The following is a 59,149-nucleotide window of genomic DNA, read 5'->3' on the forward strand; positions in this document are numbered from 1 at the left end:
GTTTAATAAATCATCGCGAGGTCGAAATATTTTATTTCTTGACCAATTTCCCATTTAAATGAGTGCAGTCGCGGGAGAGGCTATATGTTACTTTGATGATTATTATTTAGCTCGGGCTTCATCGATAAATCATTGCAAGATCGAAATATTTTACACGGCGGCCGTGACGAAATGTAAGATCGTCAAAAAAAGAGAAAAAATTCGCATGTGTCAATTCGACGACTATTACTTGGTGAAAACGTAAATTGTCGTCGAAGTATTAAAAAAAATGGTATGTTACTCGCAAAAAGAGTACACTACTTACAATTGCGAAATACGATATAATATTGACGACCATTAGCTAATTGAAAAAGATCGTTCGTCATTTCCCAGATATTTCTCATCATGTTACGATCAGTATTTTTCCTCGTCATGTGATTTTAGATAGTTGATGTTAAGAATCAGATGCAACGAATATATAGATATTCATTACATTTGTTAATTGCTTAAAAAACGTATTCGCTTAAAGCATATCAAGTATAACTGTTGCTTCATTGGCGTAATAAAGCAATTTCCAATTCTTTTCATACAATTTTAAAATTTGGAAAAAAATTTATGAAAAATATGAAGTTAATTACATGCTTCTCTTTTATCTTTTATCTTTTATAGAATTAGATCATAAAAGGCACAATCTATATATAGATCATAAAACTTACAATCTATATATATCTGAATTAACAATTTCCATTTTTACAAATGGCGTTATATATGAATGTCTTTTTCATGAAAAATTTAATTAAGAACGTTGCAATCGCAGAAGCGTTCAAAGACTTTAAAACAGGAAAACAAGAAAAGTGACAGGCATTTTTCATGTAACGAACTAAAATATGTAGCACCACTTTGCGGTGCCATCCTCGTTCCTCGTCTACGAATATTTGTCTCATCATTTTCGTTATTTTCTCGAAGTCCTATGATTAGAGACTTTCGATCGTTCGCACACACGCGTGCAAGATCGACGAAGCCAGGAAATAATCTCCGTGAGCGTAGTAACATGTATGATGTAAATGCCAGATTAGTGCTCAGAGAGCTTGCGAGCTCCATGGCGATAACGCGAATTCAGTTTCATCCTAATCTCCACATTGTATCTCATTTAAATATTATTAGAAATGTCGTTGTGTAACATGTATGTGGTATTACACGTATACAATCGAAATACGCTCGATGTCGCGGCATCATCGGTCTATCATTGCTATAGATGACATATAAGTCTCTGTCGAGTTCTCTTTAACTTTACGACTTAAAGTACTATGTGTTTGTCTAGACAATAATGAATAACCGAAGTGACAATAAAACGATAATAATATTGAAGTAATAAACTCGAATTTCATTCTGCAAATAAAAACTTTTCCCTTGTTTTCAAGTTTTATTGCTAAATAATATCTTTAAATGTCGATTACTCTTAAAATAAAGAATGTAATTTGTAACTAAACAAGGAAGAAGAAAATATTATTATGCAGCAAATAAGAAATCATATTATTGTGAATTTTATGATTTGATAAATTACAAGTATTCCGTTTTTTTGCATATGATTTTATTTTAATGACAGTTACCCTTAATAATTAAATAAATAATTGCAATAATATTATTTGTAAAGTGTTATAGTATTATTTTAGAAAACTATTAATTTTATTATTTACTGTCATTGATATAACAATTATCTAATAGATTGTTTGACATCAGACTTTATTTTTATCTTATTTTAAAACTTCAGGAAAGGGAATAAAAAATATATATAGGATTACATATAAATTGATAAAGAATTTATGTAACTATATGTGTAAATAATGTAATAATTTATAGTAATTTATTTATAATCCTGTTTTTTACATTAATTTTATATACAGAATATAATAATTATATACCATAATTATATACAGAATATAACAATTATATACTAATATATAATTATATAATTATAATTATATAAAAGTAATATTTTCATATGTGACAATCGTAATGTAGAGTGCAGCGCAGATGCTTTTTGTGCTAAACATCCAATGTTCAAACCTCAGTTCAAACCTATTTAGAACATAAAAATTTGATTTAATTGCCATCTTTCAGAAGGCAATGACAAACCATCGAGAGTATATTTGCAATCCGGAGTTGGCATTAAAACTGTAGCTCTTATATACCAGTAGATCCCCAGGTTGGGGGTTGGATATTAGGTTTACAATCTAATTCCGAAAAAATTATTATTTCGAAATCTCATCTCCAGAGATTCGGGTCCGGTTTGGACCGTAGGCGTAATGCCATTGAATGAATAGAGCTCTAAGAATTTTTTCAGAATTTTTTATCAACTTTTTAGTATTACATTTTCTTATATATGTATACATACAGGATGTTAGTTAATTATGTTGCCATACTCAACAGAACGATTCTTTGGTTTATTTCAAGTAAAAAAATGTGCATATAAACATGTGTCCTAAACGGCTTAGTTTCCGAAATACAGGTGAATGTTCGCAAATGTTTGACGAAATTACGTTAGAGATATCTTCCCGCAAATTCTTCCCTAAATATGCCTTACTTCACGTCAGTTGCCATTCGCACAAACAAAGTGACAAAGTCGAAGTCACAAAATCAAAAATAGATATTTCATTTCTGATGTTGCTGCGGGTCAGTTAGCTTGTACATATATTTTCCATACATACAGGCCAAATTGTTTCAGTTCATCAAAATCGATTTCATCATGCCTAAGTTTACAAATTTTGAAATGGCAGATATGCTTTACTTTGCTTACGGTCTTGCAAATGATAATTCACATGAGACAAGGCGCAGAAGAAAGATATCTCCAACGCAATTTACCATGTCGTAAAACATTTGTGAATATTCACTATACGTTTAAATTTTTTTATTTCGGAAACTAAGCCATTTAGAACACACATTTATATGGAATTTTTTGCTTGAAATAAACCCAAGAATTGCTCTGTTGAGTATGGCAACATACTTAATTAGCACCCTGTATATATTAACAACTATTTTTACCAACATGAAAAAATATGATATTAATATATTCTTAAAAAATTTTCGAAGTTCTATGAGAAGAAAATAAACAATTTTTGTTTCTTATTATTTTTCTATAATATTTGATAATATTTTGAGTAAAAATTAATATCTCGTTAATCATTGCGAAAATTGCAAAATGGTAGAGAACTTTTCGATTCATTGTCAGTTTAGTCCGCTCTACACAATTTTTTGCTTGACAAAAAATTGCGGGACACTATATATGTATATATATATATATATATATATATACATATATAAAAAAAAATATATATATATAGTTAAAATATGTAGATAGATAGTTAATCTCTCTATATAACAGAGATTAACTAATCAACTGATTAGTTAAAATATTCCACCCATACTACGGTGATAATTAAGCTGAGTGTGCTGAGCGTAATCGTAACCTTGGTCATACCATTCTGACGTTGTCGCTACCGTATTCGGAGTACTCGAAGACTGAGTATTTTGAGAACTTCCGTGTTGATGATTGCCGTAGTCGCTGCTCTGAAAATGATTGAACTGTCCCCAGCTGAGCTGCGCCCTGGACCAATCAGTGTTACCTAAAAGTCAAAGACAAAATAGATAAAATAGATATAATTAATATATCTTGGCGGAATCACAGATGTAAGATTTCGAATTTTGGCATTCATTATACTTTGGCACTTTAATGTATTTCAAAAATTCAAAAAATTTCAAAAATTTGCAACCTATATTTATTAATATATTTGTGTTTATATATTGTTTTTGTTTAATATATTTTAACATATTAAACGACAAGGCTGAAATAATTCCAAGAGCGTTACGAGTATCAAGTAAAACACAGCCTTATACTGCCTATACCTGCCTCTACCTAGTATAGTTTTCTGACTCTTTCAAAAAAACCCAGTGACTTGTAAGATCTTATAAAGTACTCACCGGCGTTGTGCGAAAGCGATGGCGCACCGTGCGCGACGGGTGGTTGCATTGCTGATACCTGCGCGAGTTGCACGGAGGCTGTGTGTGCAGGAAGCGAACCGATATGACCGGAAATGGTGACTGCGTGTCCCTGAAGAGCGGTGCTCGTAGTGGGTACCTGAGCCATTGTACTCGCCATTTGGGCGACAGCGGTGCTGCCGGAGACTTGGTGAACGCTGTTAGGCGCCTGGTGCAGCGTCGTCGGGCTGTGATGCAATGTGGTGGGTACCTGCGGTATTCCGCTCGGCATCTGCGGCATCTGTGGTATCTGTACAAGCTCGTGACTAGCCGCGGCGTATTGGCAGGTCGTCAACTGCAGGTTCGTCATCGGGTGCTGTATGTTACCGTTGTGTTTGCGGAGTCGCGCCCTGCGATTGCTGAACCACACCTGAAACGGTGTACATGACACTTGGCGATAGCACCTTTTCGATGAAATCGATTTGACGGTAATCGTGATAAAGGCATTAACGTTTTTTACTCGCGCTGTGTATAACGTATGAGAGCGCCGAGTGGCTCATCGCTCAGTGCGATTTGATTCGCGATCTATTGATCCGGGTTCGACCCTGTGTTCCGTATACGCGATTTTTCGCGGTTCGCTGTTCGGATCGGTGTTAAATTGCAAGTCCTATATATCAGTGGATATATGTATACATAGATTCCTCCAAGCTGGAGGTTTGATATTAGACTAACAACCTAATTCCGGAAAATAATCCATTGTTATGAAAACCTCATGAAAGGTAAGCTCTGTCCCGTCTTAGGATGTTACGCCATGGATGGATGGTGTATAGTGTACAGTGCAAGCAATATCCCGACTTTTATTGCTTCCTCGAATTTCTAATGTCTGTTCTTTGCTTCATACTTGAATTGTAACTAGCGTTACATAAATGCCTTACAGAATCACAATCTTCGTTAGCAATAATTTTATCGAAAATAATTTGAGCTTAATTTAAGACATATTTTTTAATCGTTTTTAACAATTTCTAATAATTGATAAAAAGATAATTAAGATTGGATAATCAGAAATTCTGTTCGAATTGTGTTCATGAATGATGCGATATATTATATTTTACGTTAACGTTAGCTAACATTATGCGATATTCACCTGAATTCTCGCTTCCGTCAGTCCAGTTCTCTGAGCTAATTCCTCTCTGGAGTAAACATCTGGATATTGAGCTCGTTGGAACGCAGCTTCCAGCTGTTCGAGCTGCTCACTGGTGAACGTCGTTCTGCTTCTGCGTTGCTTTCGCTTCAATTGAATGCCCGGCTCGCTTTCCGTCTCAGAGTCGTCACCGCAGCGACCTGGGCCGTAAAAATGACGAGCATTGTCATATTTAAGAAATTCAGAGAAAAGTATTTAAGACATTCTAGAAATTCAGATTGACATATTATTCCAAATAGCTTACCGAGAAAGCTTTTATACTAATTATTAAAATTCCTAAATTATGATATCTCTTAAATGTAATTAATCTTGTCTTAATTCCGCAGTTATTAATAAACAAAAATATTAGTATAATAGTTAGTATAAAAACGTTAGTATAATAATTTACTAAAACGTAAGAAATTTAAAACCAAGTTAAAAGAAAAAGGGCTACGAGCCAAGAACTTGACATGTAAAAATTGATGAATTAATAAAAATCTTAATAAACAATTATAAAATTTGACATGCCAGCTAATAACAACAAACGTTTCGATCACGATCGGATCATTATCAATGTCTACAAAATAGGTAAAGAACATAACATAAAGTCGATCGAAGATTAAACATGTAATTCGCATTTTATAACTATATGATTGTTGGTATCATAATGAATAGTTGGTATAATAAATTAAGAAGGATCTTTCTCTTGTTAGTTGAACGGAACAATAACATACATAAAATACATACATTAGAATTCGTCAGAAAAGTAAGAACTTATATTATGTACGGTCGATGGTAAATGAAAATATACTTTGCAATGTCAAGACATCAAATTATTGGTATCAAAAGTCTCGTCTTATTGAAAAATTTTTTGGTATAGCAAAAAAAAACATCGGTGTATCAGTATAAATTAATGTCCAGAACGAAAAATAACACATTACAGATATAATAATAATGTAAGATTATTAGAATAACAGAACAACACGATAATGTTATAAGTGAAAGTGGAAAATATACACACACAATGTAAAACTATCTGTTCAATTAAATTGATTAAATATTCTTTAAAATTAAATAAGAAAAATACTTTTAATAATTGTAGCATATAATTAAGAGTTCAGTCTACAAAATTAATATGAATGAAGTACAATAGACAATGCGATGAGAGAAAGATCTATGTCTCTTATCTCCGACGTTACTAAACAAACTACATTTAAAATGACTTTCAGAGAAGGAAAAAGAGGTTGAAATAGTGGGAAGTAAGAATAAAAAGAGGGGATAGATAGAAGGAACATAGGAGGGAGGATGTATAGAGAGGAAGAACTGATAATTATAAGGGAGAAAGGGATTGTATGATTTGTGAGTAAGATTCTAATTGTGAGTAAGATTCTCTTTTATATATTTTAAATGTTTCATAAACGTAACATATAAGCCTACGATGTATTTTTCCTGCTATATTTCTTGCGTTTTAGTAAATTATTAGAATTACACCACACAGAGAACGCAGAATTTCTAATAATTTACTAAAACGCAGACAATCCAGTAGAAAAAATGCATCATGTGTTCCTACAGATGTGTACCCACCAAAGGAACATAGAGCAGCATTTGTGTTTTTATTGTCTGTTTTCGTAAAAGTTTCATAAAAGTTTTATTTGGTAGAGGCAAATGTCTATTAGTTGCTATAACTTGTTTGTTTCTAGTAACAATAGACAATAAAAAGTTCTTCATTTTGATGGATATGCAACTTTACGTATCGTATTATTACATATTCCACACATGTCTGTTTTAAATGCAAATTATTATTACAAAGGTTTTCAGTATCAAATCGATATTTCATTGATCTTAAAATAAAAAAATTTCCTACTTTTCTTATATCACCAGCTATTTTCGTTTGAAAAATAAGAATTGGCAAACACCATGCAAAGTCAAATTTCTTTTACAAACGATTCGCAAATTATGAGCGTGTATCGGGAAAGCTTTCGCAACGTCGAAACGATGACAATCCTTTAAAATTCGCAGCGATTATTAATTGGTGTTAAAACGGCCGTCACTGCTAATCGATAAATCGTCGAGAAAGACGCTCTGTCACTCAACCCGCCGTTGCATCGTCGATGAACTCGCCTCTTTCTCTGAATGGGATATTGATGAGACGATGATCATCATTTGTATAATACGCGTATCCAACGACGGCTATTCCGCACAGTCATCGTATTTCCTACGGCTTAATTGTTTCCTATGATTGAATTCAACTCATTTCACCCAATATTTCAGAAAAAAGTCCCAATACATCGCCATCGTATTTTCTACGGCTTAATTGCTTCCTATGATTAAATTCAACACGGTTAACCTAATATTTAAAAAAAAGTTCCAGTATATAATCATTAATAAAACTATTTCATTCCATACATACCCATTTGGTATTTTAGCTAATTAAGTCGACTGAAATGAATCGAAAAGTCTATATTCGTTTATCAATTTTATGTGAATATAACAAAAATTCTGACGTTCCGATTTAAAGCCTTTCCAATCTATCTGCTTGCACGAGTAACATTATGCGTTCTGCATACGTTCGCATGTACACTACATATACTGCAGTCCATTAAAGCATCCATAAAGTGCTCGTAAAAAGCAAGCAATGGTTACCACCATGTTCACCGCCATCTTGTCTCGTTTTTATAGTTTTGATACGTTTTATGATCAACCACTTTTTTCAGCGAAGTTGGTTGCTTCTTGAAGAATTTATTGATGATATAATGATCTTCTGCTTTCTCTACAAAAATTTATCTATTTATTGTTACGAAAATTATAGAAGACTCTGTAGAATAATTAATTAAAAAAAGACGAACTTTGCAAGTGCATTCCATCAATAAATTCTTTTTTCTTCTCTTTTCTACGAGAATTTTTCTAGACTGAGAAAAAGAAGAAGACATTTTAAGTACATATTTTTTTAATGTCTTTTTTTTAATCTACATGGAAAGAACGTTTGCTGATGAATCTAAAAATTTAGATATCAATTTAAAAATAATTTTGTTGGACCGCACCAAAGAACTGATTAGAAAAAAATAATAGAACACTTAAGTTGGTACTTATTAGGACATCAAAATTTTTTACAGCAGATATTTTGGCAAAATTGTTCTTTCTATGTGTAATTATATACATTTTATTAGCCTAAAAAAATTGATAATCTCTTCTTGGAAATTCATCTTATTCTTCTCAGAATTCGAGTGCATTTTCCACCATTTAAATGCACGTCCACTTATCAAGTTAATCTTCACTTCTTGAAACTTATTTCCTATAAAAGGTCTTTTCGAGGACAATAACGTCATGCCTTCGTTTCATCGTTGCTCAACCATTCGATACTTAGATTTAAATCCTCCTCGAAGATTCTGCGAACCTCATAATACCCTCGCATTCAGCACTTCGTTCCGTAAACATTTCTATGCGATACGCTTTTACCTTCGTGCCATTGATATCTATTTGGCTGGGAGAACCAGGAGCTCGTGCGTTCATTTTCTGAGTAAACCAGAGAAAAAGAAACACGTACACGAACACGTGAGACTATTGGTAGAAACTGACCGGGCTACCTTTGCCAAATATTTACTCCTAAGTCGATTCCCTCCCCTATTGTCCCACAATCGTCCCATTGTCGCTCAATCGAGCGTTCCCGCGAACCATTGTCCGCGATCCAAGACGGACAACGTCGTGCTTTCCCTGCCATACTCGTTCCATCTATATTTCGAAATAACATTTAATCTCATGCACAATTTTATCGCTCGATCGAACGCACGCGGGGGCACACGGTCGACGATGAGCAACGAGTGGCTTGTTGTGACGTCCAACAATTCACCCTGACAACAAACGGGGATTAGCTCGCTCTTTTATTTGCCGACCTACACCAGCGCGCTATCGCCGATTCCGCGATGCGGAATTAAACGGTGACGACAGTAATTCTGTTTCTTACGCCGTTCGACCGGCCGGTCGTTCAGGCTGATTTTTCATTCGCGATCCACGTTTTACGAGCTCACGTTCAATTGAGATCGCCTGAGGTCTTTTCCTTGAAATATTCGGGATTTAAACAAGAAAGAGAAGATTGGTTTACAATACAATGTGTACGATTTCGACGTAAAGCTTCAGATTTATGTAACAAGATTCTGAAAAAATGTAACGATTATATATTCCTTAGAGGAATTATTAACCTGTATAATTAGAGCAGATACATCAATTTAAGGTATTTTTACTGCAGATTTAATTAGTGCCTCTTCAGAAAAAAACTTTTGATAACGAGACTAAACATATTCTTGATACATTTGATCTTATCACAGCTTTATAAAAATAAAATTGATATTAAAATTAGATCAATATAATTTTTCCTCCGAATTAAATAAGATTGACTTATTGTCTTGAGACAAAAGTAACACATGTAAATTTAAATTTATATTTTCTTATGTTTAGAATACATTTTTATCCGATGTTATAACGCAGGATGCTGGCGCCATAGTAAATATTTAGGCAAAATCAATGTGCTGGATCATTTTATTCTAGATTTAAGAATTTTTTCATTTACGAGTAAATGAAAACGAGTAAATATTCCTCTGTCTACAATAAATATAATTATTCCTATATTGATTCTATTATATTACGATAGATTAATTAAGGAGTAATATTAATTATAGCATTAAATCCAGAAATCTTTTCTGTGCATTGTTCATATATGATCAAATCTCCATGTTTATTAATTGAGAAACGATAACGAGGGCAAGCGAGAAATTAATGCAGTCAGGCGTTTACCTTCAGGTAAGTAGGTGGCTACAGTACTTTATGCGTTAGTTATTTAAAAAATCTTATTCTGACAAATAAAAAAAAATTCCCAGAAGTCTTAAAGTAATTCTTTTTACATTCTTCTGTTTTCATAAAAATAAAAATAATGTAAATTTAATTCTATACATGCTGTTAAAAAATATAACTATAAAAATAAAATTTGTTTGAGAGGGTGTTCGGAACACCTCCACTTATCTACTTAAAGATTAAACGAGTTGTGTCGTCATTAGATCGAGAGACGATCGTCTCACGTGACGTTTGTGGGAATGCGATTCGCGCGAAGCAGAATCGATGGATATTTTTTCGAAGGACCTGCTATTTTCCTCGGATACAGTAGAACCTGCCTCGAATCTTGCCGACGAACAATGGAGAATGCTCTCTTTCCTTGCGGTTTTCACCTCGCTCGACGAGGGAATGAAACTAACGGCGGCGGGATTGCGGCTTTCGAGTGTACAAGAAAACCCAGCGGCCGTTCTTTGAGCCCGAGTCCATTCTATTTATTGTGCGGCATTACATTTGTCAAAACGTAACGTAGACTCTACGCATGTGGAGGCGGATGCGCCGGCATCTAGTCAAACTTAAATAACGCCTAGGGGCTTTCAGCAAAGGTAGACAAAAGGTACGATATTCGGCATCTGTCGAGATTTCGCACCACGGCATTGATTAACAGAAATAATTTTCTCGTTGGAGCTCGCCTGATGCTGATTTTAATATAGTTTCTAAATTTCTTTCTCATCTCGGCACATGTGGTCAATTTTATACAGAAGATTGCTGCGTTCAGCAAAAAAGAAGCTTTGTAAATATGTCGCAAGATCTTTTAATATGTTTTTATTAATTTTTAAATATTAGAAAGTGGCTAAATGTTACAAAGGTTAAATGAAAAAGAGCATACAGCCACACTACAGATGTAAATAAGTTATATATTCATAAACAATTCCAACAATATGTAAACGTTTCGGTCACCGTCTGACCATCTTCAGTACAATAATTGAAAATATTAAATTATTAAAAAACTCGATACATAATTCGAACTTTAATCGTAATGAAAGTTAGTACATAATTTCTAGCATCATTTTTCTACCATTATTCGCAACGGTATCCGTGGTTTAAATAATATTAATTACATTAAATTTTAACATTTTGCAATACAATATATAACAATACAAAATTCGACCGCATTTAACAGTATACTGTACGATTTTCTTCCTTTCTTTGTGTGTTGTATGGTATTAATCTCATCGATCTAAGAAGTTAACATCGATTGTAATTATTGTCACGACATATCACGCTCTATAATATCGACGAGCCGCCACAGAGAGACAATGTTTTTTTAATGTTTTTATTATTTTATTATAAAGAATAAATTAATTTATTAATTTTATTTCGTAACATCAATTATTGCTCGTTTTGTAATCGCTATATATCCTTCTTAATGTTTTTTAATTTAATAATTAATTCTTATTCTCATTTTCTCGCTGGTTCTAAATGTATAAATCATCACATATTAAAGAATCATACTACAATTACAAAGCTATTTTTTTCTGCTGAATACAATCATTGCCATTCCAAATCTCAGAGCGCTAATCGAGTAATTGGCTACGTTCAGCAGAAAAAGCAGCTTTGTAAAAACTGTTGTAAAATTCTTTAATATGATTGATCTTGCTCTTAGTTTCTCACTGGATCTAAATGTATAAACCAATCATATTCAAGAATTTTACAATAGTTGCAAAGCTACCTTTTCTGCTGAACGCAGCCATTTTCAACACAAAATAGCACTCCTGTTTTTTGAAACGGTATCATCGAGCACAAGTGTAATTTTTGGGTACAAACAAACACGACTTTCAATGTCGACGCGACAAGTAGTGCAGGAGACGGCGAGAAGTCACTGCTGAGCTCACTACCGCGCACTTGGCAATCATCGCGCGTCTTCAGGTGCGTTACGAAAAAAAAAAAAAAAAAACGATGGACATCTTTCGACGATCACCATCGTCTCCCTCTTCCCGCTACCTGTGGCGACGACGAGGCCGGTGACAGGAATTTAAACCTGGGTTCCGCCACCTTTACTGTCTATAGATGCAACTTGTCTCCGAGCTATTCTCCCATTCTTCCGTTTGTCATACCGAGGAACGTGGACGAGCCGCCAAAGATGCCGCCAAAGGGGATCCCCCGTCGAAAGATCCTCCGCCGTTTGACGGTCGCCGGAAAAAGGTCACTTCATCACGTAACCACCTTTATCTCGTCTTTCCAGAAGATGCGCACCGCGCGATTAAAATGCACCGAGGACTTCGGCCTCGTACTCCTTTCAAGAGACTAAGGTGAGAGAGTGAATCGCGCGTGTATCGCAAAAGATATTGAGGATAGGAAAATCGAAGCACGAACAAGTTACTTTACATACGGTAGACATTTCAGAAATTCTTGAGATTTTCAAAAAATTCTCTGCGCAATTCTTGACAGGCACTAATAATCTCTTCAAGATCATATTTTTATAATAAATGATTCGAATCGATACAGATCTGAAAATTACTTTGTTAGACCATCCAAAATAATTATGTAGAACGTTTAAATAATGATGATAATACCGTAAAAAATTTTAACATTTTAGCAACTAGTTTATAAGTACCTAATATAATTATTTTAATTCGAACAAAATTATATTTAGATCTGTATCTAGCTAAATTTGAAATATTTCAGCAAAACTGCGTGCGCCTTTTGAACACCTAATACTCTTTCAACGTTATAAAATTAGAAAATTTTTGAGAATCTTAAGATTTTTTTAGATTCCACGTATTTTTATTAAATAAATTTTTTTATCAATCCTTCTTAGTTGACGTGAATCTATATTGAACCTATGCAATTGTATCTCCTGGGAGCAGGCGGTGTGTCTATACCGTATAATCGGACCTCCTCAATTATATTCTTTATATTACATTTGTAAAATTATTATTAAAGTAAACTTATAGTGAATTCGATTGGACTGATGCATTTTTAAACTGTACACTGATTTAATCTAAGTGTAAATGTGAAATGCAAGTATTTCGAATTATAAAATACATATTTTACTTAACAACAATAATATTAATTAGTGTTCAAATTAATTATAGTTATGGTGTAATCGTATAAACGATCCTATTTCTAAATTTATTATTATTTAGTATTATTTAATTTTACTTTTCTAGATTTTAGATTTGCAATCATAATCAAACATGTCGAGACAAGAAGATCATTAATCAATATATATTAAATACACCATGTGCCTCGGTCAAATTGCTAAGATGTCCGCACGAAATAAAGGAGATTAAGGTTCGAATCTCGGCTAAAGTGATAGTTTTCGCAACAAATTCTCTACAGTGTGTTAAAGATTCTCCTAATCAGTAATATTAAATTGCGTATCAATTTAATTTGCGATATTACGTACTTCAGCTTCAGTTTCAAGCCTGTATTCATAGTCCGTTTTTATTTTAAGATTGACTTAAGTAATAAGTCTTAAGACGCAAATACGGCTCTGTAATTGGCTTATAACATGTTAAAGCTATACTTAGACAGTTTCAAATATAAGAATTGATTATGAATACTGGTCTAGAACTGTGTTTCAAAACCAGGAAATAATTAGCGCGCAGTTCTGCGCGCAGAACTGCAAATTGCAAAATTGTAAAATTCACGCGTTTCAAAAAATATTTTTAGATACGCTTTGACCGAATGGCCTTGTTCGCTTATTTGTGTTGAACATTTCTTCTCTGTTAGTTGTCACTTAGTATTGTACAATATTGCAATATGCATAAATGAGTCTTATACATAGATCTGATATCAATAACTGTATTATATACAGATTTTGGCTTCTGATTAATGATAATTAACTTCTTGTCTTGATATGTACGATTACGATCGCACAAATATTCACATTTCTGCAGTTCATTTAAGATTACTGAAATCTAGGAAAGTAAAATCACTAAACAATACTAAGATTAGAAATAAGACCTCTATATGATTACATATTACATCACAACTAATTGTAAGACAAGAGCCTATGAAATTAGATGTTGGAACAATACATGTACTAGTATATGTATTTTGAACAAATTTATCTCAGATATATGACTACTACGCACCCATTACTTTTGGACTTGCAACATAATCAAACTGAAATAATAATATTCCCCGCAAATTAAGTTAGATGTTTGAAACTTATAAAATTACTAAAATCTAGGAAGAGGAAATCTGTATCAGTCTGACTGATACACTCCTATATTTGAGCATTTCGGCAAATGCTTTTGTGCTCTCATTTAAACGGCAATCGCTTGTCGAGCACCTACCCAGCGAAGCACCTATCAGTGCGACTAATTATCAATTATCATTATTGGCTTGTTCGGGGTCGGCTTCTTTTCCCGCGGCATCGACGAGACGGGGGTGGCGTGGCCAGGTGTGTTCCTCGCGCTGTGGGGACGTTCGAAAGGCAGGTCGGCGGTGTTCGGCGAGTCAGCATTCCTTCGCGCGGCCTCTGACATCGGCGGTCCTCTCAGAGGGCTCTACTCCCGTCTCCCTTCGATCCTCGGGATCCCCGTCCAGTTTTCCTCGTCCTACTCTCACCGGCCGGAAGAAAGAAGAAAAAAAGGTAGCTGCTCGAGAGCGCGAGCGGGAGGCAGAAAGATCGAGTATTATGCCCGCGTGTGTGTATATGCGTGCGATCATTTAGGTGCCCATATGTCGGACTTGTAATGAGAGAACGAATGCGCTCTCCGTCGGGACAGGGAGGCGGGCACTCGATGAAACGCTTTATAGATTATCGCCTCGGCCCACGCCATTGTTTTATCGCGCACGCAGTCGTCCTGTTAGCGCGTCGGCGCTTGGAAATGTCAATTATGCCGGGTGTGTAATTAAGTTTGCAAGAGTCCGTGTCCAAGTCCCGCTTCGTGCTCACCACCCGAGCTTGACCTATCCGAAGGAACGTCAACCACCCTCGCGTCGTGTCTCTCTCTCTCTCTCTCTCTCTCTTTCTCTTCTCGCGTCGCTTCCTGAGAGCTCCTTTACATGAGAATCTGACGCCATTAAATTTTGTGAGTTTATGAATTATTCTCTTCGGGCTCTCGAGGCAAAGGTGATTTTATTTTTATTCATTTCGTTGTCGTTTCTCATTCAGCGATGATGTAAGACCCGGCGGGAGCCGACGCTGTCGACAAGCGTTATGCATCGGTGGGTGAGTTACTAGCTTCACTTTCAGGTGATCCTGTCGATGAGCGCGCGCGCCTCGAGGCCATCGTTGGTTGGCTTCGTTGATAGGCACAATCAATATCGGCCTCACGAGGATGAAAAGCGGCCGATCGGCCCGTGAATAGATCGCGTGAAAAGACGCGTGTAATCAATTACGGGGAGAGGGGGGCGGTCCCGCGGTGTCGAGAGCAAATATCTCATTCGTAGCAACGTCATCCAGAAATGTGCCGGTCAGCATCCCCGCTGCGTGTGCGTTGCGCTCGTACACGTGCGTACACGCGCGTACACGCGCGTCCTGTCGTCTCGTCGATCGCACGTACATTCTGTACGCCGCGCCGTGGTGTACGCGAAGTCATTTTGTGCGATTAACACGTTGATCGCGAAGCGAGATTACCGTAAATACAGCGAAATGACTCACGCCGTTATTGTTAACGGCGAAGGTTCGCGATAAGGCGATTTTGCTCTTGGAACGTCGCGCATTGTTAGACGGTAAAGCCCCGCTAAACGCAAACTAACATTATATCAATATTGTAATTTTCCACTCAACAATATAAATGTAATATAACACGTAGAGTGAATGTAACATTTCAAAGAAGCTACACAGTTCCTTATCGTTATCTTCATCAAGGTGAGAAATTACTAGGCATTTATAACGATGTTAGATCCGTAAACGACGTAACTTCATTGAAGAAAATATCCGTGGTAAGCCTCAAAAGTATGTGTTATATTACATTTATACGGTTATAGTGTTAAATAACACATGTTATAAGACAACAGTTACACTGCTGAGCAGGAAATTATAGCGTAATATTACGGTTAAGGAAGTCACTCGGTTTGCGGATTATTTCCGTGTCTTGGTATGTCGTTAAATGCCAAAAGTTGCTTCTTATCCTACGAAGTGAACTGCAATGTTTACGAAATGTTGATCTTCAACGATTATCAAGACACGGAGATAACTCGTAAGTAAATCGGGAAACCCATTGAAACTTTAAAAGTATTAATAGTTACTGTTAGTTTAGTTTCAACGAAACATCCGTCAGAAAGTAATGGAGATTCAAGCCATTCCAGAGCGTGGTCCAGCATGGTAGATTCGTTTTTTTTTTTTAATCGCAATCGATCATGCATGAATGATCTTTCTCCTGCCGGTGCACAGCGATCGAGGTAGAAGAGATCTGAAATCGAGTATCTAGTGGGACACATTTACACCAAGACATTCAAAGATATAATACACACATTTGGTGGGCTTGACGTTCTTCTAACGCGGGGTGGAGTCTGCGGCAACGGTTGCTCGAGCTATAAGCAGCATCCGTTGTCGCATATAGATCGCCGCTGCTTTCCTGCACCTCCCTTTTGCTTTCCGCGTGTCGAATCAGCCGCTGAATGGTGGAAAAGGTGCCGCACCTCCGTTGGTTATAAATCTAGCCCCGGCACCACCTTCCCACTCCCGTCGCTCATGGGGGTCCCGGGGATGCATGTGTGAGGTCCCCCTAAATGGTAACAAATGTCCTCAAAACGCCAACAATGAGCCTGCAAAGCGGTTGACATCCGTGAGCCACGGTCTATCTTCCTGTCAACGCCCGTGTATATGCGCCGTGAACGTGTGAGCGCGTAAGGGAAGAAGAGGGATGAGACCGGTAGTCCGGTACGAGTACGATCTCGATGACAGTTTTCGCTGGTATAACGACGAGCCGCTACAATTAGGCCGCCCTGGGTACTCTCCGAGACACGATCTCTTCGTCGGCGTCGTTGGTGGTCCGTGTAAGGGCAGTTGTGATGACGGTGCAGAGTTTTCTTTTATTTGCCAGAGTCCCGTTCCTTTCTCCACAAACAATCGCCTCTCGATTATGACTCTGAGAATTATTATGTATTCGTCCCCGCGCACCCCCACTCCACCCCCCCCCAACCCCTCCACAAGTCCGGAATAAAGAATTCATAGAAGATGTCCTGTGCATCGATCCGGCGATCACGACTGAGTTCTCGACATTTTTTTTTATTAGCTGCATTTTAATGTCAGCTTATGAGTAGCATTTCTCTACGTTCATAACATAGGCCTCAAGTGAACGTTGACAGCGTCAGTTTCGACCTATCCATTGACCTGACCACTAAAATTATGAGGTGGTTAGCTATGCCTTTCGAGATGAAACGAGCTACCGCGCTCATTATTCCGAAACCGCATTGCTGGTGGTCTTTTTAAAAAAATACAAAAGCGCCGACTTTCTTTTTGTTTCGATATTGACAGTAGATTTGTGATAACTCAACGCCGTTTGGGTAAATTTTTTGAAAATATGTGACAATATTCTTTAATTTTCTCATTGTTGAATTGCTGTCTTTGAAGATTTGAAAAATAACACGATAAAGGATTTTGTGTGCTTTATTCCTTGGAAACATTTGCCATACAATTTTTTATTTAAGATCGTTTAGAAAGTAAAGATTTGGCTACCAAAAAGTTTAAGAACAATTTATGTAAGCAATTCCTCTATGAAATTTTCAATTGGTCTCTCGAAATACGTCGATATACATGATTTCCATGTTTAGTACTATGATCATATTTGAGTAACTGCGTTTTTTATTATTATAGATATATCTGAAGATGGCATAATCGAAAGGCCGAAACATGTAATAATTTGAATCGATTAGAATATACTGATTTTTATTATGTAATGTATTCTATTTTTCTCAACATAAAATTTGTAATTTAAATTCTTACATGCCCTTTATTATATTTATTGTGTATTTAAAAAACTATATACAAGTTTTTTAATATAAATTATATATATATATATATATATAATGTTATAAATAAATATACATATGTAAAAATATATTATACATACATATATATATATTTAGGTACTGTATATGTATATATACATATACTTGCACTTTAGTAATTTCTTATATTTTATCTTACTTCATAATCATTCTGAAAATTGAGGCACCTGTCGTACCTGAGACCAGTTTAAGACCATTTACTTTTGTAAAAACTCCAGCTGAGTGTCTAGGTAGTCCATGGCGACTTTTTTCAATGCAACATTACTTGCAAAGTGTTGTCCACCAAGAAACTGCTTCAAATAGAAGAATAAATGACAGTATATGTTAAGTCAAAGCTGTAAGACGGATATTCAAAATCATTCCAACGAAACTCATCAAACAGCTCCTTTATCTTCTTGGCAGAAGATATTGTCATGGAGAAGACAGATCCCTTACAATCCTATCATTTGTTCCCTTATTTGAAGCAGTTTCTTAATGGACAACGCTTTGCGATGCTACACTGAAGGAAGCATAAGATTTGTTCTTTTGTCGCTGCAACTTTTCTATTTCACTTTCGCTAGACTTCAAATGTATGTCTATTTCATTTAAAGTACAACAATAGTTCAACTACAAAGAATAGATCTATAGATTGAACGTTCAGGCGGCAGAATTCTATGACGCGAGAGTGTAAGATCTTTTAAACTGGTTTCGAGATACAAGTATTTCAATGTCCCAGATAATTATGTAAAAAAAAATAAGTTTCGAAATATACTAAAATTTTTATTTTTTTGAATAAATTAAAAAAATTTTTTATAGCCAAATGTTCTTTATTTTCTGAACGAGCCTTGTGATCTCAATATTAGAGGAGGTTGTGATACTTAGGGACATGTTGTACTTTAGGACTCACTAATTATTTTTTTAGCAATAATAATAATTTATTTTTCTCACAATCACAGCTATATTACTTTTCGTTAAAAAATAATTAATACGTCCCAAAATATACATTCCTAGGTATCACAATCTCTCCTCTTATCTCCTCTTAATTGTAAAATTTTATTCTGTTATCTTTGTGATAAATGGTTTTACATTAAAAATATTTTCCTGCGAATTGTGCAATTTCTTGCGAACGTATGCCGCAAGAATACGTTCGCAAAAACATCCGAGTACAAAGTGCCTTTAGAACGATCGATTGATCGTCCTCGAGCGATGTTGCCATATAATTAGCATTTTTCCGTAACATGCGCGCGAGCCCCGACTCTTAAAGTGCGCCCGATTAAATCGCGGCTTAATGAAAGAGAAGACTACGACGAGTTGCGGGTCGTGATGGCTGGAAACGAAGGGTAAGGTGGCTCAGAAAAAACGACGGAGGCGATGCAGGAAATTAAAGCGACAATGTAGTCGTTAAGTTTGCATCTACGCACTTCATACCTCGTTACAGTCGCGTCTTAAGTGATTAAGAAAAGCTGATAACTAAACTTCTTCGACACTTAAAAATTTCTCTTTGCAGAAGTTCGAGACATAAAGTCACTTGTAAGAAAATAAATTAATAAATATGTATAAAAATAGTGCAAAGAAATAATGCAATTGCTTTGTGTAAAAACATATTTTTTAAAGAAAAATAAATTTAAAGATTTACACTCTCATATAAAATAAAATTCAAATGTTAATAGAAGAGCTGCATGAATTTGACGCAGTTAATGCGTGATTCTTCAATATAAAATTGTCTTTAATTAAAAAATGTATACAATAGTTAATGATAATATAGTAACTATAACGAAGCTTTGCTTTGTTACCATTTTTAGCGATGGAAAGAATTTTGCTGAAGTATTTAAGAATTTAGTTAGAAACAGATCTGAAAATAATTTTGTTGGACCATCAAAGCAATTACATAGCAATCTTAAACATGATGAATATAATGCTGCATAAAGTTTTGACATTCTAGTAATCGGTTTGAGTTCTACATAATTATTTTGATGTCCAACAAAATTATATTCAGATTTGTAGCTATATTTTTAGATACTTCGGTATAATTATCCTTTACATATAGCAAGACAAAATTGAAAAAGAGCTTATAATTCATATTTTTTAAATTGTAAATCAAAATTATGTAATACCCGGATTCTGTCGCCCACAGATTTCCTCGAAAAAAGATGTTGCGATAAGTCGGGTACAAAATGTAAGAATAAGTAATTAGCAATCAATCCGAGAAGATTATCCCGCGTAAACCCCGGACTCTTTCTTAATTCAATCCGAGGGTAAAGCCACGTCTGTAAAGACACATGATGTCGTATGATACGGGTATGTATATCGCTCTCAGAGGATTATACGCTCGCGTGACAAGGATCGCGTCCACGGATCCTACGGCCTGCGGCCCGATTCGTGCGGCGCATTAGATACACACTTTGATATCAGCCCTCTGCTCCCTTTCTCGCGTCCTTGCGTCCTTTTTCTCTCGCCCGTGTAATCGCTCACCGACTCCTTTCGCATTCCTCATCGCGTCGATGTGTCGACTCTCGCGATGTTTCGCGACTCCTCGGAGATAAGGATTACAAACCGTGGAGCGACAAAGTATCACGCCCGATACGCGACGTTGATAAAGCAAGGAAATCGTGAATAAATTAGAGGGGATGTGTGGTTAATCTCTCGTTTCTCTGCAAAAATCTTTTTTTTACAGACACCGATATAATAACGCGGGTAATTAAAGCGCTCTTCCTCGATAAAATAAAACAATGGAATTTAAACTCTATATCAAAGGACACAAATGTTTTCAATAATTCGACTCTTTTACACTATTGTACGAGGGCAATAAATTAATTTTTTGCTCGTCAAGATGATCAATTCCACGCCGACATGGTAAAGCGAAGTACACTAATACAACATGCAAATCACCGTTTTTAGCATATACTAAGGACACCCCATCTCGATATTATCGCGGCTTCGAGAGATCTTATTGACTCTTCGCGCGCCGCTTGATAATAGCGCGCTGAAGCAACTCGCGACGGCCGAACAATGTGAACGTGTCGAACCGTAGCGATGTAATCTGCAAATTTGATTGCGAATCATGCGAGAGCGAGTCGGCAGCGCGTAAGAAAAGGGATCCTGGCGCGGTGCGCCGAGGTGTGCTTAAACATTAAAAACAGTATCCCGTGAGCGTCGGCGGCGCATTTCCGATGAGAGCGATCGTCGATACAATCAATAAACCTGATTGTAAATCACTTAGCGGCGTTGTTCATCGTGCGGATATTCTGCCGGTTTGATCTTGCGTTCGAGATCCAAAAAAGAAAGAAAGAAGAGAGAAAGAGAGGGGGGAGAGAGGGAGGGAGAGAGAGAGAGAAAGAGAGAGAGAGAGAGAGAGGCGAGGGAGAAAGGGATGATGTGAGAGAGGGATCAGGACGCAACATATATACATATTATACACGTGTGTGTAGCGCGAGGGGGGCAGAGAGGAGGGATGGTGCAGGGGGGTGGGCAGGACCCATTAGGCTAATCCCTCGTCGGCGGCCGAGGCCAAAGGAACGGAATAAGAAGGAATAAGAAAGCCACAGGCTACGTGTCATTCCTGCTTGCCTGCCGACACCTATACCCTGACCGACACCTCCGCCATACTACGAGTATATCCGTCCAGAGGTGCTCCCTATCACGATTGCCCCCTTGCTCCCTATTCCGCAGCCAGACTCACCCGTAAGTTATTCAACTGCACGGCAGCGCCGAGCATAATTCACCCTTATCTGGAAAACGAGATAAATTGAAAGGGGCTCAAGTTAAGCCAAAAACATATAGCAACACGTAAGGCAGTAAGGCGGTAAGGCGGTAAGTAAATTGGCCAATCACAATGGAGATCGTACGGCAATAAACTTACGCTCTCTACTGTGATTGACTGATTTGCTTACTGCTTGTGTTTAACTGTCTTATGATTTTGTATGCCATGGACTTTAGCTTTTCGTCGAAGTATAATTAACGTTACGGTAATTTATGTCATAAAATAAAAGTAGAGTAATCTCCCAGCTTGTGATTAACGTATGTGCTGCATTTTTGTATAAATTAGCATTAATACAGAACGATTTTGCTGAAGTATCTAAAAATTCAGCTAGATGCAAATCTGAAAATAATTTTGTTAGACTATCAGAATTGTTATGTAGAATATTCAAACATAGTGAGTAATGCTATAAAAAATTTTGACTTCTAGCAGTCACTTTGAGCATCTTACATAAATTGTGTTCTAAAATTCATTGTTAACGCTAAAAATCTATAGTTTACGTTACGTGCATAGATTTCGACACTAGCAGTGAATTTTGAAACACAGCTGTAATTATTTGCCTGATCTCTAATAAAATTATTTTCAAATATGTATATTTAAGTAAAATTTTTAGATACTTCAACAAAACCCTTTTTTTTTTATGTAAGATAATATTTCGATAATTTGCTAGCAATTATAGTGCATATAAAATTTTCAATCGCTTTATCCCTGCTATATAGGTCTATTATAAACTCTTTTTAATTAATGAATTTCCGTGGAAAGTATCCGCTTTATAACGGTATTTACGATAGTTTAATAGACTTAAATACTTCTCGTTTTATATATTGATGACAGGAAGTCGTAAAGCCGCGTTTGTTTCGAGATTTATTTATTTTTACAGCGTGTGAAAGACGGACGCCTCTTTTATCTTGAAATTTGCACAGGTGAATTGCGGCGCGGATAAAGTGCATCGCCGGCGCTTTAATTCGGCCGATCGGCGTTAATCAATTATACCGACCGTGAAAGAGGTTAATGATGAATAAACGGCGGCGTGAATGAGATCAAATGCGTACCCGCTCGTTAAATAATTATTCATTTTTGCACCAGTCCGGAGCGGCAAGGACGAGGGCAAGCAGGCGAGCGAACAAGATTTCTATCGTTGTAATTTTGAGAAAAAATTATGAAGCGCGTGCGGCAGTTGCATATCACGAGTGCATAATTATCCATGCCGAAAATGATACGCATCTGTAATTGACGGTTTCCTCGGTTTGCTCGGCGCGCGGTTAGCGTTTCCTCAAAGGCGCCTTCTTATTGACGAAATTCGCGCCCTGGTTTAAGACGTTAATTATTATTTTTCGAAATTCATCGAGTGCTTCTGGTTATTTATGGCCGCGCCGATATTTTTACCGCCGTCCATCACTATACGCTTCAGTCTCGACTTCAATGTCATGTCCGAGATGGAAATGTCGTGTTAAAAGATTACTGGCGCGAAATATTACGTGAAACGATACGCGGGCACTCCGCAAGACCAGTTTGCCCGACTAGATTGATTAAAGAATCGTCGCAGGAACGGCAGGGAGCCGCGGATGAGCACCGCTGTCGACGTGTGGCAGGCGGCCCGTTTGATCTCCGCGGGACCCTCGCGGAGCCTCTGGGCCTTGAGGCCCACTCTTGCCTCTTGGCTCTCGACTCTTTCCTCACATTCTCGACGGACCGCGATCGAAGGATCTTTTCTCGACCCCGGCAGCATCCTCGCCGGCCTGACTTCTTAAGACTTTGGGACACCTGTACCGCTAATTCCACCGTGTCTACCTGTATCAATCACGAAAAACAGATTCCCGTCTCGCGTTTGGAACATTTAGACCGATCGTGCGCGTCCGCGACTTAAGAATCGAGATATTCGATCTAAACGAAATGGTGCTCTGGATCGAGCAGGCTCAATAGCAGGTATTTAGAAATTACATGCTCTAATGAGTTTATTTGTAATTTGTAGCATTCATAAAGAAATAATCATTATCTTTAAAATTTGATTACTGTCGTTATTGAATTTTAAAGATGTAATACTTTATGTAATAATTAATTCTCTATAATTCGTGCAACATAAATTTTTAGATGTAGAATAAAATAAACTTCTCAATAACCTAACCAACTTTTTTTATCATCAAACTAAATGGCAAAAAATATGTCTGTCACGTAAATCATTATTTTGCATGAGAAAAATATACATTTACTTCTTTTTACAAACTATAAATTAACTGACAAAATTATTTTTATATTCTATATCTCTTAAAGAATAACGAAATGTGTATCGAAAAATTTCTCCATAATCGCGATTATAAGATGCGCTTAAGATTCGTCAAAGAGTTGGAAAAATTACACGATTCCTTGCGTATATCAGAAACATTGTGGAAAGTCACCTTCGAAAGGTTCTTTCGAACGATCACGTCACAGAAATCTCGGAAGGAGGAAGACGGTAAGAAACGAGACGAGAGACGCGGGATAATATCTCGCGTCCGGTAAGATATTGACACTTCTGTAATCCTTTTGTCGGACATGTGGGCTAATCCTGCTGACGCCCACCGGAGATTAAATTCCGCCGGTTCGCCAGCTCGTTCGGACTAACTTGGTCCCTAACAGCGAGGGCGAGCGAAGGCGCGCTTAAGGCCCCGATATATATACGTTCGCGTACGTCAAACTGGGTCCACAGGGACCGGCGGAGGTTAAAAGCTCTTGATGCCCCTCAAGACGATGGATCGTGCGTCTCTCCATTCTTATTTTTTTTTTATCTTATCTTCCTTCTACGTTCCATATTTCTCATACGATATCGCGCCGGCACAGCCTTTGCTATTGGACTCGCTGCGCGGACTTCTTTCTCGCTGCTGACAGCCTAAAAGGGTAATTAACCCTTCGACTGTCCGATGGGAACTTTACGCGGCTTTCGTGCTGTTACGTGCTCGTTTTGCTTTTCGCGTGCGGCGAGCGGATAATGATCGAGCGAAGAGATACTCGGATTGGAAGAGAATTGACGTCGATTTATCGTTAGGAATTTATTGGAAAATTGTATAGATCATAATGCGCACGTAGAATTTTTTAAAATGAAACTTAGTAAAGGGAGAATACAAAACGGAGGAGCTCAGACTTACCGCCACGTAATATTCCATTGATAGTGTAATCCTTCTTTCCGTCATCCCCTGGTCGTCCGCCCCGAAGAAGTCTGCTAATGGAACTGACGCTTGGTGGATCCGAGAAACCTTCCTGCGTGCAAACCAAACTGCTTATTAAAATGACAGGTCAAACGTAATTCAATTTAATAATAATAATGATAATAGTAACTTTATTGATGTGCAATGTTAGATATGGAGAAGAAAATATGCAGCAAAACAAGAAGAGAAATGCACAATCAAAAAATCCCACACAACACACTATATTTAAGAGAAGTTCTTAAGACGTAAGACAACCTCTGAACATCTTTAGGATGTTCCTTGAAGATATGTGCTGTATAGAGGATAAAGTAATCAGCGAAAACGCTGCCTAAAAGGCCAAAATTTAAAAACTTGTATAAAATGTATAAAATTAAAACTAAAATTAGATTAAAAATTATTTATCATATGAGTAATTCATATCCTGCCTGTTAAAGTCATCACTTGTAACTTGCAGTCTTAATACGACTCAAAATCCATCTTAATAGCTTTCTAGAAACAGAATTAGAAATCAAATCGAACGATTCGAATATTTCATTGATTGAAATTATTTAATTGGTGAAACCAGCAATTTTTCGCAGATTCCCTAATCAGATCCTAATCATGCAGGATATATCATTTTCGAAAGATAAACTGCGATACTATCATTATGATAATGATAAGACGATTCTATTCCCTTCATCTTTTGTTTTCGCATTAATTCGGGTAATTTCCGCGTAAAAACGTTCAGCGATTTCCCGGATAAAGATTGCTAGCCTTACGCAAAGCTTCGCACATTTCCGTCTCGATCCAGCGTTCACCGGCTTAGAGATCGGCGGATTGATCGATCGTATAGAGTTACGTGGCACCGGCGACCCGCGTGTGGCATTTGCAACTGCATGCTACTGCACTACAATTTGGTGCGATTATTTTCGTGTCGGCATACATATTTGCACCGCACCGAAAGAGACTCAGCATTATTACATATTGTGTCCCGGCACCGTTACACGCGTGTGCATCACGGCAAAATACGGCCCGCGGGATCCAGGTTGCTCGGCGACGAAACGCATAGGTAATTGTGGAAAACGAAAGCGATCTTTTCATAGCGAAGTAACGTTTCGTTGTATCGTTGCCGTAGGTAGGATGCGATCATAGCAATGATCCAGAGATTCTCCGACAAATCGGTCATTTGAGGAAACATATAAATCTATCGCCGTGAACTTTACTATACGTGAAATGAATAAAATTAATTTGATGAAGTGAAAAAGAAAATTGATCTAATGCGCGTTTAATATAATCATTTGATTTTATTTATGATGAGTAAGCTTTCTTAAAATCATCTCGTGGCATTTATTTTACGCGAGAGACTTGCCTCGAATGACTTACTGTGATTGCGGTTTAATTATACGTGCGACGTGAGATAAATGAATCACAAAATGTAAGTAGGATTACTGCTTAGATTTAGGATTGCTATTTAAATTACTTGCAACGAGGCATTTGTCGTCTTCAGCATTCTGCAGCTTGATGAATCACGTTCGTTAGTTTTTAATTATCTCATCTTAGAATACGGAGAAGAATTCGTGATTCAGCAAACAATTAGTTGCAAATTCCGTTATTTCCGTTTGTGTGAGAAACGGAATAACCCTCTTCTTCAATTGCAGTAGTTTTGGCGTTGCACTTGCAATGTACTTACGAGTGACCGTTACGAGAAACAAAAGACCCATAACATCACAAACGGGAACTCTGACGAGCTATCATCTTCGTCATAATAATTGCAGTTTCAACGATTCCAATGCGCGCTTGCTGATGGATGTCCGCAAAGTGAGCTATCCATAAGATAGCCATTCCGTGCCACACGGAAGTATAATAACGATCAAGTACAAAGTATCCAATATCTGTAGTACAATCCAAGCCGTTCATATAAGTAATTTTGTCCCGCAAAAAGTATACTTTGTGTACACTTTTGAAAGGCATTTATAAAAATTAAAATGACGTGTAAATTTAATTGAACAAAAATATATATGCGAGGTGGCCACATAAAATATTATACTATTTTATTTATATTATATAATACATTAATTTTTAATTAAATCGGTATAAAATCGATTACTAACGCCTGAAAATAAATGGTGATAAATGATGTGACATTTCATGGATCACCTTTATCTTATTAAGCGAACAGGAAAATTGCATTCGCGATTTGAAATTAACAATGTTTCAAATGTCGATTTATTTCTCTATATATACAAAAAAAAAATAAGTTCATATATAACTTCAGTATCACGATCAAGATCGAGATTATTCAGATCAAGTCCATTTAACTGAGATTGCATGAGATATTGGATGCAGTGCAGCTCATAAGCTCGTATAGTGTTTCAAAGATTTCTTCATATCTCGTGATTCCATATCTGATATCAAGAAAACTTCGTCGCCACACCTACCCAGCATCGACAGCATCGTCCCGCTGTGGAGCCGCGAAAATCTCCGCACGTACGCACGCGCCGATACCGATCGGCGTTATCGGCGGCGCGATCGAGAGACGGCGGCGGCGATCGATCAGTGCGTGCCGAACGGGCGATTCGCTAAAGAGAACGAGATAAATAAAGAAAGCGCGTGGTAAGATCGAGTGAGCATTATCCCGCGAGCCAAGGTGAAAGAACTGTGCCTTTTGCCTTTGCCGAAGATTTAAAAGCGAGAAGAGCGGGTGGAAGAATGAAGGAGAGCGGCGATTTGAGAGAGCGGAAGAAGGAGAAGCGGACGAGAGGAAAAAAGAGAGGAGAAAAAAAAGGAAAAGGGGGTCGTCGGTGTCGATCGCTATCTGCCGATCTCAGAAACAATAACGATCCTTCTGCCAGTGGTGGCTGAGGCGTCGGGGTCCCGGGCGATGACAGGAAAGAGAGAGAGATAAACGTAGACCAGGCAAGGCAGCTGGACCACAGGAGCGACGAGGAGAGAGAGGCGCCCTGCGGGCCTCGGGGCCCCAGGAACGCCTCCTTCCAACATTAAATGCCGTATTAATGCCGGCCACGACCGGCCTGCCTCCACGACTGCAGCGGCGTACGTGTTCTCGAAATCGTTTCTCGTTCCTCCTCTACGACGGCTCTCTTGTCGTCCTCTTGTCGTCTCGCCCTTCGTAGTCTTTCGCCCGTCTATATCTGCTCTCCTTCTTTGAATAGTGTTTTTCGGCGATCCCCTCCCCCCCCCTCTCTCTCTCTCTCTCTTACTCGTTCGTTTTTCCTCACTCCCAAGAGCCCTCTTTTCTCGCTCTCTTACCCTCACATAACTCCTTAATTTCTCTCTTCTGTCTCCTTTTATATTCTTCTCATCATTCCTTTTTCTCTCTCGTTTTCTTTTACAGACACTCTCTTACTTTCTCTCACATTATTATACTCTCAATTTGCTCATGCTTTGCTTTCTTTCGCGTTCTCGCTTTCACTCTCATTCTCTTTCTGACTGGCTCTTCCACAATCTCTCTCTCTCTCTCTCTCTCTCTCTCTCTCTGTCTCTCTCTCTCTCGCTCTCTCTAGCGTGTATTTTTGCACGCTCGTCTCTCGCAGATTGATACATTTTCTCGTTATTGTCGCTCCTGCGGTCGATGCACATGATACTTCTTTCGAGCGAGATTTATCTCTCTATCGTGTAGATCGCCCTCGGCAAGGGAGGCGTTTCAGCATCGATGGGAGGGACAAAATATCCCGTCCTATCGGAATTTCGCACGGTTTCGGTTTGAGAACCGCCGTCGATCTTATCGCGGAGACACGTAGAGATATTCGGGGCCTCCCCGAGATCCGATACCTGATTTTTGTTGCTCCGAGAGAGGAGTGCTACCGCGCCGGACGATCGACACGATCGCAAATAAAAGCAGGACGAGCCCGGGGGGTGAATCAGGATTCACGCCGGTCGGCCAAACGAAACCGCCGAATTAAATAATCTATTTAATTTCCTAATAATAGCTCTTGGTGACATCATCTTTTGCTTTTACCTTTGCGTGAGAGTAAATATATTTTTGCTAAGAAAAAAAAATTGTAGGAAAATAAATTTAGATTAGAGACAACAGGAAAAGCGATAATTCTCCCTTATACGTATATAATATGATTTTTGCCGATGAGGAATTCTTTCGGTGCTTTTTTTTTATATATTTATATTTTGCTTACATTCGTAATTTACTAACGCCTACGTCGATAGCAACTCATAATTAATATGTCCTTAAACTCAGCGTTGACGTCGCGTACGTAATTAATCTTTTCTCTCTTCACGGTAATATCTTCCTCGTGCATCATACGAAGCGTTTTTTTCTGTTTTCTTTTTCTTTTTTCTTTTTTCTTTTTTTTTTCTATCAGAAAATCATCGAACGATACATCGGGATTGAACGGTGCAACGCGGAAGAGATTATTCACGGAAAAATACATTTGCATACTCGAAAATCCAGACGCGGAGGTGTTACGCCAATGAGGCGTGGGTGTAGACGGCGGTCAGTAAAGTATTAAAGGACACGCGAGTCGCCTCGGGCTGCTCACGTACCCCGCCGCTCTCGCCTCGTGCACAAGATTAAAAAGCCCCATTGAGCATGATCCCCGAGAGAGATAGAGATACGAGTAAGCGCGCAGAAAACGTCCACCACGTTCGATCGAAGGGGTCGAACGATGGCTCGCGGGGTTCTCGCGGACGTAAAAATGTCAGCGTGACCGGAATAATGAAGCCAGCAGCTTGAAATCGCTATTTTGCCTTTCTATTCATACAATCGTAGCTTCGTGTATTTCTTCTTCTTCTTCTTTTTTTTTTTTTAAATGTGTACACCACCTCTTCTTGATTTATTTAAGTATCTATTTTTCCGGAGGGCTTTTGTAACGGAGATCCTCTCACTAGGACTATTCTCTTCCGGGGTTATTTAAGAAAATAATTTAAGAAAATAATAGAATGCGTGAATTCTTCCACTCACCCTAACAAGTTTATCTCTAATCTCCCAAGAAAATATTCCTGGATTGTCCCTCTTCAACTCTTCGATCCTAGTCTCGACTTCCGGTGTGGCTACTCGCGGTTTACTGCCGCCAATCACACCCGGGCGAATGGATCCAGTTTCCTGATATCGATTCAGGATCTTCGAGACGCAGCCGTGTGAGACTCGAAGCTGCCTGGAGATCACGCAAGGACGGACTCCCGCGGCGGCCATTTCTACGATTTTTAAGCGGATGTGATTAGGAAGAGGTCGCCCATTAATGAAGACTCCACCTAGTTGATTCATCCGTCCTTGTCCTGTAAGAAGAAACCGAAAAATTAATAAAATCTATTGTTAAAATAGCAAATAATTATTAATTACGAAATATATATATATATATAGGCAAACCGCTAGACATTTCTTAGGTAGAATTAATTGAAAATGCGTCGCAATCTTAAATTTTTAAGTGTCTACATATTTTTACAAATTTACTCCTCGAAATTTATTTGCTCGAGGCAGATATTTTGAGAAGAGAGGTAAAGGTAAATTTTTAAAAAACGAACGTACAAATCGGTCGAAATATTAATAATAAATAAGTGGATGTGTTCATTTTCTTTGGCAAAAATTACAAAGACGCACGGCGTATAATGATACCAGGTTCTCAAACGTTTTTGGAAAAACGAGCGACAAAGGTAACAAACGGCGGAAAAATGTGATTTCGTGAGCAACCTCAACCGTGATCGCGCAATTGCGGTGATTGAGCTTGAAATTAGCGGCGGAATCGGACCGGGGCGCAAACATGAAATCAGATAACAGGAGCGGCGTGCACTCTCATACGGCTGAGGATACCAAAAACAGGGCTAACAGCCGTAAAATTGAAGAAGTTATGCGCGCGAGGAGGCGTGCACCGGGCCGTTTCCAGCACTAACGAGTATAAAGCCGGATCGTTAGTCGAATTAGCCACCCTGCTGTACGTGACATTAGCTTCCGTATCATCAGGCCATCCCGGGTAAACGCGCGCGCGATGCCGCACGCGTAATTACTATGTTTACGCATTACGGACGCTCCGTGTACACAGAGCGGAGAGACGGGTAATTATAATAATCGTCTGAACGCGCGCGCGTCTGAAACGACAGAATCTCATTGTCGATGGAATCCGCTCGTCGTAATCCTCGGATCGGTCGTGGCTTTCTTTCGAGGGATTCTCAACTAACCTTCGGCCGATATTAAAGATAATCGTCGCCTTTGTCACACCGACCTGGACGGTCTGCTGGCGTCGGGACGCCTTTTGAGATACCTCCTGCTGTGCGTTTTGTCACAAAAGTCACGTTTTGTAAAGTCACTGACTTTTGCTATTTTAACAGATACTTTATGGATATAATTTTAGACTTTGTATTATGAATATGCTTTAGGCTATTAATGAAAAAAAAATTCGACGATTACTGTGTCCTCAATGATCTTTATATGGAAATTACAATTAATGTTCTTGTAATACGATTTAGATTTTAACAGTTATTTTATTATTTGTTACATTGTTATAATATTAAAATAATTTTTTCAAATCAAGCGGATGATATTTTCTTCTATTTGTCGAATAAAATAATCAATACGATTCTTGGATTCAGACTCGTTCCTAACAATGTAGATTAATTTTAATCTCGGTTTAATTTACTTTTTATTTTTGTCTAACTCTTACAATTAGAACTAGAAGAAGATAAAAGTAAGTTAACCCGAGATTATCTATATTGATAGAGGATGTCAAGAGAAATCACAATGATCACGACGATACATGCATTATCTATCATTTTTAACGATCGCTAATTATCTACTTAGCGAATACGATATATCGTTTCGGCAATTTGCTGTTAGTGTGTACCGCGATGCGTTTCACACAATGCGCCTAAGGGAAAATTATGTCACGCCTAATAAATATCCATGTCCAATACGGGGAATGATAATATCAAATGTAGATTTGTCTTATTCAATTTCGAAGCGCGAGCTCGTATTAAAGATGAATATCAATTAAATGGCGGCGAAGGGGAATGTTTAATGTACGGCCAGGCGCGGCGTGAACGCGCGTTACCATTTAATTTACGATGGGATCGCTCGCTTTGGACAGGATTGATTTATCAAAATCACACGGCGGTGCAATCGATCGAATGTGTGTTAATGGTGATCGTGACTGAATTTAATTATCGTCTTAATAACCGTGCGCGAACGTGACGATTAAGCGGCTGCATTGTTATCGACGTGGCGTTGCGTAAATTATTTAATCGCAGTAATGAAATTTTCAAATGCGACGATTAACGTCAGTGTAATTCGACGCAAATGCACCCTTTTACGCACGCCGTTATTATCGTACGAACGCTGTCAGAGACGCACGCGGCCAGATAAGATCTAAGAATCGCAATTAAGAAATGCAAATCGCGAAACTATTCCCATTAAAACATTTATGCATTATAATCATTGGGAATTGTATTTGAACAGCACGATTATTAACTTTGCCACAGTGGCTAATTAATTTATTTTAAAAAATTAATAATCTATGCAGCAGCCCTTTGACTGTCTAAAGATCGCGAGTATTCGATAAAGGATTATAGAAAAGATCCACGGCTTAACTAGTGACGTCGAAATTAGACCGGTAGCGTGAGAAATTGCCGAAAATGCTAGAGAACGAGATCGAGGATCCTGCTCGATTTATTTAGAACAAATTAAATCGATATTTATTTAAAACTAATTAAATCGATATACGTGGGCAGTTTAATAAATCAGTGACTTTAAAAAAAAAAAGACTGTGTTATATATAGTAACAAAAATTTTGATTTTTAAAAAGTTAAAAAGTTACTAACTTATGAAACTACCCACGTGCATCAATAAGTCTGTTGCTTGTACTTTTTGCGCTCAGCATCTTCGTTTCCTTTCGTTCCAACATCCGAATATATATTTATGTCCTTTTAAGCAAAAAATTTTGGGAATCTCAAGCAACGCGAACAGGTCTAATTATTAAAGACCTCCTAAAAAGAAAAAATAAAATCATAAATGAGACTTGAGATGGAAATTATCGTTATTATATATAAGTTTCGGAGAGAAATAGTATAAGTCCGAGAGAACACAAGCAAACATCTCAGGTAGCATGGAACACACATTCCAGCAACATAGAGTATATTTAGGATAATACATAACAATAACAAAACATTTAAAAATTAAGTCTGTAACGACTACAATAGTGAGTTTAAGATATATATAAATTTATATATATCTAGTTTTACTAACAAGCAAACACATCTCAGGTAGCATGAAACACATTTCAGTAATATTGCAACAACGTGGTATATCTAGAATAATACATAACGATAATAAAACATTTAAAAGTTGAATCTGCAACAATTACAAAAGTGTGTTTAAGATAATAATTTATACCATGAGTTTAGTCTGAGTAGTTTGTTATTTTTAAATGATACGATAAAATATATTTAACTTCTCGAGAATTTCTTGTTAGAAAATCTCCAAAAATAGACTTCAAGATAAATTCCCAGGAAAATTCTATTATTTTTCTAGATACTATATTATCCAATTTTTTGAAAAAAAGTTTTTATAGAAATGTGAAAGAATATAAAAAAATTGTTCTACATGTCTGTTGTCATTCATCATTCTGCTACTTAATTTTTATTCACTTCGATAATTCACACAAAAACTAACCTTGAAACATATATCCGCCAAAAGTGGATCTCCCGCTGATGTCCATGCCGGTGGTTCGCGTTGCGTTATCCGAGTAACACAACTATTCTCACACACACTATCAAGAGAAACTTCACTCTCGTCACTGTCGAGCCAGAAAGCACTCGTCCTTTGCACTCGGCACTCGCTCCAAAAGGAAAAGACTTTTTCTCAAGCATCCAAATCCAGATGGAGGAACGATCGCTTTGATCCCACGTCCCAAGTATAGACACAAATGGTCGAGAAGAATTTCGTAAGAGAGAAAGAGAAGGAAAAAGAGAAAAACTGAGAACTGGAGAGCGCTCTACTCCTTCCGGACGGAAGGAACAAATAAAACACGACTGTTTGTTGTATCCGAGTACAGGGGATGAAAATGGTGTTTGCGCGAAGTTACCACGATTGCCCTCGAACACGGGGGAGGGCGACGTCGCGATCAAGCACGTTCCTGAGCCAGGAAACAAGAAAACGAATCGGTAAAGTACACGCTGCTTTCGTTACGAGGGGTACTGCGGCAATAACGTGTCAGCTGTGGGGTACCGTGTGTCCCGTGTGTCTCTCCCTTGAAAGAGAGAGCACCGAGGGGGGCTCATGTCCGAACGTTGGAGCGGAGGGTAGAAGGGGGCTCCGCTGTTCTCTCTCGCTGGGACTCATGATACCAGTGGGGTCCCACTACTGGCTACGCCCTACCACGTGGTTGGCAAACGAATGCCGTACAATGGGCGGCTCTGCCCACGGGGCCGCCCACGGAACGTGTCGTCGCGGAGGATTGCATCTCGTGTGTATCACAGCTACTGATATGTGTACGGTACCGGCGGTACCGGAGACGATAGCGCGGCAAGCGAGGTTGATTGCCGGTTGTTAAGTGAATTTCGGGTGGAACGCGTCGTTTACGAATTTGCGAATTTGAATCTTAAGAATCTTTAACCCAGTGTGAAATTATTTATCATCTATTTGAGATATATATATATAATATGCTCTTTGTGTGGAATAAAAAGAACGAAGTAACGAATCCCAAATTCTTAATTCCATTTTCATTCGCTCAATTTTTTCAACGTTTTTCTGTTGTATCTTCTTTAATTAGTTATACATTTTAAGTTGTCTAACTTTTAAGTTATCGCATAAATTAGTCGCGTTAATATTAACAATTGTTTTTCAAAGTTTTTCTCTAATCCATCGATTTGAGAATGTTCGGTCTCGAGATAAGTCTTCTCAAAAGTGCCGGTTTCTGCTTGTCCCAAGTAAAAATATATTTATAACCTTTACTGAGGATAAAATAATAATGAACGTATAATGGGTCTGGTATAAATTTTTCTAAAGAACTCATTCCATAAATGTGTCTGTATACCTGCTTGTAAATCTGTCTTTGGTACAGTAGCAAAGTCCTAGTAAGTCAAAGCTATAAAAGCCCCAGGGGGTCCCAAGGGACTCACCGGTCTACAGTCTATAGATTTTCTTCTGAAGGACCCTCGAAAATTCTTCTCGTTGCAATGGAGAAGACGGATGAAGGAAATCCGCCGTAGGTGGCTGCAAATATTTTGCATTTCATTTCATCGGTCCAAGGTTTAGTCAAGATTTACAGCTGATCAGCGAAACGCAGCTTTGAAAAAAATGTTCTGAATGGACTCTGCCGGACTAGAGTCAATTTATATATGATCGACGTTACGATTAGAACTATATAGAAGAATAGTTTGAAGGTATATAATCACATAAATGTGACATTCATAAATGGATTAGACCGTAAAAAGGATAGTCTTATATCAGAAATTATGCGTCTATTATCGATTCTGCAAATTTGCAATTGAACCTTTTTAATGTAAATTTAACCAAATGTATTCTAAATCGGTACTATAATACATTCGCAAAACAATGTTCTTGATATTATATTCATGATATTCATGTTATAGTACTGAAAATTGAAGAAATATACGGGGGCTGCTAAAAGTTTCCGGCCAACATATAATTTTATGATCATTTTTGCGTCAATCTATTTTTGTTTATATTAAAATTATTGCTATAATAATGATATCCTACTCAAATATGTTGAATACTTATATACGATCTTTATTTGTAAAGATACTTTATCTAGGCAATACAATCGTAAGATTGTTTATTATCCGGAAAATTTTTTGGCAGTTGCTGTATCAATTCTCGTTAAGCAAAGATTGCAGGAGAATACACTTGAGATAATTGCGGTTCCAAATAATCGTAGAAAATTGACAAAGAATTTCTTCCTTCAATTTTTAACACATTTTGTCTTATATATATGTCCTTTCGGTTTAAAATTCTAAGAAGTATTAAGAAATGATTATATTTAAAGCGTTACGAATTATTATATTCTGTTGACAGATCCGTTCTATCCATCTCGATTATTAAGACATTTCTAATAAGCTCGTCGATAACTTTCGAGCCAATTATATCAATGCAATTTCACGACAGAGAGCTAAGAAATATTACCTCTTCGCTTATGCTTTAATCAACCGTTTCTTCCTTAACTTGCCGTTAACATCAAGTTTGACAAATCCGATTGGATATGTGCTACTGATGGCAATTCGGAGAAAAAATCTTTTTGACAATTAGTCGACGGAACGGGGCATGACATCGCGAAGAAAGAAGTGTTGCGAAGTCGCATTCGTTCCGTACGTTTTCCGGGCGAAGGTAGACAAAGGCTCAGTTCAATAGTTTCGTGTGACAGTATTTTTCGTAGATTGTCTAGGAGTTGGTAAAAGTCGTTCGAACTATGGTCAAGTATCGCTGGTAGACTAGGTATCACCATTGATCCTCGTAGAAAAAAGTTTCGGCTCGATTGGTCCCTCGCGACAAGGTCGCACAATCGTTGAAGAGGATCATGCAGGGAGCGATGTCAGGTAGCACGCTGTAATGCGGAGGAAATTGATTAGCCGATTTTCGAAGTCTCACGAGGCTCTCGGAAGCCGGACTCGCTCTTTGTCGAAAACCGGACGGTTTTGTCGCGATCGGCGTCTCGCTTGAAATCGAATTTTGCTGCCGTAAAAGTTGTTCATTTTTAACACTCTTTCTTCGTCCTCCATTCGGCAGAGGCTGCATTCGATCGGTGACGATGACCTCGATACGTTTCGACTTTACAGGTAAACGCCAAAATGTTTAAATTTTTCGCAGAAAATCCCGTAAAATCTACGAATAAATCTACAGAAAAGATGGATTTTAAATCTCTCTTCTTTCTCAACATCTTCATAAGAAAAGTTTTAAAGTTTAATTTTTTCAGGGTTGGAAAAATTACTTTTAGTAAAAAGTTATAACTCGTTACCGTTATAATTTGTTATCCATTATAAAAAGCAATTTGTTGTTATTACTTAAAAAGTATCAAATAAATTATAATTTGGTTATATTTTTTTTACCAAACTTTGATGAGTGACAATTGCCAAAGTTACTAATTTTGATCAACTAACTAATTTTGAGATTTATAATGATCAATCGTAATATTGTCAAACAGAACGTTCCTTTCCTTTTAATTCGTTTAGGCACATTCCATATACATTGTATTAAAAGTTTACAAAATAATGACAAATCATAACTATTAGGTTTGTAACTATTATATTTATTGCCCCAAAAATGCAACTGCATTCTCGAACAGTTATTAATAAAAATATAACGTAGTTATTAGTTACTAAAAAAAATAATTTAACGGTAACAGTGTTACAAGCAAAGCCTTATTTTTCAATTTTGAATTTTTTTACACTTTAAAACAGCAACTACGAAAAATTTGTAATACTAAATTTAATAAAAGTCTTAGAGGTATTATTTTGTGCAAAGCGTTCCAACGTCACCACTATTGAAAATCATTTGTCCAGAGAAGACCACGTTTCTCATACGTAGAGACTAAGAGTCGATATTACAACAGATGTTGCGCGTTAAAACTTTTATCTTCTACACTGTAATTCGTTTCTATGCGCGAGGAGAAAGCGCGAGTTACCGCACGGATAAGAAACGGTTGTGTAGGCATAACCGCTCAAATCGATCGCGGAGTTAGACTACTTGGTGGAGTTAAACCGTGAAATAAAACGATTCCGCTTCCGCCAGCGATTAGACATCGATTAGATTCCTCGCGAGAAACACCTGTGCGACCGCGTAATCATGGAATACACACAAGTCAAGACATTTATCGCGTGCTCCAGAGACGCGGCCGAAGTGGCCGAGGGAAAGACCGGGCATTTAAGGCTCCGACCGAAATAATGAAGAAAAGAAAAGAAAAGAAAACAAAAATGGACGAGAGGCGAAAGAAACAGAAAAGAAGAGAAGACAGGAAGATGAAGAGGAAGCGGCTAGCGAGAGAGGAAAGAGGTCGGAGCATTTAGGAGTTCCTCGCGGCGGCGTTCCTGCTGCAGTTCTCGATTTCCGAGGGCAGCGCCCACTAAACGGCTGCATTAAAAATTCTAATGAAGAAAGGGACCAAGGGAGGGTATATCCCAGCTTTCTCACCTAGTTTAACATAACAACGGGGCCCCGCGGTCTGACGTAGAAAAGTCCGAAGAAATTCGTCCGTCGCGCTCACGCGTGTCCCCGTATACGTACATACACGCGTGCGTACGTCGAGATACGTGTGCCCCGTTTTTGTGTATTGGTAATCGGTGCGGGCCGCGCCGCGGGCGTCTTTGACAACGAGACTGATGTCGGCGTATCACTCATCAAGATTTATCGGGACTTAGACTAATTGCCGCTTTTAATAGAAATTCGTGCGCGCCTGAATCAACGGGACGCTGTCGGGGTGAGTGGGATCGGGGTGAAGGGGGGACTCCGGGCCCCATCAAAGGGACGTCCCGAAATTGTTTTGCGTTCTACGCTCGAATTCGAGTAGGTGGACGATGAGAAGGGCGACGATCGATGACCTTCGGGCCATTTCTTTCTGGTAATTGAATTGGAATCTTATTAGACGCTTGAAGTATCTATGAGAGATGTTGGCGCGGACATGAGAGAAAGAAATGATACCGCAGCATCGGATTCATACGAAAAGTTATAAAATACACTCAGAGGAAAACTTAGTGGTAGTCACTTAAAAGTGACGTATAATCATTAGTCAGCTTAAGTTTAAAAATAGATCTTCGCCCTCTAAAGGTTAATTCTACATATAAAACTTGTATAGTTTTATGTGTAGAATTAACCTTTAAAGGGCGGGAGTCTATTTTTAAACTCTTAGAGAAAGCTTTTTCTTAAATAAGATTTATTATTTTATTATTATTATTATTCTCTCTCTCTCTCTCTCCCCCTCTCCCTCCCTTCCTCCCTTTCTCCCTTCCCCCCCTCTCTCTCTATTTGCCTCAAAAGGTATGACATTATTTCAATGCATATTAATGGCTTTTCTATCCTGTAAAAATTAATGTTTATAGTTGAATGAATTATTTTTAGTTACAATAACTATAAACAGTTTATATTCAACTATTTATGTACATTAATTATATATATATAAAACTTGTATAGTTATCATTTTTATAGTTGCTACCATTATGTCTTTTTCTCTGAGTGTATAGCACGAAGAGATTTGGATACAATGTGATAGAGGTATTGTAGTATCGATTTTTGAGAAAATATTTAGACAATAGGATTTCTTTTAAGAGAATTTTGTTTTATTATAAGTTTTTATATATTTGATTTTACACATATACATTTATCTTATTTTTATCTTCAATTTCAAACAATCTTTATAATAAATATGGAAAGAGAATTCGCGTTTTTTTCAAAGGGTATGATTAAATAAATAATAATAATAAAAATAAATAAATTTTAAGTGACACATCGCGGGGGAAAGAAAAATGTATTAATTATGTATAGTATGGCGTCTAACATCGGAGAAAGTGCGAGTTTGGTCTCCTTCCTGTAAAGTTACCAGCTGAATAGACGTTCACGAAAAACTGTGGTTTCAACCAGGGTCTTTCTTTAACCGCCTCGTTAGACTACCAAATGCCCCAAATATCTTCCTGATCACCTTATTGAACGGATGAATGCGTCCTTTGCATAACTTTAGAACTGGGCCATTGCCGTCAGACGACCACCCGGCATTTAACGCCGCGGAAAAAAAGAGACACCTTTTTAAATACCTTCCGCGAGCGCGGCTAGAATTTATACAGAATCTACTGTTTGCTGTGGTTGACGCATTCTCCACGATGACGGGGTAAATTATTGGAGATGCGGTTCTCCATCGCGCAGTTCTCCAAAGGCGCGCATTCACGAGCTTCGACATACTCGAGTGTTTGATACAGAAATTATTCACTGAGCCATCGAAATTATTTGAAAGATGACAGTTATCTTAGACGTGTGATACTTGAAAAATGTGCTAATGATTATCTCTCGAAATAATCATTTATAAAGAGTATAATCTCAAAAATATTATCTGTAATTTTTTATAGAATTTATTTAAAATTTTCCAAATATGAATTAATACAGAAAATTTTAATTATCATATAAATATTATTAGAGTTAAATTAATTACTTATTCGCTATACTCGATTATTCGTAATAATGCTGATTCATCAACAGGTTGAATCAAGCTATTTATGAGCACAAAATCATTAGTGTCAACATAGCGGCATAATAATAAATAAATTCATAGACACATTTGCCAAAACGCTTTAATTAGCCGGGGTCTCGTCGGGATTCCTTTAGTGACTTCGGATGACGATGAGCGTCTCGGAAACGCGGTTTTTTCTACAGAAACTGCTGCACGGTGTAATGCGCGACGTCACATAATTTACGTAAAATTTGGCGATAAGTTCTCGCCGCAGAGGTGGCCGGATCCGAGGCGCGGCACCTTTGAGGGAATTAGTCTTATTGGGCACAAAATTGGAACAGAGGGCCCCCTGACCTCGCCTCGCATAGGATACACGGTCCATGCGGCCGTATGGGGGCCCATAAGGCTCAAGCTCGTGGGGCCAGCCGAGAGAGGTCCGTTCACGTATAACGAGCTGAATTATGTTCATACGGGCGTGCTTGCTGCCCTGACATTTTTGAGACGCATAGTTCGCAAGCACCCACGAACGGATCCACCACACACGTAGGACGTTTCTTTCGCCTCTCGTCTACGCCTCCCCCTTTCTCGCCTCTTTTTTCTTCCCTTTGACCTTTCGACGTGCGCAAAGAACACCCACAATATTGACCGCGGCGAGAGACGCATGATCGATAGATCCCTCGACTCCGAGACCATCTGCGAGAATTCTCTCTCTTTCGTGAGAGAGTATTGACGCGGAGGTTCTAAGTGTCTCCTGAGACTTAGCAACAAGGACTGCGCCATTTGTCAATAACGCCATAATTTAAATAGCTTCCGAACTGTAGTATTTTAATTTTGATTTATAGCGGAAGGAATATATACTTGTGTCTTTTAAATAAAAAAAAAAAAAAAAAAATTTCGAGTTTCACAATAATTCAAAATTTGGCACATCGCACACATAAATTCTTTAATAAAAAATATTTATTCAACTAAGGCAATGTAAAATAATATACGATAAAAAAAAAATTCGGTTTTATTTAGCTCTAGTATTATATAAAGTGGTCGGCGAGATTTAAGATCTAAACAACAAAGTGGAATTTCTGTACTCGTGCCTTGTATTACGGCCCTAGAGGGTTTGAGGAATATTTACAGCACGAAGTGCGGCAAAAACGAGAGTGCTTTATGAAGCTTTCGCAATCAAGTGAATAGACTGATGTGGCGCCAGTCCAAGAGGTCGACTTGGGTTCCACTAGCAGCGGTAGCAACGTTCCTCGTAACGTAAATCCGTAATACGCAATGGGTATTCGGTTTCGCGCGTAACTTACGCACGGTGAAATATGCGACGACCCTTGACATCTCGTACATTCTGCGATTGCGCGAGGAACGATACCCATCTTATTCCGCAAACCACCCGTGAGATTCTTGGCATTTTCCATAGTGTTTATTATCGTTAAAGGTGATGGTTAAACGATCTGTTAATCACGTCTAAATGGAAAGAGCCTTTCTTTCTCTTTCCGTATTTTCTATAATTGTATTATACAACTGTAAGTAGCCGACATAAAAAAAAGTAATTGTATTAAAAAATATTAAAAAATTACATATTGCAATCCTTAGATTTCTTAGCTTCTTAGTTGCGAATTAAAACATCTCAAAAATATGCTGAGACAGTTATAAATCCTATAAACCAAAGGAGAAAGATGCAAAATAGTTAAATCCTCAAATGCTTACTGTTACAAATATAAGCATATTTGTCAATCATATTAATAAAAAAACTTTTTTTTTATTCCAAATTTAGTTAAAATCCTTTCTTTAAATAGAAATTATATTTTTCATGCTACATTATATTATTTTTTTTAACTAAAACAATACATTTCTCTTAACTTTAAAAAAAGATCTTATTGATAGTTAAATGAAAAAAAAAAAAAATTATATAATTTTTTTTCGCCAAAAATGTTCAAGTGGAGACGATTTTTGTATCGACCACTCAATTTCATTTATACTTGATATTCTATTTTGTAACGTTCCCTGTACTATTACGATATATTTCTTAGAGAGCGTCCAAAATATAACTTGGTGCTAAGTTTCGCGCGCTTGCACGCGTCCGCTCGGTCGCCCGGAGAAGGGAGGAGAGAACCCTTATGAGTAAAAGGAATAAGAAAGGGAAACGGTAATATGGCATATCGGCGTACACGCGTGGCTATAAAGGTACTTCGGTAATGGACTCGACCCGGCCCGACAAAGGGCTTTATTTAAATAACTCGCGGCAAGCGCGACGGACCATTCTCAAATCCGGGGACGTGCGAGCGCTCGCGTCTCGCTGTTACTTGAGCGCGTTTATTCCCCTGAGCACCCCGTGCGATAATAAAGCGGCCCTCTCCTTCCCCGGTAATTCCCTCGCACCTTCGCGGGGTCCATCAGTCTCGGGTTTCGGTCCCGTAAAGCATTGATCAGGAGTTAATTGACGGATTTCAATCTTTCCGTCAGCGACGTGCACAAGACGAGCCGAGGTGGGATCGACTTCGAGAATTATGAAAGATAAGGCGATTGTCCTTCTCTTCCGTAGGTAATCAAATACATCTCTTACATTTAGAGTGTTTCTTCAGCTTTTCGTCTCGATTTAAAGACAAATATCGCAGTATTTATCAGCGAGCAAAAATTATCCAGCAAGTAAAAATTGTTATCTTATCAATATACAATGTAATGAGGTATAACAAAGAATATAATTCAGAAAATGTACATTCAAAGGAAAAGTAGCAACTACGTAAATAATAACTATATATAATATCTGTGTGACAAGTCGTCGTACACGGAGGTGTGTTCTAAAAATGTGTGATCTTTATATTTGGTTTTAACAATTCTACTTTTTAAGTTTTAATATGTTCAACAAAGCTTCAGTGCATTGCTTCATGTTCCGTGATGATTAACAACGCTGCATCTTTGTCAATTTGTGCGTGACTTAAACATTATGGACATATGAGCTAATTATTCTTGTATCATTCTTGCTGAGGAGAACTTCAAAGAGAGTCGGAACGTTCGAAATAAAGAAGACATCGATCCAATTTCTGATTATTAATTCTTCATTAAATAATTGCGCCGTTTATCAATGCTGACTCTCACTAGCCTATTATAGTTTTTTTTTTGTTATTGTTTAAAATTCGAGAGTTTTAATATAATTATTGTTATTGTATATATACAAGTTTTTATTTGTACCTAGAATTAATGCACACAATTAGATAGACTATTTTATAACTGTTCGATCGAAAGTTGAATGGTTTCGATGGAACTATTTCAACTGTACATTAATTCTATGTATTATTGTTTTTTATCCAGGAACTGTTTATTACAGAATGAACTTTCGGAGTACCAGTGCTCGGAGCCGGCGGTATTTGTCGCGCGCACCGAAACGAAGTAATCCACTAAACGATCGATGCCCCGAGGATGCGGCGGGACGGAGATGAAGGTAGTCTAATGAAAGGCACGCGCAGTCTGACGGGCCCGGCGTGAGAATAAAATAATTAGCTGAGCTGTGCCCTCTCCCCGCGTCGAGACGAGACGGGCTGAGACGAGACGAGATGAGACGAGACGAGACGAGACGAGACGAGACGAGAGGAGGCGAGCGAGCGCTCGCCTCTCCCGCGCAATCCTTTCTCGCGTTCTCGTCGGGTCCAAAACCCGAACGAGAGTGTCGAGTGGGAAGGAACGAGGTGGAAGTGCCAGGACGAAAGGAGACGACTGACTCGGCCAGGTGGTCGTAAAGCCTTAGAATGATGCTCTAATAAATCCCACTGAAAAATTGCGAGGCCTCGAGGGCTCGCTGAGAAGTTTCTTCTTCTCTTCCTCGGCCGTCTTCCTCTGCTCCTCCTTCTCTTCTTCCTCCCCCACCTCCTCCGTCTCCTCTTGCATATCCAAGATCCGAGAGGAACCCGAGGGGACGACGACGTGGTGCAGTCTGCTTAACCGTTCCTTTCGTGACTTTAATGTCTCGGCGAGGAACACGTTAGGGATGAGTTGTGCGAAAGCGGCCGCGATCGGAGATCGCTTAGCTGTCGGCGGAAACGAGGAGCCGTCGCTTCGTCTGGGCCTTTCGATGGCTCTCGGAAGCGATGAACACGTCGGGGAATCCGAGGAAGGAGTTGATGGGGATTGTGCCGCAAAGCTGTTGGCAAACTGGATAGCGATGGGAAAAATAAGCTCGTCCCTTTGATCGTTGGCGCGAAGGAACCCCTGTGCATATTTTATTTGAATGGTTCTGCATTATTACGATAATATTTCACAAAAATGGAGGCTAAAAATTACGAAACTTCACAAAATCGCTGTTCTTTAATACGTCGTAAAGATTTCGAACTGTAGAAACGTCCTAAATATTTCTTCCTATTTTTCTACCTTAATCGAAAGAGGACCGGCGATTTCTTGATTAAATAGAAAACGTTGTTAAATGAAAGGTGTTAGTGAGACATCTAACCAAAGTAAAATAGATCTCAATTATACGGAACTATTAAGAGAGAAAGATAGCAAAGATTATTATTTCTATCTTCGTGATGAATATTTGCTCGAGCGATTGTGACAGCGTAATCATGAAGTTATAAAAAAGAATAGACGCGCGAAGAAAGGCAGCTAATTGCAAAAGCGACGAGGCGCAACGGAGTACAAGAATGCGACCTGCACGTTACGGTAAAAGGCCCAAGATTAAAGTCCCAAGGAACTTCTGGCGAGTCAGCATTTTCTATGATACGCAATTTTCCTAGCCAACAATTTCTTTTTATTTTCACTTGTGCAAAAATACGCTACTATCGTCCGTTTAAAAAAAAAAAAAAAAAAAAAGAAAGTTGAGAGTTAATCTTTTATTTTCCACGAATAAATAACAACTGCCTTACAAACTACTCAGTTGAAAAGAAACATTGAGTGACGTGTAATTTTCTGTTACCTGTAAAAATCTGTACGGCAAAAAATTTGGCGAAACAGTGATCGTAACCTACGCTTTATATTCTCCGAGTCTTTGAAGAAGTTGATGACTTCTCGGTCATTGGTTTACGTCTTTCTTATATTTTTCCGCGGTCTTCCAGAACTATGCGGATACTCACCTTTACGAGCGGACGTATGCATTTGCGAGGGAGGCATCGCGGAGTTGTTCCTCCACGTAATACTGTATTGCGGCTTTACGCGCTGCCTTTTCCAGCGGCGATGGCGAGCGGCGCCTTTGTGTTCGACCACGCGTTTCGGTTGATATCCATCCGATATTGCCGTGCGGCAGCGTGAGCTCGGCGATGTAATCGATCGTTTCTCGCTTTACTCGAATCACGACGATTAAATCTTGCCGCTCACGCGGCGCTCGGCAGCGTCCGAAGTTGTTTCACAAGACGGCGATACAAATGCGTGCTCATTAAAATCGAACGTGAATTATACGTTCGATCGATTAGATGGGATTCGGCTCGGATCCAGGACAGCCATTGGCGAGATTTGTAATTTTCTAATTACGCGTATGGCATACATAATTTGAAGGAAGGACTATTAACTCTTAGTACATGATGATTTTCCGGTTCTTTATTACACACGATGGGTCGCTCTAGGGTTAATTTTCATTTCTACACGTGTACAAACATTATTAAGTGGCTCTTACGTATATTTACTTTAACATTTTTAGAAAGTATTTATAAAACTGTGTATTAAAAAAAAGAAAAGGATTTGGACCATTATTTAGTCAGATACTTTATTTTCAGTTCAACGTGTACTTAGTGCAGGAAAGTATCAGAAAAAGTAATTAAGCTGTACCTAAATATAGGTACCGGTGTAGAAAATTGTACCTAAGTATAGGTATAGATACCAGAGAAAAAAGTATCTACTCGTAAATACTTAAGCAACACTGTTTCTGGTTCAAAGAAAATTAATGCGTAGGACATGAATGACCTAATCGCATGCATTAAGGATTAATTACCAGATTTTATTTTTGAAATTGAACTCTTTCTTCCTCTAAAAGAAATAATTTCTAATTATAATATCCTACGTGTGCAATTTTAAAAAACGTTGAAGTATCTAAACATTTAGCTAGATATAGATTAAAAAATAATTTTGTCAAAATAATTATGTAGGCTGTTTAAGTATAATGAGAAATACTGAAAAAGTTTTAATAATCAAGCAACCAGCTTCTATTATTTGGGCGTCCTTATTATCCACATTATTTTAATCTAATAAAATTATTTTCAAGTTTGTATTTAACTAAATGATTAGATACTTTAGCCAAATCGTTCTTGCTTAATTAATAATCGTTATTAGAAATTGTATTTACTGCCGAAATTTTCATTTATCTTCCATATATTTGTTTTGTATAGGAGAAGCATCAATTTATATCCAATTTTCTTTCATTCTTCATCGTTTTAGAAGCTCAACTTTTTCCCTGCGCTCAACTTCTTTTCTATATTTTATTTCTTGTAATTTATTTTTCTTTCTTCGAAGACGTTAAGCTACGATCTATAGAATTATACATCCGCCACCCGCATCGAGACGACTCGCATGCTTCACTTCCGCGCTCTCGCGTTCATCCAGCGGCGCTGCGATGGCTCCTGATCCTTTATGTACACGAGCCAAGTCGATCTCTTTGACCACATAACGTAGGATGTAAAAAGGATCCCGCGCGCGGCGGCGGAATCCATCGTGGTCCCGAGTTTCGGATTTCGTCACAGTCCGCTTGCTGCGTGAACATGGATTGGACGCGGCCCGGTGTCGCCCGCTCGCGACTTCGTCCTATTTACTGATTATTCGCCGTGTCCTCCCCTATCGGGAATCCGTGAGAGGCCTCGCCGCCACCGCCGCCGCCGCCGTCGATGATTTCTCGGTGACCCTGGCAGCTGGTGCCGGTCCGTTGCAAATTCGTCCCTGGGACCCGATTTGAACGACTTGAGAATGGTCCCATCATGAACAACACTTCTGGGACTTCCCGTAGGTACCGAACGCCGATGATCGAAGAGATCCGTCGAGGGAATCGCGCCGGAATAAAACCCCGCGATCTTGTAACCGTGTCAGTACTCGAGGGAAAATCGCGAGAGAATGTTCGATCTTAAGAGTTCTCGAGAGTTTAAGATGACTCGGTAGATTTCTCGAAGCGAATATTGGATACACAGATTTCGGGCTTTTTTCTATCTTATACAAGTATGTCCGCTTCCATCAATGGCTCAATACATTAATTTTAATCTGGGATCAACTTACTCTTTTATCGTTTTCTTATTTTAAGAATTAATTCATTTTGAGAATTAGAAGAAGATGAAGTTGAACCGAGATTAAAGTTCATCTACATATATTGCTAGAAACGGGCAATAGTTTTCTATTCACATTATTGTTTTTGGAAGCCTTTCTCATGGAAGTCTTCTTTTGGCGTGTACGTTCCCGGATAAAAATAATATTTTAATAGGGAAAATATATGTTGGGAAAACATCGAGATGCATAATACGACAAAAAATTGAAGAATGACAAAACAGATGCTACGATAAAGATTTTGCTTAAGAAAAATCCTTGCTATAACCTTTTAGTATCTAGATAATATAATTGAAATCTTTAGCTGCCTTTAAGCTCAGTACCACTAATTCATGCCATTTCTTTTTTAAACTGTTTACTAACTGATCTCTGCAGCAGATTATATATTGTATATTGCCAGTTGGAAATCTTTTTCGGGGAGAAAAATGGATTATATTTCTTGGTATGTAGGACCAAACTTTATACAAATTTTTCAAAATATATTTGCGGCATTTTAAATATATACACGTTTACATTTGCAAAATTATTTTTTAATTAAATATTTCTCATATTAAAAAATATGCATAATATATTATAAAAATTTATTGATAACATTAATGACATATAAATACAATTTGTCATAAATAAAAGTATTTTTTAAAAGTATTTACTTATCAATTAAATTCAGAAAGTTAGTTTGAGATTTATGTTTTTTCCATTAATTATTGAGCTTTAAAAATACATTTTTTAAAAAAGTTCGTATATTAGAAGTAATTAAAGAGCAAATAAATTTGGTATTATTTTATACAGTCGAATTTATTTACAACTTCTTATTACTTTTTAAATAAAGATTAATTTCTTCGTCAAATTATTAGCAAAGAAAGTCACTCCGCACAATCCAAACAGGCATATCACGATGGATCAGCGTATTCAACAGCCGACTGATCCACGCGCGAACGCTTAACGAGGAATGTCGAATTCCCCGTGTCCACGTCTATATCATCGCCATAACCAAACGAAACTAATCCAGTTGGACCGTTTTAACTACCCTAACTAAAGCAACAAATGTGCGATGTTACCGTGTCAGAGTTTAACCATGGACGCTTCCACAGATTTTTCCCGCACGCACACTACCTCAATTCGCGCGTGTCTGCGTGCGTGTGTGCACAGCTTCCACGTAGTTCGCGCGAATGTCGAGGCGCAGGGTGGTCCTCCTTCTTGGCGACGAGCTTGCTTTTCAGGGGCTGAAAAGTGCGCCATGGCTCAGTCAGAACCGCTTTTTCAACCCTCGGCTTCTGCACGCTTAAATCATATTTGTACGCCTAATTCATACACAGGATTTAGGAACAGAGACCGGGGGGGGGAAGGGGGGAGAGGGGCAGAGGGGGAAGGGTAGCTCTCTTTTGACTCGGTCTTTAAACGACCAGCGCTGCGAGGCAAGACTTTACGCTTTCGTTACAGATTGTTGGATCTTGACACCGTAGTCTCTTGTCGACAATACTGCGCTCTACCGAAAAAGATGTGAGAAGAATATCGAACAAAGATAGGTAGCACTTTCTGTAATAATTAAAACAATAAAACGCTTGTTTCATGGATATTTAACTGATGCTTGAAATGCATGATTCACGCACTAACTTACACCACTTCTTATTGAATGACTAAATTATATTTACAAGTCATTATCGTTTCTTGCCACGACCACCAACGTCGAATCCGAATAAAGCTTAAATTTCCGAGTCCCCGGATATCAAGACATTCACAATCAGACATTCTAACAAATATACATTGGCGCTTTTTACCTGCACTACATTTATAATTATCTTACATTGAATACATTATTTGTAATTGTGTCTTTTATTTTCTTCCCTGGTTTTATTTAATTTTTGTGGTAGGGGAGGATTAGATGATATTAAATAATCGACTGTTATCGGTAAATTCATTCTTATCCGATATGATATCAGCAATATCCTCTATTCCTGATAATTGGTATTTCCTGATATCAAAATATCTTTAGCGAATGTGGATATGATATACATTATCATTTCCCAGCTTCTATATTTGTAGTTCTTATGCTAATCTTTAGTTTCCTTTTCCAGTTTATTTTTGTAACACGTTCTAATAATTGTTAGTACTGTGTTCTTTTTTGTGTGTTTCAGATTTAAGATATATAGTATGCTATTTATTTGTTAAAGAATTACTTACTGTTTTAATTATATTAATTGAATATTTCCATTGATATTGCATTTCTTTAAACTTGAGTGTCATTTTTTACTTTTAAGCGCCCTTTTGTTAGTAATATATAAATAAATATTTGTTATCTAAAATTTATTTAAAAGAATTTTCAATAATATTGGTTTTAGATATTTGAAAATAATTTGTAATTGCGAAAATTAATGAGATATTTGTAATATAAAAATTAAAGCATCTTTTAACATACATCTTATGTTTGTTAGACCACCTAAAAAGTTGTAAGCGATCATATACCTAACAAACTGTCAGCAAGCAAATTCACTCGAGTGGTATCCGAACTAAGAATATTATTACATTGAAAACGAAATCCCGTCAAAACATATTATACTATTGATAGTTTTGAGTTTTCTGATCTGCGCTTAGCTTTATTGGTAATGCCAAAAAATTCTAAAGATTTTTCGTAAACAAAACAAAGATCATCACAGTAGATACACAAAAAGCATGAATTCACGCTGATCTTATTTTACCTGTGAAACCCTTTTTCGAAAAAATACAGCATCACCTTTTACCGAAAGAGATTAGGGGTATATATATATAATACTTGTCAAAATTATAGTGACATGGGTTACAAGGCGCAGATTATGTGAAAGTAATTTCCGAAAGCTGAAAGCGCAAAAGGAGCGATTTCCGAGAATAACATAATTCTTATATTATAATTTAGTATAAAATTATTATTATATATACAAGGATAAATTTAAAAAATATTTATTTTTGTATATTCTAAAAATATTAATCCAAAAAATATATAACATTTTTCGTTAATTTATTTACTCTTTTGTATTTTGATTGCCATATCACCTGTTTGAATGACGCAAGTGTTCTGTTATTCATTTGCAGACAGTTTTATTTGTCCAATTAAGAAAGATTTTATTATAAGTATTTAAGACATTAAAAAAACAAATATAAATTAAATTAAGACAATTAAAACAATATACTGTATTTATTAAGTTCAGTGCCAAAATCAGCTTGCCCGTCAAAACGTTAAATTGTACAATCATAAATTAACAGTGATATGTATACCAATGAAATTACAGCTATTTCTCAAGTGTCAAAACCTGAATGAATCGCTACCGTATGCATTGAATTAACATGTTGTTCTACACGATTCTTAATGGTAGCGATATTGCTTTAAACGCGAATTAAATTAGCCCCGGCTCATAAGCCTAGAGATAGAGATCGAGCGCGCGACGGAACGCCCCAAGTGGACGCAGTTAGATAAAAAGACCGTTTGTGGTGTAATAACTGACGTAACCAATCTAATTTCACGTGAAGATCCGATCGGCGCCGCATAATTGACCTAATCAAATTCTTCGTCGCAGGTCGCCAGCCGAAAAGCGTAAAAGCATCGACGTCAACTGCGTAAGTAAGCATGTCATCACGCATTACGAACTTAGTTCTGCTCAAAAGACCTGGGAACCCTCTCCAATTCCCCTGAACCTCAGGCGCAAGTTAGAATCAGAAAATAACTGAGGATTTTTGAAGCAATTGAATCTATATAAGTACCACGCTGAGAAAAATGTTTGGTTGATTTAATTCGAATTCTTATTGAAAATGGACGAATCCGAATTTTTCATTAAATTTATTACAATTCTAGCTAACTGAAATTTTTATTGATGTAATCAAAATCTTCTATTCGTCTATTTTCAACCAGACATTTTTCTCAATGCAGGATTCGCATCGATATAATACATATATGCGTAAATAACATAACTTTAACATTTATCTGGATACGATATACAAAAACTCTCTAATATCTTGATATAAGAAGGTTAAGCAAACTAACTAGAAAGTTTACTTTGTAGTAACTAGTTATAATTGTTTTCTTTCCAAAAGAAACTATTATCATTACAAATTACCGATTGTGAAAAATAACACGTTGTAGTTACAATTAAAACGTCCTTATTTTTCAGTTACTCTAATTGTTAATTCTTTATAATTTTTTTGCATTGCTATTTTAAATACAAGGATCTTATACATTTTTAACATTTATAGATATTAAATTATTTTACTTATTATTATATTAAACATTATACGTCAGCTTATTTACAATAAATTAATATCCATATACACGCAATGAATCAAAATTATGGAATTACTATTTATTAAGAAGCGTTTACGTAATAAGAGCGGTATTCATAGTGCGTTCTTATTTTATTAAGTAACATCTTAAGATGATCGTATCAGAAAGCAGGGCACCGATCAGAATTATTCTGTTTTTTCTAGAAAACACAATAAAAATCTAGGAAATAATGGAATAATTCCGATCGGAATCTATTCTGACTTGTTTCCGTGATAGGTGCTCTCTGATTGGTTTACGACATCTTAAGACTGTATTTAAGATATAAGAATTGACTATAAATATATCGGCCTTAATACACAAATATATACAAAGATCTTAAAACATTGCGCCCAATGACGACTAAATTGATTTTCCACCAATTTCTGATTGGTGAGATTTTGACCTTTTTTATTAGTCATAAGACTTTGAACGACTGCACATCCATATAAGCGTTATACAGCCGGTCACAGAAAAGTTGCAACACTTTTTTTTCGATGGGCTGCGGAATGCAGCTTGCTTACCGAACAATTGGTTTTTGTTCATTGATTCACAAATAAGAAACAATCGCTTGGTAAATAGGCTGCATTCTAAAACCTATTAAAAAAAAGGTGTTGCTGTACGAGCGCCCCTATTTTTAAAAAGAAACATATAAAAAAACTAGGGAAATACTACAGTATACGTAACATATACTGTAGTATTTTTCTAGTTTTTCGTTTTCTTTTTTTTTTTCAAGAACAGAGGCTCTGGTATTCTTACATCATGTTCCGTATTCGTTGCTCAGTCTAGTTTAAATTCCAACGAGCAACGCACGTATCGCGGTAGGAACAGGACATTATTGTTCTGTTAGTTTCTCCAGTAACTACGTAGTCCACAGAAAAATCCTTCCGTTTTTTAAATAATGGAAGAGTAAGTATTTTCTCTCGCTAAGTCTATATTATTTTATATTAGACGCATTTAATAGAACGCAATAGTTTTGCATTTTATGATCTATCTGCTAAATGGTCCTAAATGTACGAGTATTATATTTAACGTCTCAACATATTTACTTATCGGTCGCCATAATTTTCAGCATACAAATGGTGTGTTCAGGGAAACAGTATTTGCATTATTCTATTTTTATTGTATATTTTACTCATATAAATTAAATAGTGTTAAATCAAAGCCCAATAGAGATCAGTCCATGAAGTGACTGAGATATGTGAATAAATAATTTTATTGCACACCAATATCTTGTGTTTGGCTCCAAAAGATATCACCTCATTTAACTGATTTATTTCACTCACTCTTTGAGTACATTAAATCTCAAACAAAGCGCGTATTGGTCAAAATAGCTGCCTCCAATATATCATTCTTATATAATATACATACGTAATAAATAGTATTACAACATAACAGACACTTTCGAAATACATGAAAACGCATACATTAGCACCAATATTATAAAAACGGTGTTCAACAGAATACTTAACATGATGTAAAACGTTACACAACAATTTCGTTCCGCTGAATGCACTCACTAGGTCTGTTTTTTTGTGACTGAATTAGTGTACGCTTTTGGAAAGGTGAGGTAGACAAATGTTTGATATTTGTCTAAAGCGAGAAAAAGTTCTAGAACAGTCTAGTGCAGGAACAGAAAACAGACCAACTGTTACAAATGAATTAAAAATGCAATGTCTGTAGTTATAATTGAGGGGACTAAAGGCATAATTCTATTTAGGCTCTTTTTTGGGCAATTAGTTTTTTTATGTAATATTGATCGTAATAAAGAAGATTTATAACATGTAACTTCTTAAAGACATAAATTCATTTAATATTGTATCCATTTATGTATAATAAAAAAAGTAGCAAGTTATTTTAATTTTTATTAATATCAAGATTTTATAATTAGGCCTTTATTCCGTCCATCCTCTTAATTGTTCTTAGGTCGAGCACATATTTTCGCAGTAAACAGTATTACAACTAATAATTTAACTGTTCACGCGCCTTCATCACCGCCAGTATCAATGCATAATAATTCACACGTTAACGCTGAACAAGCGCAAGTTGTCAGTCACGCTTTAAGTCAAGCAGATGTGATAACTGATGAGCAAACGCAACAAAACCGCTTAATTCGAACTGTATGTTAAGATTTATCAATAACTTCAAAATAGGATTATTAACAAGAAAAAGAGATTACACAAGATATATGAAAAGATTTTTAAACATAATAAAACATATATAAAATTATGTTATTTTTGAAAATGTTTCACAAATCAACCAATCGACAAATGCAAACGTTTTTCTGAACAAAATCTGTAGAAATCTGATTCTTTGAAAGATACAAATTCCGGTACAAAAGGTGAAACGAAAGACTAGACAGTTGAAGAAATTATAGAATTTAAATTATTTAGAAATCCATATTTGCCTTCTGAAATTTTTTAATTATTTTTGTCAATTTGGATTATAATCAACTAAGTTGCTTAGTGGTTTGGCGCTTATTTACTATAGTTTCTCGTAAACAGGAGAGAGCAAATAGAAAGACAATGTTTCTAAAATAATATTTTGTATCTTTCTTCTATTATAAGTTTGTTAATCTTATAACAGTTATATCAAAAAATCAATTAGACTTAAAACAATTTATAGACTTCTGGAATTGATATCAAGAATTCTTCGAGAAATTATAACAGTATGGCTGCGAATTGGAACGTAACAAAATCGAAATCGAGAACGAGAATAACTCGAACATAAGAGATAATAGTAGCATCATTTCTAATTAGATATATAATTTGCATTTAAAAATTACCGATGTTAATTTATTGATACATTTATGTTTCGATAGTATTATCTTTTTATGTAATGTTTTCCATTGCTTTGAATATTTGTGTTGGTTATAATCCATATAAATATAAAACTATCAATAACAGTAACGTTATGGTCATAATATTATGTTGTAAATTCGGACATATAATACATATAAACATCGCTTCATCGAACATGGAGTTCGCCAAGCGCCGCCATTTTTGCTCGCGACGAGGGGGCACACACCTTGATACCCCGTATGAGAACGACGCGGGTCTACGGGGGTCCTGGTTAGGGGACCTTAGACGTGTATACGCTGATCGCTTTGCAAAAGATCCATAAATGCGGCGTGATGCGCGACCAATCAACGCGGCGTGGCCAGCTGCCGTGTGGGTAATGCCGACCGAGGCGGCATGAAGCCCCGGTTCATTCATCAAAGCCCTGGTTACAGCAGCAGCAGCCCCCGAAAAACTCTCCCCCTTGATACTCTTCGATACTTTCACGTGCTCCCTCGGCGCCATTTCGAAATACGTTGAAACGCATTTCGACGAACAGGCCGAATCGAATGTTTCCTATCTGTTTCTAATAAAAATTTTATAATCTTTCGCAATTTCAATAAACTGATACGATCAAAAAATATATGGATTGTCATTTCTATTAAGAAATAGAAAGATAATTTCTATTTCTAGGGACATACCTCTATACTTTTGCATGCATCAGTGAACCAATGCTCCTTTCTCTTTCTTCAGCTATTATTAAGTGCTGTTTACTTTACGATTATACAAGCAGTCGCTGCCGGCAGAGAGGATTAGTAAACCTCCAACGTGACGCTCATAATGGATGCATCAGCAACAATCATTGTTAAAAAGTGTCATCTTGTATATCAATCGTGATGGTGAATCAGGGCAAGGGTCTCCGCGTATCAAAGATGTCCTTTCCGAACACTGTCGATTCGAAATCGTCGTTAAATTCGCAACACCATGATGCCGGTGCGGCTACGATGTATTCTCATAGTTCCTCCCCGACATGACTTCGCTAGGACGCGAAATAGGCGATCGTGCAACTGCTGCTCGCTTGCAGTCGCACGAACGGGCGGCACGCACGCACGCACGCAAGTATCCATCCCCCACGCGGGATTTGCACGGCTTTCATTGGCTCGGTTAAGTTTGATTAATCTATTCGGTCGTACCATTGTTCGAAACGCGACGGGCAATCTCATTGGTTGAAAAGGGCGGACGATGCACCGCACGGGGGGCTGCATTGCCATTAAGGGGGAGCAGCCATCATGTTCGCGTGAACTGGTTCTGTATGTTTTTCGCTTGTCCCATCTTACTTCCCCTTCGACGATAGCGGCACTTCGTTTGTGGAACAGAAACATAAACTACAAAAAGAAAGAAAGGAAAGTACAGCGACCAACTAATAGAAAATATGACTTTGATAAATAGTTGATTAGATTTTTATTATTAAATGAAGTAACAAAATCAACATTGCTGTATTTTTTAAATTATATCATAAGATGAGATAACTTTGGTTCAAAATTAGACGTAACTTTCATTTTTACATATGTGCTGGTATTATAAAAATTTGAATCAAAATGTCATCGTTTTTTAGAGCGAAAGTTATCCCAATTGGATCAAAGTTACTCTCTATTTTTTATTTCAAAAAAGGACTTATGAGATCCTCTTTAAAAATAATTAAATTGAAGTACAGTAATCAAATGTGTCGTTAATAAAAGATGATCTTATCGCAAAGGATATTCAGTATAATATCATACTACATATAATATATGTATACAATGATCTTTTTTTTTAATTGATCAACACGAATTGTAAATCTACGTCATAAGTACACAAGGAAGGATATTTTTATTATAAATCATTATTATTGCGTAAGTTCCAACAATTGCGTCAAAAAATTGAAGTAATAAATTAGTCCTAGAAGTTACGATTTCAAGACATGCATTAGAAAACGCTTTAGGCAATGACGTAAGGTATAGTTATGGCAAAGTGAAAGGATTTTGCATCATCGAAATATTAGCTCCTACTAGAAATTTCCGTAATATAGTTGTTTTATCTCTGAAACAGTTAGCTTTAGAGCGAGCTACGCCCGAGAAGCAATGCTCGGGGTGTCAGAAAACATTTTATTTTATCACATCGTTCTCTTTACTTAACAGAGCTGCACTCGATATTCGAAGTGTTAGGTAATACTATTGTAGTAATTGTGTATGTAATAATTGACGGTAATTACACAGAAATTTATAACATATTGTCCAGACTGCACTTCTCGCAGGAAAATCGCATTTGGCCGTTTTATGTCGCATAAAACAACTTTTATACTGTGAAAAATATATATATATCTCGGATATGCATCGCGGCGCATACAGGCCGAAGTCACGCGATGCACGCGCACGCACGGATTGACTGTAAGGACACCCTCAGCTAGATCTCCATCATCTAGGGTGCGGTTTGAATCTGGGAGGTCGTCACACTTATCAGCTTTACAGTTGCCCGTACATCTGTTCTAGTTATTACTGTTAGTTTATTGGAAAACGCAACTAAATAACTATAAAATAAATAAGATTTTAAGAAAAAGATTTGATAAAAAAAATATTGCCCTTTAAAATAATTTGTTATAAGATGTACTCGCCAACTTGTAACGTGCATTGCAATAATCATCCTTCATTGCGACGTTTAATTACCATACTTTATTTTAATTACTTTTAAAAAAGAATCTCACACAAAAGTACTTCCATTGAAATGAAAATTATTTCTTGTAAAAGAAAGTAACGTCAACTAACATAAACATTTTGTTCTTATTTTGATTAATAGACACAAATGACTGTAAATTGTATTCCGAATGAAAAGTTTATTGTTAAAATATGAATGCCAAGTTAGCATTGTATTATATGATGAAAGTTCTCACGAAAATACGTGACCACGCCGTATTTTTTGTACCAGTTCTTGACCTACCACATCGCTATTGGGGTCAGGGCAATTTTGAAGCAACAGATTGGGGGAAGATATTTGGTAGGATTGGCGACGAGAGAAAGGCAAGCGATGTTCAAAGGAGCCGCTCTTGAAGCAACCCCGTACCGCTCTTATGGGGGTTGGAACATGGGCGGGGATCATTGAATAGCGAATTACACACGGAGGCAGGCAAACGATACGTGAGGTCCAGGAAAATAACATGCGACATGACTCGGACTTTTAGATGACTGCGACAACAAAATTTCGATGTATTTCTTTTGTCATTTGATCATGTGCAAAATAAATTGATTTTGATGATAGTCGAAATAATGAAAAAGGTATTCCCTGGAAGAACACAGAATCACATTAAGATCAAGATGACATCAAGCAAGTCATTATAGAAAACGTCATGTCATTCGATACACTTTTGACGATAATTTTGTAATAAATTTTTCATATGATCATAATGCTTAAGTGATTTTTTACTTAAAAAATTGTTTATGTAAAATATTTACTATATTATAAAATTATTGTCAAAAATGTATCAAATGACATTATTACGGTTTTTCCTAAAATGATTACTTGATGTCATCTTGATTTCATTATGATTTTGTGTTCTACCTGAAATGAGAGATGATTATTAATTATATTTTTGGTATTACAAACATCATGATTAATAATTATAATTCAGATTATTACTTGACATATACTTTTTAAAATATATAAAAATATTGTATAATAATATATATTCTCCATCCATATTTAAAATTCTCTGCACACAAGATCGTATTCACAAGAAAAATTGGTATCAAATACAATTTTCTGTGTCTTTTTTGCCTTTCAAACTGTAAGTTTAAGAAACCATTTCAACACAATTGCAATTTGACAAAAAGAGTCTCAATATTATCGTTAGAAGAATAAATGTATAAAGTAGCGCGAATTCATAATATCAACGTTCCTAAATAAGTCAGGTATACTGAAATCGTAATTCCACATCTACGACATATTCGTAAACATGCTTGCTCAATAAGATACGAAGGGTTAAAGATAGAAGCCGGTAAGGGCGAATCGTTGTGCGGTGGTACTTTGTGCTGCAGGAACTTGGAGACCAGGCAGTACAAGAGAGAAAGAAAGAGGGAAAGAACGACCACCTACTTCGTCGACACAATGGGGCACAAATGCGTGGCGACAGGACCCGTAGATATACGGCAGGCTGATTGCTCGTTGTCACTGCGCGCCCGATTGTCGGCTCTTCGGGGCCCACCAAACCCCCCGCCGGTCGCGTACTGTCTCCTGACGACGGGCCCGTGATCAACGACGGGTTCGCGGGGGCGGCTGAAAACCGGGAGACAAGCCTGACGATTCGGGACCGATCGCGAATTATGCACGCTTCGCTTTTTAGGCCGGTCGTCTCTTTAAATACTGCCCAGTCTCGCAAAGTATGCAATAATAAAAGGAGAGAGATAACATCGTTTTAGATATGCAATAAATTCCAGTTAACAAATCTATTATCTGTTATACACCCACAAACTTTCAATCTCTTGTTCGATTATTAAATACAAAAAAATGATTTTATTAAAATATATAAAAATTTAGCTAAATACAGATCTGAAAATAATTTTGTTACACTACTAAAATATTATGTAGGACGCTCAAGTTGGTTGCTAGACTCAAAATTTTTGCAGTATTGCTTATTATTTGATTTTCCTACATAATTATTTTGATGGTCTAACAAAATTATTTTCAGATTTTGTATCTAGCCGAATTTTTCAGCTATTTTAGTAAAATTTTTTGTAAATTCAATAAAATTAAATATGCACTTACCTTGTTAGCGCAAATTTAGAGGATATTGATAAGATGATATTAACAGTATAATCAAAGAACACGACGAATTTTTCGCATAGTCCATTTATTTATATAACGTTGCATTATACAAATCGGA

At 37.2% G+C, this 59,149-nt stretch overlaps 1 protein-coding gene across 1 annotated transcript; it reads right to left on the reverse strand.

The window, feature by feature from the left end:
- Positions 1 to 3,384: 3,384 nt before the first annotated feature.
- LOC108745990 (protein gooseberry-neuro-like) lies at positions 3,385 to 33,603 on the reverse strand. Its single transcript, XM_018482447.1, has 6 exons — positions 33,459 to 33,603; positions 29,763 to 30,076; positions 24,788 to 24,899; positions 5,099 to 5,295; positions 3,958 to 4,384; positions 3,385 to 3,602 (listed from the first exon to the last, which is right to left on the reverse strand). Exons 1-6 carry the CDS (start codon positions 33,502 to 33,504, stop codon positions 3,385 to 3,387), a joined length of 1,314 nt encoding a protein of 437 aa, XP_018337949.1. The 5' UTR covers positions 33,505 to 33,603.
- Between the last annotated feature and the right edge of the window lie 25,546 nt (positions 33,604 to 59,149).

This window comes from Trachymyrmex septentrionalis, unplaced genomic scaffold, assembly GCF_001594115.1.
Source record: "Trachymyrmex septentrionalis isolate Tsep2-gDNA-1 unplaced genomic scaffold, Tsep1.0 scaffold16, whole genome shotgun sequence".
Lineage (NCBI taxonomy): Eukaryota > Metazoa > Arthropoda > Insecta > Hymenoptera > Formicidae > Trachymyrmex > Trachymyrmex septentrionalis.

Bases quoted from the DNA above. Each gene is read 5' to 3' on its own strand.
- LOC108745990 (XM_018482447.1), bottom strand. From the start codon at position 33,504: ATGGACATCAGCGGGAGATCCACTTTTGGCGGATATATGTTTCAAG. The intron at 30,077-33,458 runs GTTAGTTTTTGT...TTCTTCTTACAG, and splicing joins TGGCGGATATATGTTTCAAG to GACAAGGACGGATGAATCAA. The intron at 4,385-5,098 runs GTGAATATCGCA...ACACCGTTTCAG, and splicing joins TGACGGAAGCGAGAATTCAG to GTGTGGTTCAGCAATCGCAG.